Source organism: Anopheles gambiae, chromosome 3, assembly GCF_943734735.2.
Source record: "Anopheles gambiae chromosome 3, idAnoGambNW_F1_1, whole genome shotgun sequence".
Lineage (NCBI taxonomy): Eukaryota > Metazoa > Arthropoda > Insecta > Diptera > Culicidae > Anopheles > Anopheles gambiae.
Genome location: NC_064602.1, coordinates 75,204,670 through 75,276,758, shown reverse-complemented (window position 1 = coordinate 75,276,758; position 72,089 = coordinate 75,204,670). Strand labels below are relative to the sequence as shown.

Below are 72,089 nucleotides of genomic sequence, written 5' to 3'. Positions count from 1 at the left end.
ATGGATAGAGCGGCCATTGTCATTCCTGCCCGACCTGCCTGTCTTGCCCTTCCAGGTACGGTGCCTTGCCACCCACACATTTTCCATCGAATGAGGGACAAAGGGAGAGAGAGAGTAACGGGGCAAAAAAAAGGCACACGCGGTCGAGCGAGTCTCGAAGCAAAAGCGCAACCCAAGGCCATGCGAAAGCCAAAAATTGCGAAAAGTGTCCCCAGGAAATGTCAGTAAATTGAAAGGAAAAATAACGGAAACGATCCAGGAAAGGCGACGTTCCGTACACACACACACACACTTGCAGATACAGCCATACAGAGACACATTGTTAAGAGGGCTGGAAAATAAATCTTTGCCCAATCGAATAGCGAAAGAGCGTTCAGCAGCAGCAGCAGCATCGACAGTGGTTCCATTTTTTGAGTCCAGTTCTACGAAACCGGGAAACATTCACCGCGCGCTGAATGCGACCGTACGGAAGGACGCCTCCCCACCGGTGGGTGATGCAGGTGATGTGCAACAGGGCAACAGGAAGCTGTCAGCTGCTGGAATGCAGGGCAGTTTTTAGATTTTCCTTTCGTGCTTTTTTTTTTTCGTTTGGTTTGCGTTCGCTTTCCCGCTCGCGTTCCAGGTAGCAGGGAAGCTTTCCGTGAATCATTCTATTGCTTTCGGCGTTACATGCACCATTTCAAGCGATTCGGGTCGCAACTACTCGTAATACGCATACTCTCAAACACGCTCCAATACACACGCACACACATTAGCGCTAACTACGCATACTGTTGCTGTCGCGTACACGTTTGCGCCCATTGCAAACGGTGGAATAGAATGGTGAAACCAATAGCGCGGTGGCAAAGGAGGGAATAAGAGAGAGATGAATAAAAGTATGTATTGTGCGGCCTCGCAGCACCTCGGCACCGGTGCTACACATTGGCGAACTCGTGGAGCTTTGACATGACTTTACCATTTGGACCATGCTGGCGACACACAACACAATGCCAGTGCCGTGGTGGACCGCTCGCAGCGGTCCGCGCTGTACCGCTGCTGGACATTGGTGAAATGTTTTAAACATAAAAGTGTACACAAAACAACAACTTTCTACACCTCTTCGCATGGTGAGCGGACGGGCGGGTGGGTTGCGTGGTGTGGCATACGAAAAAGTCAAACCACTGGCTAAAACAGAGCGTGAAGCTGGAGGGCAGATGGGGACGGTATTGCCGGTGTGAACAAGGGCGCAGATTCGCGGGCCGATCGTATCCTTGGGTCCGGCGATATTGCTATCTCGGTAAGCGGAATGTACATTAAAGTGGGGAGCATGTGCAGGGTTTGGCAGACGCTTTTCAGTACATTTTGCATAAAATGTTGGAATGGTACAAAAAATACAATATTCTCAAATGGAGGTATGTTAGTGATGAAGTGTTTTCATTGTGTATTTGTTTCCCCCCAAATCAATACTGATAATATGGTAATTAGTACTAAAATGGTAGTTAGTAGTACTTTCACGGCTTCAAAATTGCCAATATAGAGAAAAATCTGCCAATAACCATCATATTGTATTATCAGTTTGTGGTTATCATACTTTAGCTGAAGGTATTTGTCGTAAATTTTGAAACATGAAACGGAAAAACGTTGCAAGGCACAAACAAACTTGACAAAGACTCTTCCGGAAATACTGAGGATGGACAGCTAGAGTTAATTCTAGATAAGATCCTGCATACACATAACAAGAAGTTACTTGGAGTATCTCAGTAATTAATTTTACACTGAAAAAAAGCAAATCAAATCAGACCAAAGATAGAAGCTTGGATCTTACATGAATCGTGGTCGATAGACGACAAATGTCCTTTGCTCACTAGGAAGTAACTAACCTCCTAAAGCAATAGTATTAGTATTTTGAACCATGAATAAATAAGTATTTTTTTACAAAATGTGTCAAAGCTCGTTTTAACAAACTCTGGTATTATTTGTACTACTTATTTCTTCGTGCTATTCAAAGATAATTAAAATTTTGTGAAGTGTTCTACGTTTGGACCTTCGAACCGGATTTCTTCATTTTTGTTTAAGCTAAATGTTAAAAAAAATATTAAAACAAAACAATGATTTGGTGTGATTGTTGTTGCTTATATTTGTTATTTACTGTAATTCTAATTCAACAGATCGTGTGTGGCCCCCTTGAAGCAATTTTAATATCAAATATCTTAAATTTGTACAATCTTGTACAATGCGTCAAAGGACACACGTAACGAATAAAATGTAGAAAAGGAGATCGTGACATGGGAGGTTCGCAACGATCACGGACAGCATTGAATTTACGACACATAACGAGAAAAGCATCGGAGTAGTGCCGGCGAGTCGATCCGGTGGTCGAGTATCCCAGTTATAAACTGTCGCTGTGCGTTGCTGTTGCGTTGTTTGAGAGTTTCTTAGCCTTGTAACGCACAGCGACAGTCGTATTCCCCTCGGAGTCGCCAAGGATCGCTGAGCAAAGCAGGTAAATTTGTGTTGAATGGATTCCAATCGGGATAGGGGCCTTGCGGCCCAAGGCCACAGTACGACAGACGCGTACTCCAGAACCGTTCGTAGCAACGAACAGTACAACATCTTACACGAGAAAGGATCGTTTACTCCACGCACAAGGTGCTTAAGCAGGCCTAACAGCTGATTCCCTGACACAGCTTTTACGCTCAAGTATGGAGCTGTCTGTGTGAAGCATTCAGAGTTTCTACTGACCTTTTTAAATACAAATCAGTGAGATATGGTTTTCATCAACTTAGGATGAAATAAAAAAAAAGGATAAGAAGTCCAGCATTTTTTACCATTCGCATGAAAATTAAATAATACAATGCAGCAAGTGCAAGCAAAGCTTAACAGAATAAATGACAACCCTGCATATAATCTACCAACCCTGCATTTTAAAACTCAGTGACTCCACATTGTATGTCCAACCCCTGATGTGCTCCGGGAAACCCACAGCAACCATTACCATTACATTTTGACAAACGGCATCACATCCCGGGGCATCAACCTTGACTAGGAGCGGCATTCCTTGCCCACCCTGCACCACAAGCTGCACGTAAACGGAATGACGTGGAAGAAAAAAAAACCCTCAAAACAAAACACCCCAAAAGGATGCAAATCAGCTACCGCAAAGGTCGATACGGATGCTGCTGTTGCTGTTGCTGCTAGTTGTGCTGTGCGTATCACCGCAAAGCTGCCTGCAGCCTGATCAAATACGCCGCGAACAATTTGTGTGGTAAATGCGCAGACAAACATTGATTCACCAAAATCATACCCGTGCCGAGCCCGAATGTTTGCTTTAATTAAATGCATGTGCATGGCATTCGCGCTTGGGCAGTTGGGATGGAGGCAAAAATTATCGCGGTCAGTTCATCGGTCAGCATTTGGTCAGCAGGCTTGATTGTGTTCGTGAGTGTGTGGAGTGTTTTGCCGGTGGAATGTGAGGATATTAGTCAACAATATCTGTTCCGAGCAGTGGCAATGGCTGTTGCAGATCAAACAGTTGCAGCCTGTATCGAGATACAAGTTCGAGAATGCAAAACTGCATAAAAAAAAATGCAAGCTCCCCCAAACCGTTCCCGATTTCGGTTTATTAACTATCTGTCACTATGTAGCTACACATTATTCCGGTTTTGTGTGTTTAAGTGATTCGAATGAATATCGCACATGTAAAGCAAATCGATAATGATCGCAAATGAACCGCTGGTCAGGCGTGCGCACTCTACGGTGCGGTGGATGCGCACGGCTGGGCAAGCAAATTGGTTCCTGTTTCCAATTCGGCTTAGCCGTATTATCAAATTAGGACGAGTAAACTTCCGCACAAAGTGAAATTCATTACCGTGCAGCCGTGAAAGCGCTCGGTCGCGCGTCCGTGTGTTTGTGTGTGTGCGTGTGTGTGTGGGGGAGGAGGAACAGGCGCTCGACCGCGCTTTGCTTTGAGCTGGTGTAAACAACAATAAAATGCAGCCATAGCATACGAGTAGCTGGGAGGAGAGGGGTTTTTTGCGGAGCGGCGGCGGTTTCAATGAAGGACGAAGGACGCTGTGCGCGCGGTTTTCGCTACGCTTCGCTTGGCCTGGCGTAATGCAGCAGTTTGCGCTTCGGTTCGCGGGCAAACTTCATCAGTAAAAGTGATTTGTATGTACTTTGTACCACCGATAGGGTGCAGCTAAATCCCTTCTGTTTGTGAGGTGGGTAGCCAGGGGTTGGGGCGTGAAGCTAGGAAATGAAAATGAATGTTTCACCTGCAAGTGTTTGCGCGCGCGAGATCGTTGTCAAGGCGTGGGCCTGGGCGGGCCCGGCTGCATGCATCGAGTGCACTTGAAATGGATGTAACCAGATAAGTGCATATGCTAAGCAGCTTGTTAACGATGTGTTGCGAGTGTGCGTGTGTACAATGAGATGTCCCGCTTATCAGCCCGGTTGCATCGCTCTGCCAAGGTGCCAGTTGGCATTATGTTACAAGTGGACATCAAAACACCCATCGAGAGAAGACAAAGCCCGTTTGCGACATTGTTTGCGATGTGGTGCGATGTAAAGCAGCATCAGCCACAACCCTCTTTGGCTCTCCATTCCATTCCATTCCCAGGATCCATGCCACCGTGCTGGTGGGTGTAAAAATGATACCAAAACGCGGCACGTCGCACATGTTCGTTTGATGTTTGCATTTATTGGCCGTTGTTTCCCACTCACTCACAAGTGGATGTACTGCTCCTTACCATCGCGTCGAATGCACTTTTATGTATGCCCCTTTGTTTCTGCATTCCCAACCATTAGATATGGGGTTGGTTGTGGGTGTGTGTATTTTTTCTCTCCCTGTAATTGTTTTGCTTCCCTTTAAACAATTACCTCCACAGCACAACACTCGAATTGTACCAGCTCAACAGTTAATTAATCATCCGTGCGCTCATCGGACAAGTGGATGCCGCTGCTGGTGGATTGCTGGCAGTAATGCAGCGGAAAAGAACGACGACTGGAATGTGTTCCACTTGAGAGCAGATCAATTAATTCAAAGAGGGGAAGTACGGAGAGGACAGACCCACTGTATGGATGCATTCGGAGGTGGAAGCTTGTTCGGTGCAAGAAACGGGTGCGTTACATTTTATCCGTTTGAACCCATTCTCCGTACCTTGTGATCGATGATGTGTTTGAATGTGTGTGTGTTTGTGTTTTTTCACTCTCTCCTTTGTTCTATTTAAGTCGCTCACAGTGAAGTGATTGTTGAAAGAAGCTCAAGCAGAAGGTTTTGCAATCACTGCTTAGGAAAGGATTTAGCATCTTTTTTTGTTGCCCCCGACAATATCCACTGTAATTAATTTTACAATGCAATAAAGTGCACTTAATTATCGACAAGAAATGGTTGAGCTTTGTTACGAAGCGAAGATATAAACTGTTACTCGTCTGCTGACTTGCGAGGAAGTGATGTAAAAAAAAATGAAACTTTGAGAATTTGTTTGGCAGAAGGAGATAATTGTTGCAAATTAAACAACACTGCACTTAAAGATAATTCGTGTTTCAGCTTCATTCATGAGCTTAGTTTAATGTACAAATGCTCAAAAGCTCAGTTAGACTTCTCACACAGAACGGATTACATAACATAGAGAGTAAACGATAAAACAACAACAATTGAACGTGCTTTGTTTGGCAAAACTATCTTAGTTTCAGTTAAAAAACGTTATGTACTGCTAAATTTATCGCACAACAGATTTGTAGTATATATACATATGCGTAATTATAGCATGTAACTAGGAGTTAGTGAGATCGGTGTTATGGTTCAAGTTATTGTAAGATTATAGGGTAAGTTCAATAAAAGCAATAATGATTGAACCACGTAACAAGATTACATTTCAATTTTTATAAAGAGAGAAGGAAACTTGTTCGATTTGAGAGGAAGTTGCACCTGTGGAATCATGTCTTGCTTCTACAGCGCCTACCACAACTATATGGACAGCCGTTTTTCGCGATATGCAGAAAATCCATAAGAGATAGATAAAAACAGTGGATGTATGAGTTGTGCAGAATACTATTTCACATCTTTGTATATTTTTTTCAAAATTTTTAAACACATTTTTACACGACTTATGACGAAAAAACAAATTTATGGTCGTACCATAACTATAAAGACACTTCAAAAAACAGGTTTTATGTGCTAACTAAAGCATTTAAAAATCGTTCAAAAATATAAATAACATATTATACAAAGGTTTTAAAGAAAAACATTTTTGAACGATTTTTAAAAAGTGTTTTCATAACTTATTTTAAGGTTTTAAAAGTTTTATAAGAGTAATTATCAAACTACAAAGTCGCCGGTAGCCGGTATCAAAATATATTTCTTTCGAATATCACAAATTTCACAACATTTTTTTTTCGCCAGTAATGATTGTTTTGAAAATGCAAACCAAAGCATGTAAAAAGTTTTTCAAAAATTATTCTGAAATTGCCATGAGAACCTTATCAATTTTCTGAACAACGGTTCAAAACTGATCCGATCAAACAAAAGCGACACAAAAAGTTTAACAACGATTTTTAGCAGAATCTTAATATTTGCTGCCGTTACATACATAGTTGAGGAATGTAATCCTAGTCCGATATTTTTTTCCTCCCACCACCCACTTCACCATCGATGTTCTCTTAGACCGCTACAAAGTCGCCGGTAGCTGTCTGCTTGTAAAGTTTAGTCGTGAATTCGTTAGGTAGTTTATGAGCCTAAATCAGGACTGGCTGAATTAGTGATGTGATATTTACATGTATTAGATAAGTATTTGTAAAGTCGGTAAGAATATATGCAAAGAGTAATACTCTATGCTCGTTGCAATGGAATATCGTGTTCGTCTGCACTTCCTCCAAAACATGTGTTAAAAATTTGGAAAAAATATACAAAGATGTGAAATAGTATTCTGCACAATTCATACATTCACTATTTTTATCTATCTCTTATGGATTTTCTGCATATCGCGAAAAACGACTGTCCATATAGTGGTGGTAGGCGCTGTATCATAAAATCGGAAGAGAAAGGAATTCAAAATCATTAAACTAAATGCGAATCAAACAAAAGCAGGAAGGCGTTGTTAGTAGCAGGAAAGTTTTTTTTTTATAATTTGCTTCGACAATTTATGGGTCTGGTACTACATATACTAAATGACCCTTGCCACGTAGTTCTAGGTATTAAACTAATATATCCTATTTCCAAGTGCGAACGAGTCCAAAATCCTAGTTTTGATGCTTTGTGTAGGCAAATGAAAGTCAAATGATTTGATATCAGAATCGAACTGTCTGCACATTGTCAATAGAGGGTCGTTGTATGAGGCTGAAGTTCACCTATACTCATGGTGCAAAAATGTAATGAAATGAAATGAAAAGCTAGAAATGAGTTCTAGCTTGTGCGTAAATGGGAATATTTTTTAGAAACTCAGGTGCATCAAACTCATGCCTCAGGACATGGCTTCAAACACACTTAGTGCAACTACTTTTCGGCGCTTTTCGGGAGATTGTAGCCCAAGCAACAAACATCGCGTGCGGTAGTCAGGCTTATTAAATTAACTTCCTCTCCAAGGGAGGCAACGCACCACGTCTCTAGTAAATCTATGTTGCACAGATATAATTTTCGTACAGAGCCCTATTGTTTAAGGACACTACAGTACAAAGCTAATTTCAAGGAAGGATCGACAAGACTAGACAATTATACAATGACTTTACACACAGAAAATCTCAGGAATTCAGTAGATTGTTCGGATAATTATAGCTAAAATACACTTAAACATAAATCAATGACTAGATTCACTGATAATTGCTAGGAGGAGAAGTATTTGCAACAATTCAACAAAAAACAAGTGTCAGAACAGCATACACGGTGTACTTGCGCGTTTTTTTCTTGCCAAAATCGACTTATTAAATTTTTTTGTAAGGAACTTTCACGATTGTAGCTTGAAGCGATAGAAAGCCATCGCTATTTTCATTTCAATTTTTAAACGAATAATTGGCAGGCTATCCATCGAACCATTGCATACTATCAATACAGTTTTCAGGATATCAAGGGTTTCTGTTACGCTGAACCATCGTTCACTATATTGACAACACAGTTTCAGCTGTAAACCTGCATGGGAATGCCAATATTTTATACATGAAACAAAGTACACTAGCGAGCATTTATAGGGTTTCCCACGATTTATTGGTTGGTTCCCATCAATTTTCGATGGGTTCCCATATTGTTTTGCTGCGTTCCCTCGATTTTTGACCGTTTCCCAGAATTGTTGGTCTCATTGTATTGACATCCAATCGGAAAATACCAAAAAAAATAATGGGAACGAACCAAAAATCTATGGGATACGATCAAAAAATCGTGGGAACGCACCAAAAAATCATGGGAACTGAGCAAAAATCGTAGAAAACCCTGTATAGCTGCTGCTATTCTAGCATTAAATCAATATATTCCGTTTTGTACAATATATGCTAGCTTTTGGAAGCTAGAAAAATTTTCAATAACAAATGGAATCCTGAATATTACTCCCATGTCCATATCATGCGATTTTTTAACGATAAACTTTTGTAGTATGTAATCAGCTGTGTTTTTCGTCGAACGTGTGTTCGATTTTGAATGCAATATTCAATATTTTTCCGTTAAAAATCTCTAGGAAAAGCTTAACAAAGATGGAAACAGTTGGAAAGCTTTGTAATAGCAAGAAATTTGCTTCAAGTACTTACTACTCCCTCTGGCTACTTCCGTCGTTGCGTTTGAATAGTCCATGGTGCAAACAACAACAAAAAAACACTTAGATATCATTTAACCCAAACTTGGGGAAAGCTCTCAAAGCACATTAAGCAAGCTGAAATTCATATCCGGTCGAAACAAAATTAAAATCAGACCGCATCAAATTTCCTCCCATTCAGTTTTCCTCTTACAAAAACTACTTTATGCCACTGCAATGCATAATGCACACTGGCATCATATATCGCATTCAGGAATTAATTTTTCCTGCGCATCAAAGTTTTCGTTGGCGAAATGAAGCATTTCGTAACCGTTTGCCAGCACCCGACACGGCTGCCCATGCACCACGAGCCTTACCGCGAGCTGTTTTACATTGTAATAAAGTTGTTCGTTTGAAATACAAAACCCCCATTACAGCAGCAGTAAAAGCCAGCGAGCAATAGTGAGCTTTTCTCGGTGGTATGGAAGACGGAGAGGAAATCAGATCAAGCGAAAAGGGTGCTTGATCGATGGGACTACTTTCGTGATTGAATTTTTAATATCACTTGCCGTGCACACCCACCTCGGTGCACTCCATTTAACCCCGCTGGGGATGAGCGGGCAACTGCACTTCGCTTGTCCGCTTTGCTGCGTAAACAATATTCTCCCTCCTTGCGTACGTTTCGTACGCGCCACTTTACGCAAAGGCGATACAATTACATCAACTTAACAATAAATTAAACGCAGCATCCGATTCTGCTGCCCTTTTTTGCGCTGTACCGTTGAACCGTTCTGTGCCGCGCTTAATTGTGGGATTGTTTTGTTTAATTTCATTTCGAAAGCGAAAGAGGGAGCGCTTTTCTGTTTTGCTACTTTTTCTTTTGCACGAGCGCGCTCGGCTAACCACTTGCAGCAAGCTTGTCATGGATGTGCATTTTCCGGCACCCGTTGCCCGTACGCCCGTACGCCCGGCGCGAAAGTTCGTTGAGTCGCTATTGTTCTCGGTGGGTTTTTTGTTGTTGATTTTTATTTTCGGTGTCATCGTCATGTCCATCCGAGCGAGCGCCCGCTTGGGACTGCATTATAGGGAGACTCCATCGCACACACGTGTGTCCACACCGCGTGGATCAGCGATCGGATAGTGTTCGTTTGCCTTTTTTTGCCATTTTGTCGAGCGTTGGGATGCAGTTGATTCGTTCGTTCGAGGGTTCGCTATTCATTTATTTCTTAAACCACCGCGCGCGCTCGTTAACCGTCACAAATCAAGCAGCACAAAAATGGCGCAGAAAGTCGCAGGACCATACTCTCTGGACACAGGCACGACGCCCGAGGGCGACCGTTCGAACCGGGATGGAATGTAGCTTTTCCTTTTTATTTCTGAAATTTGTTTTCGGTTGTTGGCTGGTTGGAATTTGCCATTTTATCCGTACCCGGTTTCGCTTGTTTGTTTCTGGAACAGTTTTGAATGTTGTGCATTTTTGGAAAACTTTCCCTCGCCAAAAAAGGCGCCTTGTTTTTTCGTAGAAGCAAAAGGCATGCGAAAGAGGAAAACAGCATAAAACATGCGAGTGCTGTGTGTTGAGGGAAGCGTTTTCGGTTCGAATGCACAACCAGCCAGCAAGCGGCACAGAATGAGTGTGAATGGGAGAGAAGAAAACGAAACGATAAAAAAATGCATACAAATAACAGGAAAAATAAAACAAACTTCAACCCGTATATTGCACCCATACATGCCAGCGGAAAATGGGGAAGGAAGAGGAAAAACTTTTTCCCAAACGGAACAATAAGAATAAATTGAGTAGTTTCACCGAAAAGCGAAACGAATTTCCGACGAATACGGTGACTAATGAATAGTTTGTTCATTAAAAGTAATACGAGTTTTTTCTTCTGGCATTGAGTTATCGGTAGGAAAGGGAGTAGTCCTGATAGTGCAGTACAGCCCGTGCATTGCAACCCAAAATGTAGCTCCTACTGCACCATGTAGATTTATACTAGAAGCTACAGGGCAGGGCTGAGCACGTATCGGGAGGGAAAGGAAAAGTTTCCCCAAAATCATCGCTAAGATGTGGGTAAGAGGTAAGAGCGAGAATGGGGGAAAGGGGGAGGGCCACTGGTAACCCCTTTTTTTCGAATGTCACTTGATAAAACTCTCTGCAAAACACCGGTAGGCTCCCTCCGGTGCGACAAGCTCTCACTTCTAATGGTGATGGGCATGGGACCCAGTTACAGCGAAGGAGAAGGAGAAAAAGAGTTTCCCCCCTAAATGGATCCATAGACAGTCCAGCTAAGCGGATCGGCCCAGTAACGAACGAAACGAACATGAAACACACAGTCACATCATGCTGAGCCCAAGAGCTCAAGAGAAGGGTGGAAAGAGACCGTTGCAAGCGGATTGGAGAAAATTTGAGAACAATTTTGTGCCTTCAGGATATGCATTTAGGAGGTACACGGCTGTGCGGATTCATGTTCAAGTGCTGTATGGTGTGGTGGAGTGTGGAAGGTTAGGTGCAGACAGAAGGAGAGAGAGAGAAATACAAGCAAAGCTTTCAGACTTTGTGGACAATCAATTGGTTGGTGTTGCTTACAGAGGCTTGTTTAAAAAAAAAGTGTGGCTCACGCATTGCTGTTGAACGATAAATCGCCAATCATTGTAATTGAATTTGTAGGAATGAACTAGGCACAAGCTCCTGTGGAAAATATATTTTAAAAGAAGCTTAAAAATGATATTCTATCAAAAAATAATTACTCCTTCCGAACAATAATGCGATGAAAAATAAAGAGAAACAGATTATTAACATAATTTTAGACTAAATCGAGCTGTTATATTTTTGTTATAATTAATTAATTAATAAAACAAAATTAATAAATGTACTACTTTTGAACAAAAAAAAAAGCGATGAAACTCTTTTTTATTAAAGCCTAAAGTTGCTAGATTAATTCATGTTTTCAATGTCTTGTTTTCCTAATCAATAAACATTAATTCGCATTATTTAACGTTTGATTTATGTATTCAATTTAGTAATTGCCTAATTCTTATTTTTGCCGCAAAACAGTTTTTGTCTAGTGGTTTTCTGTATATTTGTTTCTTCTTTTTAATCTTACTAAGACAGCCAGGACAGCAACCTTAGAATTTGTACAGATAATTCAAGCCCCCTCGAACAGGTTCTGCTTCTGTAAATGATTTTGACTCTTAGAAGAATACAGGGTTTACCAGCATAATAAACAACTGTCCACTTGTTTATAACAATAGTCGTTTTGAATAGACACCGCTGTCTACCACTTGCTCACACGTCAGATTGTGTAAGCTACTCTGTCCATTTCAATAACACAATTTTCGCCTTCGAGTAGCAACTGTCAGATCCGGCATTGTTTGTTTTGTTTTGACAAATTTTGCAAAAACAAAACATTTTCAAACACGTTTCTTTTATTCAAGAAATATGCAGTATAAACCATACATTTCAATAAATCAAAACATTAATTTTGTTAATTATACAACAACCACAAGAAACCGTGCCGAATCCGACCGTTGTGCAATCGAAGGCGAAAATTGTGTTATTGAATTGGACAGAGTAGCTTACACCATCTGACGTGTGAGCAAGTGGTAGACAGCGGTGTCTATTCAAAACGACTATTGTTATAAACAAGTGGACAGTTGTTTATTGGACTGGTAAACCCTGTAAGTCAAATAGCAGGAGGACTTGTCCCGTGGTGCAGTTGTGAAGTAAAATGACCCATCAACTTACCTGTAATGGACTTACATCTTGTATCGATCGAACGCCGGAGACGCATGTTTAATGGATAAAACCAAATAAGTCACAGATTAGTGTGCCTAAGGTCAGGCTTTGCTGACCGATTACTGTTGTTCAACTGTACTGTTCAAGTTGGTCCTGTTAATGCATAGGAATTTAACCTTGACAGATCTCAAAGGACTTTAACTTTAAAGTTTTTGCTAAAAAGAAGGCCAACTTTACTACTTTCCCGTGTGAAGCCAAAAAACCGTTCAATATTAGTTTTTGAAGCAAATCGCACTCGCAAAACCGAACGTCAAACTTTGTCACACAAAAATTCGCAATAAATCAATGCAAATGAGCTATAAACTGCCGTTGCAAGGGTGAAAAAAATACCAAAAATCCATTCCACCCGAGAAGAAAACCCCCTAAAAAAGGGTATTTCATTTCGCTTATCTTTCAAACGACAACGTTTTTCTCGGACCGTTTGCGGGTGCCGGTCCACACACTATCCCATTCGAAAACTTCCGTGCGACCAGTTTTCATCCGCTTGGAGTGTATGTGTATGTGTGTGTGTGTGTGTGTGTGCTTGTGTCCCACATCCCCCTCCCCCCAACTAACACCTCCCCGAAGTGAGTGAAGAAGCGAGCGGACATTACAGTCCTACGGGCCTCTGATGATTAAGTTGTTTGTACATTATGCTGTGTCGTTCCGTTTACCGGTCCCGGTTCCCAACGAAACGAACGGTCGGATGCTTTCATTGCGCTAGTGGTAGCACCCAACACATCCAACCCTCTCCCCTTACATCCAACCCCCCTCCCCCCACGTGCGGGTGTTCTCGTGACTAGAGGGATGATTTTTTTTTTCTTTTGTGCTGGACTATTTTTTTCTGCTGTCATTTGTCGTTCCAAGTGTATGTGATATTCGTTTTTCGGTTGTTTTCATTGGGTCATTCCCCCATCTGCTCCTTCTGCTTCCCTTTGTGTCCGCAAAGCTTCTGCCGCAAATTTTCCCACGGACATTCACTCACGTTCTGCATTCCTATCCTTCGCTCGCGCGCTCACTCACACGCTCGCTCTTGATTTATAAAACTCTCCACTCACACTCTTTCGCTCACTGTCTCACCACCACGGCCCAGGTTGTACAGTTCCAGCTCATCTCTCGCAAGCGCTTTGTCCTGTGCCAAATAGCGTCCAGCTCCCCTCCCTCAATTTCGATTGCTCTCGTTTCTCGTAGAACAGGGACAGTGCTGGGGAGTCACGAACAAACGAGCACGGCGGTATGTTTCGGGAGTTTTGTTTTGCTCGTCACTATCGTTCCCATTTTGCAACGTTCTCCGTGTGGCTTCGTTAGCTCAGATAAAAAGGAAAAAAAGAAAGAAAGAAATTGCACCCAAAAATTGACAGCAGAAAAATTGTCCACTTTTGTGACAGGAAGTAAGCGGGTTCACCATCATCAACACTGAAGCTGACCGAGCTGACGGAGCATAGGATGGGAAAGAGGTCGTTTCTCGTGCCGAGAGTGGAACGTCTTTCCTGCACCGCGCTTCGCGCTCCCGCTATCACGGCTAATGGATCTTGCTCGAGAGCATCGAGGTCCCGCCGTAAAGCGACAAATCTGCTCCGTTAAGGAGTGGACCGTATTTGGCCCGTAAAGCTGGACCGTAGCGACGGCGAACGGTTCCGACGAACCGGGTGCAAAAGATGTACGACCGATGATGCCCGGGAAGTGCCAATGCACGAAGACTCCATCCATTACGTAAGAGCATCCGGACCTAACTCTATGTTTCCCCCCTTTGCGTCCTCGCTGATGATGCCGTTACTTGCGCTCGGCTTGACTTATTTAATCGGATATCAGATTCTTATCGTGTTTCGGGTGCCTTGCTTGGTGCGAGTACTGCTACCCAACCTTATGCATGAAACCTTCGACCAGCAGCACGCAAAAACGGCTCCTTTTGCCTTCCCTTGAACCATCTTCCATGGGGAGGGGGGAGGGCTCAAACAAGGGGGTTTTCTTTGCAGGTCCGGGAGGTCTCAGGATGTGGACCGTAATAAATCGCCCGGCCTATTGAAATAAATGCAAACATGTTAAAACGGTGATTTACCGTGGCTAAGGCGCGCTGCTGCTGCTGCTGCGTCGCAGTGGCGAAACTACGGCAACTACCAGCTTCCTGTGGCTAGGTCAGGGACGAGCGCTTTGCACCGAGGTGGCATGGTATGGCAAGAGCCCTTTCCTACACAAAAAGGAAAAGCGAGAGAGAGAGAGCGCGCGAGTGAATGAGTGAGACGGAAAAAACGGAGGATAAAACGCATCGCAAGATGTGGCTCTCGAATTCGGCTCTTTTTCGAGGGGGGTTTGTAACGCTTTTTCCCAGCCCAAACAGGACCAACCCCAACTCACCTTGGTGGGGCGATGTTTTATGTGAAACAATCCAAACAACCCTTAGAAGTGTACGCTCTCTCTCTCGAAGTTTGAGTACCAATCAAAGAGGGAGAGTAGCAGAGAGCTCGAGCGCATGCGTTTGAGGTTGCCTTTTTCGGACAGCTCCACAGTTCGGAGTGCGAATCTCTAAGGAGCCGCTCTTTCGCTCTCTTTTGTTCGCTCTTTCACAGGAGCTTCACTCGTGCCTTAGCTGTACCTTTACTAACAGTGAGCGTGCGCTCTCACCACAACTCACCGCTCACGGCTAACCTTGGTGACCGAGCACACAAACACACACACACACACTCCAATGGCGCTCTCACCGACCGTTCAACGCCTACTGCACGCGCTCACGGGCTCTCCACGGGCGAGCAGCAACAGCAGCAGCAGCAGCAACGCTGTGCCGAGTGCCGTTTTGGGAGCACACAAAAAAGCGAGGCCCCAGCCGAACCCCCAGCGAGCGCCTTAGCGGCAGCGGGGCACCAGGAATTTCTAGGACTCGCGTGTGCGTGTTAGACGAGTGTTGGCAGCCGTACCGTGCGCACAGTGTGGACCGTGAACTTCCGTAGACACCGTTGGCTCCGTTGCCCCGTTTGGCTCAGCCAGCTTTTCCCCCAGTTCCCAGTTCCGGTGTTTGTCGCGTCCGGATTGCTTGACAAAGAAAAACAACCAGACCACCCGTTTTCCGGCTGGTTTCGGCAGTGTTGCGTGGTCGTAGTCTGGTGCGAAATTCTGCAATTGTGCAACCCGCAGCGCCGTTGAGCGGCCATCCAGCCTGGGGGGTGAAGATGATGTGACCGACCCACGAGCGCCTGGAGGGAGGAGAACGCGAGAGCGACTGGGTGGGTGTGTACATGTGTGTGTGTGTGCTTTCTTGTTGTGTTTTTTCTCTGTCTCTGTACCTATTTGCCCTCCAAGGTGCTTGTGCAGCACACGAACACGAACAACAACAGTCAGGCTGGGAGTCGGGTTTGGAGGTTGACTCGGAATCAGCAGGACGCAAAAGTGTGGTGGCTCCGTGTAGGTGGCCTACCGTGGCGTGCGTGCTTGTCGTGCGTGGGTCTTTTTTTTGCTGTGTGTGTATTCTTCTCCATACCCCATTTTCACTGTGACTGTACGGTCGTCGCCGAACGGCCATCAGTCATTTAAGAGGATTATCATCGAAGGCACGGTCAGCAGCAGTAGCAGCAGCACACAAAAGCCGACGTAATCGAGCGAACGATTTACCTCGGCACGTATAATTAAACACGTTACGAGGGCAGGCATTGCGGTTTATCTATGCGTCTGTGTGTGTGTGTGCGTGTTGCAGTGTGTTTGTGTGTGGGTGAAAAACAGTGCAAAAGGGAGGTAAAATATGGATTATCTAAAACACGGTATCCTTCAAGGGCAATGTCTGAGTGTGTGTGCGTGTGGGATTGTGTCATTGTTCACCGGTTGCTGGAAATATTGCCTACCTTTTGGCGCATAGTGTGCTAATGTGTTGTTTACTAAACGCGTTGACAGTGAACAGTGTTGTGTTGAATGTTTAGTAATATTGAATTTCAACTAAAAACAAGACCCAGATTGCAGCTGTTGAAGTAAAATTAATTACAGTACTTTGTATTATGGTTAAATAGGTTAGCAATGTAGGTTACCAAAAACGACCGTGCGTCTCCATCGACTTTTGCCGGGTGAATTTTTATTTTTTGTTGTTGTTGCAATTCGCTTGCCATTTTCCCAAGCGCACGTAAACTGAAACCCACCCGAAAAGAATCGATCGTGTGAACCAGAAGAGAAAGAGAGAGAGAAAAAAATCCCACACAGCAAACAAGTAGAGGAAAAACGGCAAAAAAATCAACTTTTATATTCGTGCCTGCGTGTGTTCATCGTTTTTTTTTGTTGGTTGTGTTTTATACAGTGCGTGCAAAAATAGAAAATCGCCCGAGGGCTTAGCGTGTGCGCAAAGAGCAAACAACTCACTAGTACACACACACACACACATGAACACATGCACAAAACAAAAGAAAACAGTTCACAACAGTTTCTCAGAAGGGGGGAAACAATAAAAGATCCAAAGAAGTGTGTGTGTGCGTGTGTTGGTGCGTGTGTCCGGTTAGCGTGGAATGTGAACGATTTTGGTATGCCTCGCAGGGTAACGCATAAAATGCACGTTCGTATGGTGGGGAAGGGAGGGTTGTTAAACGAATGCAAATAAAATACCAAAATACCCACAGTAACCGCAAAAACGAAAAGAAAAAAGGAGAACCGAAACCACCCGCCGCTTTATCAAAGCCAGCCAGGGGAGGAAGACACAATGAAGCCGCACGCTGGCTGTTTGCTGCTGCCGGCAGTCGCGTTGACGTCGGCTGCTGCGATGTAAGATCTACTCCGCAAGGCGCAAGGAATACGAAATCAATCGGTGCCTGCAAGGGACGGCTGGGACTGGTGTATAGCCGGAGGGGTGGAAGGGAAGCTCAGCAGTTTACGACATTCAAACGAGAACCACCCGAAACGAACGCGAACAATCCCCCTTCAAAAAAAAAAAAAACGAACCAACATCTCCGACAGCTTTCCTTTCGTAGGGGGTCCTTGGTACTCCGCCCCCCCCCCCCCCTCCCTCCGCCCAGTGTGAATGTGCGTTACATAATCTGATCTGATCTTCGCCAAACCAAGAGCATGCCTGGTTGTGTGTGTGAGTGTGAGTGTAAGAGTGAGAGAGAGAGAGAGAGCGAGTGTAAGTGAGCGAAAAGGCAAAACACCACGCGGGATGAATATAGGCGATTAAGCATTACGAGAACCTCCAAAGAGAGAACCATAGAGTGAGACAGAGTGCGAGAGAGAGAGAGTGAGAGTGAAAGGCACTGTTCCGGGGCGGAAAAGTGAGATGCTCGTTGCGTGTGACGGTGTGTGCGGCATCATCCTTCCGCAGGAGCTTTCGCATACTGACACAGGCCCAATCTTTGCGTATGTTGGTCTGCGAAAGCTGAATACTGTATTATGCTCTACCTTCGTTCGTTTTTTTCTTATGCTGTTTTCTTGTTTGCTCCTGAAACACATCTACAGGAATAGAAAAAGAGCTCCATTTGTGCGACAGAGTGAGTGAGATAAAGCACAACGGTTTCGTCCCATCGGTGCTGCTTCGTTTGTGTGAGTGTAGTGCGTTAGTGTGTGTAGTGATGTGAAAGAAAAAAAAAAGCAACGAACCTCGCGGCACAGTGCTTGCAAAATTTAGCAGTGTTAAAAAAAGTTTAGAAAACCTAAAACAAGGATCCACAAAAAAACACACACACACCCGTCCCAGCAGTCCCAACGACCCTTCGTTGTGGCGGTGGAAACGACGGGGCTAATAAAATCGTGTTTTTCATTCTCCCGCCGGTAGAAAACGGTGCGCGCGTGTGTTTGGATAATTTAAGTGCACCGGCCCCGGCCGCAAAACAGTGACAGTGAAAAAGTTCTTGTTGGGCCAGGGCGCGGCAACAAGCGTTCGCTAGCAACATACCGCAACATACAGCATTGCTCCATTCTTCCCATTCTTTGATTGGTGTACGTTGTGCGTCATATTGCAAACTTATATATTAGCACACAGCTCTACCAAGCGGATACATCAACGTATATGCATATTATCCCCCCGGTTTTTGCCAGTTAGTGTTGGCAAAGCAAAAATAGAAACAAACAAGCAACGGCAAATAAAACCCCAAACAAAAAAGGTAATTGAACGAACCATATTGTGAACGTCATTAAATGGATCCGCGTATGTATGAGAGCGTGTGCGTGGATGGATAATGCTTTTATGCTGCTATCCTCTTTATCAATCTTTTTTTCCTCCCTCTCTCCTTACATAATATCCCGTCCTGCTGGGGTTGAGGGCTTGATTGAAGGCACTTTAAAATGGGACACCGTGCGCCCGCCTGAATTGATATGAATTTTTGACAGCCATTTTATCAAAACGAATTCTTGTCCTTTTTTTAATTACGAGTCGCAGCCCAACAAATCGGGCGCCCATTATGGCGCACAAATAAATGGGCCTCGTAAAACAAAATACGCGATTGTTGATTTGTCGGGCGCGGAAAAGGGGCAAAATCCCCGCCGGCAAGCGCAATTTAAGGCTGGCAAGGGTGATTGAAATTTTCACTGTTGCTTTCTTTTTTTTCGGAATGGTAAAATCTTTCTTTTCATCGACGTAATTCATCATTTTATCTGCCCCAAAAACAGCCAAACCCTTTTAAGCTTTTAGAGATACAGGATTTGTGCTTGGTGCGCAAAAGCTTTTGTAAATTCGGAATGGTGAGATTGGGATAAATCTTTGAAGCGGCGAAGGCTGCACCAGTCCTGCCAGACCTCAGCGTGCTAATTAATGGGAGCGCTGAATAATTAATGGAAAGACAATGTCAAATTGGTGTTGGTGGCGATTGAGGGGTTTTGTATTAGCGCGCACCGAGTGAGTAATTTCACTGTAAGTAAAAATGCGACGAGCGACCGAATAAAGAGCAGCAGGCAGGAATTATTAAAATGCGGCCCTCAACCATCCGGATAGGAAGGGACATCTTTCTGTGCCGGAAATAATTAAATCCCTCACCCCCAAAAAAACATTCGCTGCCCGGGCGAGGCGGATGCTGACGTTATCATTTCCTTGCGGGCATGTTTGTTTCCTGTCGGCTTTCGCTCTCTCTCTCTCTCTTTTTAACACACACACACACTGTTTGCCCATTGTTGGATGGCATTTTTATTCGAAGAATTACGAATTTAACCTTCTGGGTAGGGGTTGGATTTCGCTTCCATCTTAATTGATGTTTGGGTGCGGTCGTTCCGGGAACCGGGTAGCCGCCGTCCCATGTACGGTTCGCCAATCGTTTGAATTCGTTTCTGGAAGTATCGGTTTTGCCATTCCGCCGAGAGACGTATTGCCGAGTCTGTCATTTTGTTCACAGCGTATGAGCATATTTGTTTGGCAGCCGGGGAGCCAATTCCGGGAAGCGGTTGTCGGTAGTTGCAATCGATGGAATCATAATTTAGAAGCTGCTCAGACAACCAGACAAGTTTAAGCGATAGATTATGTTCACGATTGGGTGCAACGGGCCGGTATCGGGTTGCTGATTGTTTGTTTGTTAACACCGTATGAAAGCCAAGGGAACCATTTTCTGCGAAGTGGTATTGCAACAGCGTTGCTGGAAATTGTTGTGCAGGAAAAACTGCCTTTCATTTGTATTGTTTCGTATATCGAACGTCTCATGGAAGGTGTTTAATTCACCTAAAGTTAGGGTGAAATCATACAGGGTTTTCGAGGATTATATAGACATGTTCAGCGAGTTGTAGTTTTGTTCAGGCATACACTAGACTCATTCAGCGAGAGATAGAATTGTTCGGAAGTAGGCTTTGACATGTTCAGCGATTCTGTAGTGCTGTCATTTGTTTTGTTTACACCCAGTGCCGCATCGTTTAATTTTTCATTCTTAAATGTCCTAAGAGTAGCAAATAATTATTTCCCAAGCGGTTTAATACATGAATTAGTTGAAACAAACATATTTTTCAAAAACTGTTTGTTTACATTCTGTTGAGCATGATCCAAGCTGCAGTCCAAGTGGTACGAAAGTGACAGCTCTACAGTATAACCGAACATGTCAACACCTACTTCCGAACAATTCTATAGCTCGCTGAAAGAGTTTGTTATATGCCTGTACAAAACTACAACTCGCTGAACATGTCTATGTAATCCTCGAAAACCCTGTAATGCAGGCAAAACCATCGTTTAAAACAGAAGTAATTGAAATTGCATACATCTAGGCGCTTTCTTCGAATAATCAAATTTGTGAACACAATAAACGACAGGTTTGCTGCAATGGTCATCTTGATTAGGATTTTTGAATGGAAATAAATCATTCCTGGCCAACAGCAAGTTGCATTGTTGAACCGTTAAGGATAACTGCAAGGATGAAATACCATGCTTTGAGTAATGTATCACAAAACAATAACAAGTTACATTAAATATAAAATTTATTGATTATTTTTTGTTGTGAGAATATGTTACACTAGAAGGTTTTGCATCATGTTTGTTAATTTTACCATAAATTTTAATATGAATATTTTTAATAATGTTGGGTTTTGTGCAAACATTATGTAGGGATTGTAGGGAATATTACTTAGAAATGATGATTCATTCGTTCGTATTGAATTACTCTCAAAATCATTACCACATCAATTCCAACCAAAGCACCATGTTCATCGATAGTTACAATTAGTTATGAAACGAGCCCAGTATTACATGATAATTGCGCTTTAAATACCATCGTAATCATCACAGCTGAATTGTTCCAATAACAGATTGATACAATTTCAAAGAAAGGTGAGAAGCTATTTGGAGCGGAAAGCTAAAATAGTTACCCAACCCTTCCATTCAAATTACATGATTTGATTTATTTGATCAAAATAATTCTTCGAAGCGATCAAAAGCTTGAATGCGCTACCGCACAAGTTAATCAAACAAACATGCCCAATAATTAAACATCTCCCATTGATGTCACTCAAGTGTGCCTCTGTATGACGTAGTAACAAATGTCAGACGTATCAAAATAATTTGAAGTGCAACAGTAAATACTGCAATCAAATAAAAAAAAACCTTTACTTTAATTCACTTTACTGCACTATAATCCGTTGAGGATAACTTACAACTGCCCATGTTTAGAGGGGATTTTCTCTTTTAAAAGAGCACCACACACACACATCAAACCTTTCCCCTTTCCCGTTGCTAGTTGCACCTGGTTTAAACCAAAGTATGGACAATTTATTGCACCCACCAAAACCACCCAGCTACCGGAGCGGAGGTGCAAAAATAAAACACATAATTCAGCGCCGTGCGCCGTTTGCGGCAGCGCCATTCTGCCTTCTGGTGGAGTTAGGGCGGCGGCGGCGGCCTTTGGCAGGCCACACATCTGTTGCTGTCGAGCGGGCAATAATATGGCGACGAGGGTGTCATGTTTACACCTTCTTTTATGGTTTGACTGCCACCGTAATGCCGCTTTCTAAGGCCCCAACTACCCGAGCCTACCGCGTACAACCGCTACGACCTTTTATGATACCAATCTGACTGCGTTGCTTCTTCTCTCTCGCTCTCTTTTCCTGACGGTAGTGGACGAGTTTATGACTACGGAGTTACTTACAAAGAAAAAGGGAATGAAGAGGGGAGTGTTATGTTTTTTTATTTTCCCCACTGTTCCCGTGTTTTCCCGTGTCCAACACGCGCACTGATAGTTGACACTGGCATTACGCGTGTGCGGGCACTTTAATGTCAATCTCTCGCCCTTGTATTTGCTTCCCTCTCGGTGGGGACGTTTGTGAGACGTGGTTATTTCTAATTATTTCCTCCCTTATTAAGGCTCCCCCCTCCCCTTCCCCATTACACGCACCATAATGAAAGTCATTCACACTTACTGTTAGTGAGTGCGTGAACGTACACCGAACCGTCCCACGTTCATCGTTCAGAGGATTTCCATCGTGTCAGGCTCGTGATTGCTTCGCTCGTTTCGAATCGCAATCGAATTATTCAATTTACTACGATGACGTGAGAGCCTGGATGGGTGGAAGATGGAAAGGAAAGGCATGTACTTCCTTCAAACCGTCATTAGAAGTCAGCTCTGGTTCGCACATCAAAACGCACTGCTTCGTGTGTTTTTTTTTTCTTCTCACCGCTCTCTTCTGTTACGTTTATTTATTTTATGTCACACCCTGTCAGGAAACATGTCTTCAACAAGTTCGGCTCCGTGGTAAACCTCTCAAGGGAGGAAGGAAGGGAGCGGGAGGCTCTGTGGAAAGAGAGTTTTTCCGGGTTTTTCACACAGTGACATACACAGACACACACAGCAGCTTGACAAGCCTTGCGCCTTTGTGAGTGGCACGTCACAACCGTAAATCCCCCTCGGGGGTAATGATTCTCGACCAGGCCGGCGACTTTCTAAGGGATGGGGTGGAGGAGGGAAGGCAGTGGCCAATAAACGGGCCATCGGGCCTCGGTGTGCTAGTCCAGGGCGTGCTGCGTCATGCGACAAGTGCGTGCGAGCTGTTAGGAATTGGCCATTCAAGAGCCCGGGGAACGATGACGAGCAAAACCGGAAGAAGTTTTGCCTTCGTAGATGGAAAAATAATAATCCAAAGCGTGCCTTTTGCCGGGGAGGGAAAGGCGATAACCAGCCATTCAGTGTACAGATGAATGTATTTTTTACACCGCACACACTTCCGCTCTCCACACTTTGGCTTGACTTTCGCAGCTGTCACCTTGCTAGGTGCAACTAACACCAGCCACACGACAACCTCGCGCTACAAGTCGTTCTGCAATTTAACCAGCGCATAAACATTCTTCTTCTTGCGCTCCTCCCAGCTGCAATGTCCACGTTTGGCTACATTCGCTCACGATTTATGTTGCGCGGACACAACGGCAAACACCGAACGAAACGACCATGTCAACGAATCCAAGTGCAGCCGGGCCAGGAATCAAAGGGCCAGACATGGCCGTAGGGTGAACGAAGGAGTGGATAGGGACACAAGATGGATGAAATGCATTTGATTGCGCGAGCGTACAAGGATCGGGCAGGGCAGTAAAGAGGTGCAGCTTCTCCTTCGGACTGTCCCAACTCATCCGGCACAAGTGGCCACTCGAGCAAGGATCCACTCGAGGCGACACGACACAGAAAACTTTACACAATCCATTCGGGTGTCCTCCCTTACCCTCTCTTCTCACATAGAGTTTTATGGAGTACACACCGAGCACGATTATGGAGGGTGCTTGTAGCGGGATTTTGCTCCACATACTTTATTTTCTTCTTGTGTTTTTCCCCGTTCTCCCTTTGCGCTCTCTAAGCTCTCGTTTCCCATTTCATCATTTGTTTGAGTGTAAACCATCTCGCAGGGTCACCCCGGGGCGGGAATTGTTGGAATGTTTTGACGGCACGGCAGGGGGAAGTGAAGGAAGCTCCCCCGAATAGGGAGGGAAATAGAGAAGGACAAAGATTTGTGTTTCGTTTGTGCGCTGGAACACGCGTAAGGATTCGTCGTACGGGCTTTTTTTTGTCGCGCGCGCGCAAGGTGAAATAGTTACCAGCACAACACCTTGAACCGTGACCCTTGACTCAGCTGTATGTGTTGGTTTACTGTGTCTGTCTGTATGTGTGTTCTAACGTTCGTTTGCTGAAAATCTTCTCATAGAGTTATCCTACCATGAGCACAAGGAAATTTGCGTTTCCAATTTATGTCACCCGGTGATTGAAGCCCACTGCGCTCCCTACTGCGCTGCCATCGTTTTGACGCGTATCATACCAACATAAAAAGGTAGTAAAATCGTTTCATAATCTGTGTGAGTGCGTGTTACATTTTTCCACTTGCTTGTCTCATTTTTTCTCTACTCACAATGATGATGCTGACAAGTACGTCATTACATGGTAAAAGCAGTAAAAAAAAGTAACACTCTATACGTTTCGACGAGGCAAACATTGTAGAAAATAATTTGCTGACACATTTAACCTTTCCGGCAGTTCAAAGTATTGAGCACTTCAAACGAAAGCGTTTGAAGAGTTTTATATTGAAAAGTTGTTTTTTTTTGCGGGTGACACGCCACCACATTTGCTGTAGGATTCTGTCCTGTTTGTTTGTGTCATGTTTTGGTCCGAATTCATGGAATGGTATGTGAAACAGCTTCAAATGAAGCTCTAATTTGTGTAAACTGTTTTTTTTATAGCCATGAGATAGGTTCTCAGTACGCTTAACATGCAGGGTCAAAAGTTTAGTTACATTTATGTTTATCTTTTGGGTGGGATTTTCATAAAAAAAGTTTTGTGAATGCGCTTAGGATGGTGCTAGCTAGTGCGGAATATGGGAGTTTTGCTACATTCAAACGAAGCATTCAAACTAATGTTTACAGTTTGATGAATCCGTAATCCCAGGTTCTGCAGAGACTTCTGCTTCAGAGACTGCTAGCGAGAGTAGAAAAAGTCACAGACAGTTGCAGGAAAAGCAACGCAGTAAAGATAGATTTGAATGTATTCAAGCATTAGAGTGATTTTCATTGAAGCTATTCTGATATAACAAGTTAGTGTGAGATAAAACCATATGAAAAGTGCAAATTGAAGCAAACGTGCTGGGCTATTTAAGCATTACCGATTACTCTAAAAAAACTGTCGAAAGCAGCTTTAATAATTTTGTTGCTACGGTTCCAGCTATCTGTTTATTTTGAGGCTCTTTAACACAGGTTTGTTTTATGGCAACTGTCGGCCGCGTATTTGGTTCTTGACAATCAATTAAAAAAATTTGTTTGTCTTTTCTCGATTCTAATTCGCAACTGACTTAATGACGCTTATTCTTGAACAGCTGATCCGTCTTGGCGATGAGTAACCTCACTTAGCGACCTTCATCGAGCTTTCCCCTAACTGGCCCTATTTTTTCAGCTTAGTCAGCTTGTTTCAAATTTGGGATATATGATCGTCCTTATTTAATTTAAACAGCACTTTCTTGGGTGTCTTTTGCAAACCATCAGGGCTGTCCTTGACAGCTCGTTATTTTGTAAATATTATGGCTACTTAACTCTCATGAGGCCGATACTGTGCCAACAACTTTCACACAAAATAGTGGTAGTATAGTAGTAACATTCAACGATACATGAGCTTATGTTCTTGAATACACAACCGATTGGAATTTGCAAATTCTCCAGTATTATTGGCTCTGATTGGTTCCTAACTGAACATTATCAAGAAGCCACTCTGAATCAGGAAATACGTTCTAAAAATACATTCACAGCAGCACCTAAAAAGCCAAATTGGAAATACATTTTGAATGATGATTCTTAGAAGGATAAAAGAGTCATACTTTAAATAGGAAAGATATCCGCATGTGGTTCTTGTGCCACACTTTGCACACTTTGTTGATCACTAATCACACAGGACGACGATTTTCTAAGAACAGAGACATTAACCTTCGGCCTCTACTGTGACGCTTTAGCCGGCGATTGGGTTTTGGCTGGGAGATTCTCCATGGAGGGTGTAATGTTCCACTTATGAAAGAGATATTCCACATTATGTCTAACAAAACACAGTTCGTTTATCTTAAAGAGTAAATAATGTACTAAAATCAAGCTCCAGCACTACACCAGTAAGAAGTAACGTCCGTTTTGAAATTCACCTAATACCCCTACAAAATTTTATCAAACTATACGTGTTCCCTAATTTTAAGCTTAATATTGTCTTCTTTAACCAACTAAGATTGTTTAAAAGTGAAGAAATACAGATCAACTAAAGTCATATCTCTAGACACCCTTTAATAGATAGTTGTAAATAACTATTAATTCCTTCGACCGAAACCATCAACTAACCTGCCATCCTGCATTACAAGCGCCACATAAAGCACGGCGTAAATAACCAATCAAAACATAATATGGTATGCCCCGGTGTTCCACCTCTCGGCAATCGTCCATCAAGCAATCAAACTCAATCACTTGGTAAGCCTACCGAATGCCAGCTGTTTCCCTTTTATCTCTTCCTCCTGTCCTTTCCCGTGTCTCCCGCTCAAACGGTTTGATGTACGGTCTGTAACAAACGGCAATCGATTTGGCGAAGCCGGCATCAAACCACGGAGCTTTCTCGCACTTGGAGCCTTGAAGCACGGCTCTGCTGCTTGGGCTCGATTGATTTTTCTCATTAACGATGGCCAAGAAGTAGAAGCAAAAAGGCTTATTGCCTCTTTGGCGATCCAATTCCACTAAAGCGATACGACACACGTCCATCCCATTCAAATGAGATTACGCTCGTATGCCGGGGTTGGTCAAATTGGCAGCCCAACATTGAAAGCTGACACGCGCGCCCGAGAACATCATCATTCAAATGCAGGCTAGGTCAGCCCTCCCCGGGGCCGGGCAGCAGCAGCAGTCGAACAACTGCACCACGATGCGGCATCTCACTCGGCCGGAGAACAAAACTGTTCCTAATTGAAAATCCTTTTTCCGTACGTGGTAACGCAGTGACGGGCAGAAGGAACTCGGGAAGCCGAGAAGCTTTATTTTTCCCTCCCGAACGTACGAAGTGCCCCGGTAGTTTTGCTGCTGGTGACGGGTCTATTTTGGTTCCACCACTCATCCCGTCGCAAGGTGCTCTCTGTTTTGTTGCTTTTGCCTTACACACACATGTGTGTGTGTGTGTGTGTGTGTGTGTATTTTTCGCCGGATTCGGGGTGCTCCTTTTTCGCCGAATACCTGACAAGCTTAGCTATGAGCTTTGTGCCAGCGCTCTTCCGGTGGCTGCCTCAAGGTAAAGAGATGAAATTGTTTTCGATCTCCTCCAGCCTCCCCAACCCCTCCCAACCGGAACACGCACGCGCCCTGAAGGTGAAAGTTGCGCACAAGCGGTTTGGGCTCCAGGCTTTCGAAACTGCTCGTACCCCGTACAAATATAGCTTTCGGTGAAAATCGCAAACCTCCCGGGTCGCTGTTGTGCAGGTCGCCCGGGCTATCGTGCCTGCCCTGCCGGTGTGTGATGTGAGGTGACAAAATCTAATAATCTAAAGTTGTACACGAAGGCAAACCACTTCCAAACACACACATACACACACACGCGCCACAAGAAAGGATGAAGGCTTGAAAAATCCGTTGACAGCTTATTAAAAATCGATCCATTCCAGGCACGTCTCGGGATTGGCTTTTTAGCAGCAGCACCAGCACCAGCTGAGGTTTGATAGTGTTAAGCCGGATCATGTGAATAGCGACACAAGAACAAGTCCTTGCACAACATCATTCTACAGCACGCCAAACTCCCAAACACTCTCCCCAAACCCACCCCTCGTTCATGACCTCAAACTCAAAAGGGAAATGTCTTGTCATTGTGGCGAACTGTGCAACCGCGTACGCGCGTGTTTTGTCGGTTTTCGAGCCGAGCTGCTGAGCTTGATGGGTACGAGCTGCTGACACATTTGTGAAGGCGTCCGTCCGGATACACACAAACACACACCCACACACACACACATGTTGTGGGAAGGGTATTGTGAGCGATTGAGGTTGACGGACTCCTTACTAAGCGGGCTTAATTACTCGTGTGGCACTAAACTTCCCCCGACCACGACGCTGTGTCAGACGCGCGAGACGGTCGTCCGTTAGCGTCGTCCCCACACAGATGTCGACAACGACGAGCTTTTACTCCCTTTCGGACACACCTAAAGACAGCTTTGGGGTGCATTCGCCTGGCAGCTTGGCACACAGAGATGACACACACTCTCTCCCCCCGCTGGTCCCAGGCACATAATTATAGTTGAAGATATTTATGATCCAACTCCAACTGGACATGAGCGCCCTGTCACACAACACACAACAAGGCTTAACACACACACACAGCTCATCCTATTTCCGCTCCTCCACCGTCTCCTTTTACAATCCACTTTGCTTGGGAAGTCATTTCGGAGAGTTCATGACATGACCATTACATTAACGGGAATTGTGGCCGGAAATGTTTGTTGGCCCGCGCCCGCGTCGGAAGTTCAGCAACGTCCAACGGCATGTTCTGTCGTGAGTTTGATGGTACTTTCGTCGCCACTTTCGGGCACCATTTGTTGGGGGGGGGGGCAGCAAAGCAAGGAGGGGAAGTATTGCGCGAGTGCAAGCGGGAGCCAACAACATTCGCCGCGCGTTTATTGCTGTTTGCCAAACATTGATGTGTTTCGGGAGAGCTTTTTTTATTATTTTTATTGAAAGTGTCATGTTCGGAGGTTACTGCTTTTTTCGGTGTGTTGTGTAGAAAGTTTTGATTCAATTGTAATGTTACTTGGGCGGTTGTTGGTGAAATGGCCACCATGCAAGTTGTGCTGTTGCTGACAGCGTCCTCCTCTTTTTTTAATGGTGTTTGGCGATGAGAGCGTACCATAAACACATCCTGTTAAGCGTGGAGCAAGATGATCAAAAAAGTGAACTACAGGACAAAGAAACAATATCTTTGTCAGCAAAACAAGATTGTTACTGTGTTGAGGGAATGAGTTTGTGCTACAGTGTGCTCGAATTGCAATTAATTGGCGACTTGCTAGATCCTCCAGCGAACGACTCCGAAGCAAATGCACATAATCATAATCGTTTGTTAAATTAATAATGAGTTTCCTGCGCAAAGCCCACGCTTTCCCATTCTCAAATGTTCCCAAGCTCACTGCTTATCTTTGCATGCTGCATGTGATGCCTATTTGCAATGCTCCTGTGCAGTATTTGTCTTTCTTTTCCGGCAAAGAACTTTCCTCTTTTAATCTTTTAAAACACATACGCAGCCAACTCCAAACTCTCAAACCTCACGCTATCTGTCCTATCCCGATAAGCCCGGATCCCGGACAGCAGCTACTGCTCTGCTCCGTCACGACAATCATCCTCATCATCTTCCACGCAACGCTCGACAAGCGCCTTCCTGGCATAACTTTTAATAAGTTTGTCGGCACTGGCAAACGGGAAAGCATACTCGAAAGCATACTGCAGCGTGCCACCAGAGACAAGTGCAGCTTTCGGAGCGTTTGTGGTGCACCGCGTCCTTCTCCCTCCCGAAAACTCTCATCATTACAAGTGCGACCGTCTTGGGACATGCGGGACATGCCCAAGATCTATCCATCTCGGAGCAGAACGGCGGCGTGCCTTTGTGTTGCGGGAAGTATTTATCGTAAACTGAACGTACTCTTTCCGCCTTTGTGTTCGAGTGCTCTAACCCAAACCCACACCCAGCATTGGCATGGGGAAAGTTCTCTTCAGTCGATGCGAATGGGCATTCAAGGGGCTTTCCGGTGCAACATACCGAAGCGGTAGCGCATGCTACCGAAGGCTTGTATTTGCCTTTCCCCTCGGTTGGTTGTTTGTGAGGATGTAAAGATTGCGCTAGAAAGTTGCCTGCACTTCACATGGAGTTGCTAACAAGAGTAAAGTGTATGTGTTTGTGTGTGACTTCATTCTGGAGCATAAAACTACAAATCGCAAAACTTCTGAGCTGAAGCATCCCCCAGGTTTCTTTGCTGTTTCTGGAAAACAACTTGATACTCGTCTGAGTCGATCGTCGCATCACCGAGCATGACTTTTTGCTGCTGATTGGTGTGGTTTTTCTGAGCACATCAAACATTAGCTAGCAACGCCGCAGGGCCATCCCAAAAAACCCTTCCATCCGACTGTTTTTGTTGGCCTCCATCGGGTTACTCTCTAAGTAGTGTCTAAGCTTCAACGAAGGGCCCGAGTGGACACGGGCAAAGACAATAAATATAAATTGAGCGAACTCAATCCGTCCGGCACCGGAGTAGAAGGCTGTTCGTTGCTTGTGTCCAATAAGGAGGAGCGTGGGAGGGAAAAAAAGCTCGAAGCATCAAAGTGGAAAGCAGTTAGTTAACAACATTCCGATTAAACTCGGATTACGCCGAGTACCGTCATTTGTTTTCTACCATCGGGCCGAGAGGCCCCTCTTAAAATAGCTCAAATATCCCACTCCCCGGGCAATTGTCATGATGCCGGGTCGGCAGGAGGGCAGGAAACGCAACGCACCACAGCAGCCGATACCGAGAATCGGATGAAGGGTGACAAAAAATGACAGGGCTTAAGGTGGGTTAATAAATTGCTCCAAAAGGCATCGTTCCGCGTGGTCGGCAAAAGTCGGGCGGGCAAGATAGCGCGCCAGAACTCTTGCCGTAAGAATTGTTTCTCGGAAAAACTTCACCCAAAAACCGGGACCTGTTCCGGCCCATTGAAGGGTTGGTTTTTTTGTTGCTGTCGAGGAATGGCCCGCGTTTGGTTTTTCCTCCGTCATCCGCTGCTTCTGGTTCGTTGGTTGGCAGATGCAAATGGATCCTCAATTCGGACCATTTCATGGCCGTAGGGTTTGGCCCCTGGACGATATCTTGTACCATTATTTTTTTCCCTCTCTCTCTTCTCTCACTGGGATATCGGTTAAGGGTAAAGTATCTTTTTTGGTTCGTGTCTGTTGCGGTCCAAACCCGCACTCAATCTCGCACCTTCGCAAACACACCCGGAGGGCGCTCGTTTACACCCGAGTGTCGCAATTTCCGGGCCCTCGTTTTCGAAATCGATCGTGCCCCAAAACGGCACCAAAAACAAAACTCACAAAGGCAGACACGGTTCGAAGAAGAAGATGACGATGCTGATGGTGCAGGCGTACGGTTTTGACGTATTTGTTCTTCCGGTGCACCGGATACACCGGTTTCAGGTGTGAACCGCTTCTGTGTGAAATTCATTTTTCAATCACCTTTACGCCCTCCCTCGGGGAGGCCGAGCAAGGAGAGCTTTTGCACTGCAAGTGATGGCTTCATTTCCTCGGGTACAAATGGCACACAACTCCCCCCTCTCACCGGTTATCGAAAGGTTAAAGGGTGTGCACCGATGAGATCCAATGTCCGGGCCCGGTACGTGACAGTCGGATGACACTGCTATTTATAGTGTTTGATGCTGCTGTTGATGTTGTTGCTGCTGCCCAGTCAGTTAATATACTATTCTGGTGGATTTTCTAGTGCTTCATACATGCTCATAATGTCGCCGCAGGGGGAGAAGGACATTTTTCTTTTTTTAGGTTCACGGGGAGTTTTCTTTTTTGCTCCCTTTTCTTTCTTCTCTCACCCCGTCCACTTACGGTTCGGTTAGGTGAAGGTCAGTGAGATGGCAAACGATGTAATTCGAGATAAGTTTCATGATTTATTGCGCTTTATTGCTCACACCTTTTGCTGCACGTAAGATTCCAAGCATGATTAAACACAGCTACAGCGTGTCCAACTAATGGTAAACTTTTTTCTTTTGCTTCCTTTCATTTCAGGTTTTCCCTGTTTATAAGTACATATAGCCAGCAGCAGCGTACATATATATACATACATAGTAGCTTCTACTAATCCAAGTACTATAAATATTATTGTATAGAGTTCGTAGTGCAGCAAACGCAACGGTCCTATATCTAGCCAAAAAAGGAATATTCGTTAAAGCGCTTCAAGAAAACACGTTGAGTAGCTTGTTGTCGACTACTTGTTGAAGCTTCGGCCCCCGGGGTGTGAGCAACCAATTTTTTGACTGCTGCTTGTTTGATGTGTGGGCAGCTAGACACACACACACATACACATATTCGAAGAAGCATCTAGATCTTATCCATCCAGCGAGGCAAGGTGAAGCAAAAATCAAAGCACCTACGCAATATTTTGTTAGACTAAACGGACGGATTTGGGTAGATTCGCTCGAACGAGAGAGAGAGAGAGAGAGAGAGAGAGAGAGAAAGACCCTGCAAGACTAATAAGTGTTAATACCCTCGCAGGCACGTGTGTCAGAATAGGGGGACAGCAAACAGGGAAGCGGTGAAAATTAAATCCTTCTTCAATGAAAACGCTTTCCAGTTCAGAATAGCCCTACGAGTGAACGTGTTACGCACAAGAAATTGGTTTCTTGTAAGCTTGTAAAAAAGCAAACCCCACCCAGCATAGAAAACAAAAAACAACGCCCAAGTAAGCTCCGGATCAAGGGACGAGTCCCCCCCACACACACACACACACCCTTCCCCGGGACAGTTCTGAGCCGTCGCGCGTTGCTTGGGCGTGGTTGGTTGGAAAAAGTTTACAAAAATTGTGTGGACGAGATCATCGAATTTTGGGTGTTAGCAAAAAAAAGGAGCCTGCAAACACACTGCAGCATTTGGGTAAGAAGAGGAAGGAAGAAAGGCTGTAAAGTGTTGAAACAGAAAGAGAGGGAGAGAAGTTTAATATAGAAAAGAAAAAACATTAACAACAAGTTCAAACGATGTAAAAAAACTGACTGTTAGTACGAACCGGAACGAAACGCGTACTGAATGTTCCAGTAACTCTGCAGCAGCAAAAACAAGTGAATTTCCAAGAAGCAGAATCACTAAAGCAAAAGGTAGAAAGTGAAGCAACAAGACACACATACACACACAAACACAACCAACAACAACCAAACAAGGTGAGTAAAATATTAAGAGTTCAATTTGGAAATGAGTTTAAGATGAGCAGGTCCCCCCCGCCCTTCCGCCATTATCCTCGGCATCCTGTACTCCTACTGTGTCCGGTAATGTGTGCTTATGCCTGCACTCTTTCCCCATTCTTTTCCTCCTTTTTTGTTCGAGGGGATTTGTTGCTTTTTTTCTCGTGTTGCTGTTTCTTGTTTGAGTAAGAGCGGCGAAGCTTACGAAAGTTTCTAATGAATTTAACATGAAAGGAAATCAAGTCAACTGTCCCGCCCGACAGCAAACTTTTCCTTTATGTTGATGTAGATTTTCCTCCACCCCTTCCTGTTTACTTTTTTGTTTTTATTTTTGTTTGAAATCTCATCTCAACACTCTACGCCTTTTTGTGGGTTGTTTTTTTTTACTTCCTACGCTAAATTCTACGAGAAACATAATTATTTTAGAGTTTAATTTCTGCGCCCAAACGCACGGGGAAAGCTTTTTAGCGCTGTGCTTTTTGCCCCAATCCAAAGGGGGACGCCCGCGCGATGATCGCGACGATTACCTGCGGTTTGTTTTCAATTTATTTCAAATTACAAAACGCGTTTGCGCTGGCGTGCTGGAATGGGACGCAGCTAGGTATTAAGTAGCCAGCCCGCTTAATGCCACATTAAACGGAGCGTTTGGGTACGAGGTTTGTGGGGCGTTGAGAAATGGGAAAATAAAATACTAAACCGAACGAGGTTTGCTTGTTCCACCTGTCTGTACTCTGGTGTGTGGTGGGAGCATTAATCCTACCCCGTCAGCCAGGCGGGACAGTGTGTGTGTGGGCGGTTGGAACAAGCGGCGAATAAAATCAAAATCGCCCACCATCACATTGCTGTCGGGCGAAAGCTTTACTCATGGCGTACGTTTTTTTGTTTTGTTTTTCAAAGTGAAAATTTATTCCAACCAATTTCCACCACCAAATCCGTAGTTAGGGGACAGGTTGGGCGTAGTTTTTGGACATCAATTTTCACCTCCAGCTCCAGGGGGATGCGGGAAACATCTCCCACCAGGGAGACCTTTCGCTTTCCCTCACACCAAACTGCAAACTGCTCATTATGATTCCATCGTTCCCCAAAGACGATAGTATCCATTCTCGTTATCACAGAGGGAGAGAGAGATATACACACACACAAAGGCACAGAGACACAGCATTCTCGAAAAAAGGGTTTTTTTTTATTTCACCCGTCAGTGGCCTAACGTTGGTCGCCGGAATATAAAGTTGACAATTTTACAACGTTTAACCATCCGCGTTTACCGCGCAAACCCTTCCAACCACCTCCCCAAGTCAGCCTGCGCTTACAAAGCGAAACCCTCGCACCTTGGGTCAACACCTTTGGGGACGGAGTGCGCTGCTTTTCTTTCTTCCCTTTGTTTTGCGCACCCAAAGAGCTGCTATGCCTTTAAAAAATGAATATTTATATTCTCGGCACCGTTTAGTCACCGGGCGCAATGGATGAACATGAGCATTTAAACACAACGACACACACACACATACAGACACACACACGAACTAAGTTGGTGGAACAATAAAACAGTCAGGCTTTACTGGTACCAAAAATGCGAAATGCTTGTCCACGCGGTACGGGGGAATCCTCCGTTGAGTTTGAAGTTGGGTTTTGGGTCTGGTTTTTTCTTCCCTTCGCTGAAGCGAAGAGCAAACGCTTGCTTTTTTACATTCATGAAACGGGTCCCCGGTAGCGATGCGGTGAAATGAATGCAGAGCAACCACACAGGAAAAACGGAGAAAGGGCTGCAGGTGGCAGGTGTTGGAAACTTTTGAATAAATATTGCTATTTTTCATTTCCTTTTTTTTTGGGGGGAGCGTTAGTTGTTCACCGCTCGTCGCCTTGAAACGAAACGCCTTTTGAGCTTGAAGTTTGCGCCACAGTCAACCAGTCAGTCAGTCAGTCAGGGCCGACTACTATTTCAAGGAGTATCCTTGGAACTAGCGGTGCTAGCGTATGCATTCCTTTGCTCTGCTGGTTTCCCATTTGTTTTGCTCTTGCTCGTTGCGGGCAACCACACTTTGTACCGGGGTTTATGTGACGAAGAAGCAATTCGATTCACCGAAAACCCTATCCAAGTCATTCGTGATAGTGTGGCGTTGCCGAATGACGTCCCAGAGCAGCTCCAACCGCATGAGCTGCAGAAGAGCTTTTTCCTGGAACAAAAGCATCCAGCGACGGCGCATCCAAACAAGCCATGAGCCATGAGAAAAAAGCTCAATCACACATTCACTACCTCACGTAGCGACGCAACTCACCTTGCGTCCATTGGTTGAAGGGAGGAGGTTGTGATTTTTGTTTTTTTTTGTTGCCCGTTTGGAGGTCGTGATTCAGATATAACTTCTAGTTTTTTCTCCTAAACGAAATTGCTGGCTTCTTTGCCCACCCAATCCCCCTTCCCCCTCTTGCTGTCTTGTGTGTCCTCAAAATTTGTTACACTTAAAGCGAACCGTGCGAAAGCACAGCATGTGTGAGTGTGAGCGAAAAGGCGACCAGCAAGAGCGGGACCACCCGGGCAAATCATGACCAAACCATTATAATCCGGCCTCCGGGTTTTGGGTCCAGTTTTTTTTTGTTGCTGCTGCCGCTGCTTTCTGTTCGGTTGGCGGTCGCTTTCCTTTGGTCGCTCGCACGACGCGAAAGCGCTTTTCATTTGATTATAATTTATGGGTGGCAAAAGTTTTCAAAATTGCTTTCGCTCATAAATTGTGCAAAATTACTTTAGGAAAGAGAATCAACCTAGGACAGAAAAAAAAACACTGGAAAGAGAGAAAAAGAAGAGAGCGTTCTCAGCCAGGCAGGAGAACAAAAATCATACAAACGAGTACGCGCACCCCCGGATGAAGGTAGACTTACAAGCATAGCCGTTCGCGTAAAGTGGGTAGAAGCGAACACATTTTTGTACAAAATAAAAGCATGCTCACACACACACACACACACACACACACACACACACACACACACACACAGCGGAACCTATTCCACACAGTGGCTGCCTTTTTCCTTTTTGCTGTTGTTGTTTTTCGCCGCTGGAAACATGAGCAATTTTGCACAAAGAAACAAACCCAAAAAAAGAGGGAACGTTTTGTAAGAAAATACGGTCATCAAGTTTTTCCAACCACAGTCGTCCGGGAGGCTTCGTCTTTTCCTGCGAGCCTCTTGTACGTCAACCCCTCTTTCTCCCCATTTTCCAAACTCACACACACAGCAAGGCAGAGTACCCATTGATTACGTTTAACGATGGTTTGCGCCGAAGACGGATTCGCACGCAGCGCCGCCCGGAGGAAAAATGACAAATGAGGGTGAAAAAGTTAAAGTTTTTCCACGAACCCAGCGCTTTCCATCAAACCACGCGTCTGCATCACCACCCCGGTAGGAGGGGCTGCTGAACCGCCACCGTTTTGCGCTGCCTGTGTTTGAGTTTGCGTTGCTTCCCGTTTACGTTCGAGGCTTCGGGCATTGCCAAAAAGGTCAAACTCGAGATCGTTTTCGTGTAGATCGAGTCAGGAAGGGGGGATCAGGACCCTGCGGGTGGGAAAATGGTGGCGTCCACCGTCTCCTCCGCACCTGCAGGGTAGGAAGTTGGGTCAAACAAAATTTCCTAATTCGATAGAGTTTACCGAAAAGTCCAAAATAAACACACAGACGCAGTGAGCGAGAATTTAGTTTTCTCTGTGGGCAAAATCGGATCCCTCAACCGGATGCAGGATTAAACTGGTTGGAGGAGGGCACCCGGCCAATCCGGAATAGGGAACATCATGCCCAGGGGTAGCTCGAGTCGGGTCGTGGAGAGAGCAAAGTTTGAGGTCTAGTAGTGCTGCTGGTGCCGTGTCCACAGGCACAGACGCCAGCGCCTCACCGAGCCTGGTACTCGCTCCCATCCCGTATCAAAAGGACAACTAATGAACTTATATGAATTTTTATCCGACAGCCACAGGCACACAGACTAAAGGAAAACTGGAATGACGAGAAGAACAAGGAGTGGTATAAAAAAGAGAGAGAGAAAAAAAGACAACTCCGGTACACAAAGTTGTGAGGGCGGAAAATTGGTTTTTCTGGCTGACCAATTCTGATTCGTCGTCTCTGATCGGTCGAGCCGGGGCCGGTGGCCGGTTGGAAAATTTCAGCCCCTGTGTGCCGGTATGCTTTACCTTTCTTCCTTTTCTTCGTTTACCACTCCGCTTTGCGTTGTATTTTCGTGTGTCTGATAGAGTGAAGCGCATGAGTCGCACAGACAATTTTCACTTTTGCATAATCAACTCGTCCCGTGTTTGCCCGTTTGCCCCGGTTCGGTATTATCGCATACACTTACCCAACGATACAGCGGTTGGAGTCACTGGGCCTGCTGCTGGGCGGATGTTCTTAGGCTGTTCCATTTCTCTTACACTTTCCGGCCTGTCTAACTCGGTTGCGGAGCTACGGTTTCAAGCAAAAGAGCCGGCAATTTTCGGCTCGATGCTGACCAGACCCCCAGTAACGAGCAGAAACGATGGATCGAGTTGAATAGCTGATGAAGTTTATCCACCCGTGTGTGTGTCTGTGTGTGTGTTCATTTCCCCGATGAGCCAAAAAGGTTAATGCGCTCTATCGTGGGCCCCAAAAATATGATGATGATGTGAATCAATCTATTGTGTAATAGGTTGCTTGAAATTTGATCTTTTATCGGTGACCAATTCGGTGGAAAACGGCAGAAAAGAAAAGAAGCAGAAATAACTGCACAACGGCGCCATCATCCGCCGGGTAGGCAGGGGCCGAGCAACATTATTGATTTTCTCCCCTGCCTTGTGGTGGAAATTTTGAGACCCTGGCAAAGGAAACATGGGCCCATCGAAAAGAAGAACAAAGTGTCGCCGAAGCAATTAGGTGACATAAAGTGTGCCGAAATTGAATTTTAATTTGAGCGGGACCCGGGCTCGCAAGCAATGGCGCCGGTGGCCGCCCATTTGCAGCTATCAAACGATTGTCCGTCGTGTAAAGAAGGTTGAGGCTATATCGTTAATGAGCAGCGGTAGCAGCAGCAGCAGCAGCGGGATCGGAAACTGCCGGCGCTGTAATTTAGCTAAAGCGAGCCATTTTCCTGCACCGCAGAAGGAACTTGAAAGCAGCAGCGCCGTTTTTCAATGGTTATGGCAGTAATGTTGCTGTATAAATGAGAGATAGAGAGAGAGAGAGTGATAGAAAGAGAAGGAGGAAAATAATATGAAATCATTATAAGAAAATATCCACCTCACATGGTGGTGGTTCCGCTGTGAATTCCGTTGTGGGCAAACGTTCTTTTTTTTGCTGTTTTTCACGTCACAAACGAAGCAAAAGAAAACTCCACCTTCTTGGAGCATTTTTGCCTGGGCGCAAGCAAATTTGCGTCTAAGCAAACACAAAAGAAGTCACAAACAAAGTAGGCCGGTACGGCAAACCACCCACCGAGATGATAAGCTTTCGATAGAGGCAGAAACGCTGGACGCGAGCGCTGTGACGCGAATTTCGCGAACGCTCGTTGAAGCGTGACGGTGGAAGGAACGAGACCGGCGTCCCCGGTGCTGTAATTTTCCGTTCCCTCCACATTCGAGAGTAGGAGCAGCAGCTGTCTTCGGGAGGCATTTTTTGGCGTTTCGTTAGTCTGCTTTAGGGAGAAGAAGTCAGATGGAGAGCTGTCGTGTTTGTTGTCGTAATAGGAGCGACGTCGATCATCGCTCGGTTGCACTTTTGGTGAGTTTTAGAACATTTTGGTGGCTTTATTTTCCTCTCCCGCCGCCTAAATTCCAACTCCTCCGCTCTCTCTCTCTATCTCTCTCTCTCTCTCTCTCTCTCTGTCTCTCCTTCTGTAATCACAATGGACTTGATGCAGCGGGCTGGAAACGCTGGTGACCGCCACCCTGTTGGTGGAATGTCTAAATAACCGGAACCATAGCAGGCGAGCGTTGCCCAGAAACAGTTCCCGTAACTACCGGTAGCTTTGAGTCTCTTTGTGTGTGTCTAGAGGCAGAGCAGGTTGCTCACTTCTTTGCTTTCTTTCCTCTAATATAATCAAACAACCTTCTGGAAATGGTTCCCCACAATGTAGAGCCAGCCCGGGACTGCCGCCCGGGAGTTTATCGTGCCACAGATTGCACCCGAGGATGGCTGTGGTTAGATAACACCTATTGTCTATTATCACTTACACAAGCAGTCGGTGTTGGCGTGGCGTCTGTGTCGAAGAACAGTTCTAAATCCCACCCCCCAAAAAAAAAAAAGCCAACAGCCCACGTAGGCATAACCCTGGGAAAGCTTTGTCACCGACGAGAGGGACCCGCGGGACTGAAAGGTGCAAGTGCGGCCAGGGCAGGTCTGTCATAAGATTTAATCGTGAGCATCTGTTCCGAAGCTTCGGCATGATCGTGTTTCGTGGCTCCAGCACAACTGCATAAAACATTTGGACTCGAGGCGCGCGTGTGTGTGTGTGGTTCCGAGAATGAGCTTTTTCTTCGTTCGTTCTGGTTTTTTTCCTTTCTTCTGCTGCAGAAAATTATTCGCCCCTGTACCACTTGAAGTGAGTTTTGGAGCTCCCCCTTCCAACGCTTTCCGGCCCTGCTGCAGAAGCTGCAGAAAATTGGATTGGATTTCGAGCGCTGGAGGGAGTCGTCCTTTTGGTGATTTGGAAATCGGCCAACTGTGTAATCGGGTTGCAGTCCGATTCGGCCGCTTGGGTTGGTTAGTGTAAGCCTGTCTGCCTGTAAATGCTGTGCCATGATGAACGTACTACCATCACCACCACCACTACCACAACAAAGGAACTCGGTCCCATTCGCACGCTGAACAATCGACTGTCCCTTATGGGAGGACCTCAGAAGTTTTGTATGGTTTTTTTTTTTACTGGTTCTGACTGCTCTTTTCCTGAGAATGAAAGAATGTCCCGGGCTGCATTTCGCAAAGTTTTATTCCATTTCCCTTTCGCCTCCTTTTCCCTCGTTTAGATGTCCCCCCTCAAGGGCTGGATTAAAACCCAGTGAGTAATATTTATTCCATGTTGCTGCTTCTTCTCCTCCTAACACACAGGTTCAGTCTTCTATGAATTGTGACACGCCGGTACAGCGCACCGTAGCACGAAGGCCGCACGGAAGATGTCCACTCTGAAGGAACGCAACAAAATGTGCCATTCTAATTTAATATTCATTGTGCTCTTCATTTGTACTGGTAAGTATTGAAACTGTTTTCTCTCTCTCTCTCTCTCTCTCTCTCTCTCTCTCTCTCTCTCTCTCTCTCTCTCTTACGCTCTCTTTTTCGTCGAACCCGTTTGAGTGCAGATGCATGTAGGGCTAGTGTGCTTAGGGAGGTGCTTTTTATGGGTCACCGAAGCTCACCGAAAGTAATTGATATTTTAGACAACGGAAGCTGAAGTTAAACGAGTTGAGCTCGGAGCACTGTGGCCTTACGGCAATTGCCGCTTGCTTTGTGTGGTGCTCTACTAGAAGTGTGGCTTAATTTAAAAGGCCTTTGTTTCATAATTCATTACAATTCGTAGAAACTGGACGAGGTGTTCATTACATTTCATTACATTTCAGTAGCTAGCAGACGCTCCCACTTTTGATCGTAATCTGCAGCGTTACATTCTTTGTTTCAATTTAAACAACGTTTCATGATTTTAAACGAAACCATCTTGGCAGGATTTTAAATATTAGTTCATTAATTCGATAGGTCTCGTATGTTTAATCACCTTAAACATGAAACAATCATGAACCCTGTGATGCCCGAGAATTCTAAAGGACTCGATTCTAACTTTGAAAAATCATTTTAATTAAACCCTGGAACGAGATGCATTCGGTCGGAAACTATTTCTGCAAAACGTAATAACTAATGCGCACCCACACTCAGGACGAGAAAAGAACTTAATTTTATGAGGAATTTTGTTCGATTAAAGGTAAAATTGTGCTCCTAACAGCAACATTCCAACATTAATTAAGCGAACCTGTTTCCGCATTCCATGCCTTCAATGAGCCCCTTGGCTGGGACTCTGGGAAAAGTATTTCAAACTGTTGTAATAATTGCCGAGCGTGTGCTTACCTCGTTCCATCAGGGCTGTGGGAGAAATATTTTTCCATCGATGCGCGTCACTGTGTGTGGGAATCAAATTCATTTGTAAATACCAACTCCAGCAGCGGCTTTTTGGTGCGCACCTAAAAGGGGCACGCCCGTGCGTGAGCTAGCCGTGCCCAGTGTACCAGCGGGTGTAGCAAAAGTCATCGAGCCTAGCACCGTCCAAGGCCTTGGCATGGCTGTGATCAAACTTTTGATTTATGTGAGCATGCGTGCCGGGTGGCCCTTTCCGTACCAGACCCACCGGAGGCACCGTTTATGCAGGAATGGGACATTCCGCTCTCGGTGCTACCCATTGCCAACCTCCCCATCCCCTGTTTGGCTCGTGCGCTATCTACGATAATAACAGCTCATCAGTTTACATCTTCGGCACGGCACGGCGGGCCAAAAGTCATAAATTATGCGCTGCAAAAGACGGGGACGGGGTAAGGCTCCAGCGACAGTTACAGTTCTCATGTAGCCATCGACTGGGAAGTCCCGGAATACTGTAACGAACATCCCCTTCTCCGGCTCGTAACTAGTACAGCCCAACACTAGCCGGAAGTGTCTTTTGTAACATGCTCCACTTCGGAAAGGGGAAACTTCTTACAAGAGAGTTAAATCAATACGCCCGTAAAAGGGATGAGTTTGGGGCCCGGTTCGGGGAGTGATTTCCCCAACCTTGAGGAGCGTTATATGTGTTTATTCTTTTAACTGCAGTTTGTCACTGTGGCAAAGCAGTGAGAAAGCCGCCGTGCTGTGAAGGGCGATTTTCGCGCTCATTCACAGCGATAAATAAATCAATAGCTGATTTCGTTACTGCTACTGAGCGGCTAGTAAGGGAGGAGTGTATTTTGGGATATTTTTCACAGTAACTGCCTGATTTGTGTTATTATCGGAACAGAAAAAAACAAGCAATGCTCAAAATAGAGACGTCATGTGTGTGTTTTATTCGTATTTTTGTACAAATAATGATGATGGGTTTGTGTATAGATAAACAGCGTAGCTTATATTTCACTTTTTGCTGTCCAAGCATAGAAGAGCCAGAATGGTGCCAAGGTAAGCAGTTAGTCTGTCATTTAGCAGGGCACGCGATCGAACCTTATCTCCAGCTATCATTTGGTGTTGTAGTTTCCTGCGTTTTTCTTGGGTATTTAAAATAGTTGTCAGTTGAGTAAGATTTTTCACACCTAAATTGATAGTTTTTGTTCGCTCCACAATATTGTGGCATTGACAGTTGTAGATAAACTGCCATGTATCTTAAATTGATTAAATCTTCGTTGGTAACGTACTTGACGATTAATATCGCTTAAATGTTTTTATCACGTATCCATAGCATTTTACTACCAATTTTTTTTACTGTTGCAACAAAACAATTGTAGAAATGTTATATTTGGAATGAACTAACCATTTTCACGTGAGCATAAGTTCAGCTTTTGTTTAAATTTCTTTGGACTTTTTGGACTTTGATTTTGAACTGGTACAAAAAACTAGTATGACTAGTTGTAAATTTGATTCAGATTCATGAATCTAAATGAACCTTAGAAATTATTCAATGAATCTGAATCTCAGTTGCAAAGATTCATGAATCTTCAACGATTTATGACTCTCCATAGATTCATGAATCTCCAAAGATTTATGACTCCCCAATGTTAGGTGGGATCACGTAAATACAATACCCGCTATATTCAATATTCATACATCCCCAAAAATTCATGAATCCCTGGAGATATATGAATTTTAATGAAATAATGAATAGAATAGATGGTTGAAGTTTCATAAATCTTTCGAGTTTAATTAATTTTTCGAAATGCATAAATCTTTATAGATTAATGAATCTTTGAAGAGTCGATTCGAAATTCGAATCGCTCATCACTGAAGATTAATTTAAATGAATCACAACGAAAGACTCATGAAACCCAACAGTACAGCAAACTAGACGGAATCGTGAAACTTCCCAAAACCAGTCAAATTCATAGAAATTGCATGTGATTCCACAAATTGATACAATAAACTACGGCGAATTTACGTAAATACTTAATTCCATAAAGCTCAACTATATAACCACAATGACATACTAAGCTCCCCTTTCCAAACGCTTGAAAATTGATTGAAACTACTGTATCGAAGGAGCACACTGTAGCACCAGCGAGTTGACCACACAAAAACCCTGATGGTGTCCCTATAACTAACTTAAAACCCACCTATCTTGGCGAACGTTATCAGCATACATATAGCTTGCAGCACAAAACCCGGCCACCAGGGTTTGACGTCACATGTGTGCCCGAATTTCATCGCCTAGAGCGGTTTTGGTTTAAAGACTCGCCCTACTTCAATTATCTGGCACTGCAGCAGCTAATCAAACATTTCCGGAGGGCGATCTGCTCCTGCTGCTGCTGCTGCTGATTCCATCCGTCCGGATGTGTAGTCAGCCACGTTTCTTTCAGCGCTTGTGTGGTTTGGGCAGCAGCGTCATGCAGAGACCGGCCCAGGCCCGGGCACAGTGCCACACACAAAACTGGCAACATCAGCACGGTGGCGGCAATGACGACGACGGCGGAGGCATCCCCATAATGCTAATCATACGTATAAATGAGAGTGACCCTTTTGTTGGCAAATAATGCAAATGAATGTAAATATGTGTTCCGGCCGTCGCTAGAAGCGTGGAAGTTGGTTTGCCCCCCCAGGCTTCTTTGCCCCGTCCCTTTTTACCCACTGACCGCAACGTGCGCTACAAGCGCGCGCGCACGCGTTTGTGTTCATTTTCGCCCGACTGATCACGGCACGGAGCTTTCGACCGTGTGTGTTAGTGTGTGGACAAAAGCAATAGTGCACCTTACCTTTCTTCCTCGGTTGCTGTGGGAGAACAGGGCGGTGGGGGATGCATTTACCGCTTGCCGGTGTAATTCAATTCGATTAGCTACACGTCCAACCGCACGGGAAACCATCGAACTGGAAATGGTAAAAGCGTGGCCAAGCAAACAGCACTACTGACCCCGGTGCACCGCGAGCCTGCCGGTCCGAAATTCTCGGGTCAGCCTCGCAAAGTATAAGGTGGCCACGAAATTTCTGAGCCTCGGTGGTACCCGCGGACGGCCCGAAGCGGAGGAGAGTTGTGGGTAGATAATCTAATTAATTTGATGGTAACTCTTGCGGCTGCGGTTTTGTAGGCTATTGTTAGAGAACTTGGGCACCCTGGGAGGTAAAGGAGCACAGGAGATGGTTGAGCAGCCTGAAGCGAGGTGGAGGAGTTGGATGGAGAAGAATGCAGCCCTTGGATCAGGAGCGAAACGGATAATGAATAAAAGCAGACACAGGCGACGTACAAACGGGAGAACGTCAGCAACCGGTCATGTGTGACGTTCGCCTCGGCCGTCATTGAACGAAGATGGCGGGAGGGTAGGGGTAGGTTGTGAGCTTGAGTAAAGCAAGGAAAGCGGAGTGGATAATAAACCGAATGCCGTGCCGATGTACTGTGCTGGGTCGAAGGATTAGCTGATGCTAGCTAAATGCGTCTGCCCGATGGTACGGAAAGAATGGACATAAGGATAAGAGGGGGACATCGAAACAATCGCCCGAATAGGGCGGAAGAGCAAGCAGGCCGGCCCAGGGAAGCGCAACGCAGGGCATCCGGTTACTTGTTGACTATCGATTAAATCAAGATCATGGCGTCGAGATATAGTCCATTTGACGATGTCGCTCTATTGATAGTGTGGCCCACCCTGGGATTACGTGAGAGTGGGAGGACGCTCCATTATGCGAGCGGATTCGATTCGGGTTCATGGATGGACATCATCCTACGCACGAAGCGAGATGTAATAGTTTACGGGATGCTTTTTCTGTGTGTTGTAGTAACTTGTCCTTTAACTGCCTGTGTTGCACCGAAAGGTCAAGCGATAAAAACAAGGCCCCTTAGATTAGTGGTAATCCTTCCGTTTGGATGGTTTTAGTGCGGAATTAATGAACCTGATAAGTACACCTGATGCAAATGGTGATAGCGAGAAAGTTAATGGACGTTATTTAATGTCTATTGCCCGTACACGGTACACTTCGAAAGGTAAAATTTCAAATAAAATAAAGAAGAATTTATGAAAATAGATAATAGAATTAATGGAAATATAAATCCAGTGAAACAAATGAGCGTTTTAATCTTTAAAGAAAAAGAAACACATAAAATAAGTAATGTATGTTGAGTGCCTTACAAAATTACTAAGTCGAATAATTTGTTAAAGCATTTTTATTGTTTTTTATATTTCATTGCATATTACTGATGAAGTTACAACTTGAAACTCTTTTTTCATTATTTTTGTTTTCTACCTTATTAATGAATTTCATTTTTCATACGCATAAGAGAGGACTTGACTCGTTCCCTAGATGTTTCGTTTAATTTGTGTGGGAAAATGCTTCAAGATCATCAATTTTGTCATAAAAATTGTGTAATCAAATTCAAACAAATTAAAGTAAAGTTAATCAGAAAAACGTAACATCCATGCTTATCACCAGGAAGGCAAACTAATACGAATACTTTTCTTTAAAAAACAAGATACAGTATGTTGAAAATGCTTCCAACAATGGTGTTCTTTCCGTTTTAAGTTCGTAGGCTGAAATTTCAGCCTGTCAACTGTTTGCATTGTATAGCAGTTTTTGAGCAGCCAGCTAAGTGGGTATAATATACGGGTGGGCTTATCCCAAGGTGTATGAATTTAGAAGGCTGATTTTTCTCGACCCACCTGGACTACATACAATTTGATTCTGGATTCCATCACCAGAACTCTTTAATGCACCTTGGGATAAATGTAAACATCACCTTGTTTTGCAATTTTTCGAGCAGGTACTCGAATTTAATTCTAGCTTTGAGGCTAGAATAATCTAGACTGAACATTGCAGGCAAGTTTTTTGTGTGGTTTTGTATGGAGTGTTTACATGATTTCAGCCTCCAACTGTCAAACTCCATACAAAAATCTGACCACGATCGTGAAGGGCCCCAATGTTATAATATTTTCGTTAGCTACATCAGTAGTAATCACTTCAGTATTAATAAGTATTACTACTCTGTCACTTGCAATTTTATGACCTACTGGCAATTATCAGACATCACTAATGTTTCATTCAACTGACTCTACGCGATATCGTACCGTTGCATACTACCAATTCCTTGATTTCGTCCATAAATACTTTCCCACACTCTTTGACAATCTCTTTGTAGTCCGGGAGCAAAACAAGCCATCAGTAAGCTTTGCCTGCCTGCTCGGCTTGATAGTCTCCCTCTTACTTCTCTCCTAATTAACTCCGACCCTCTATTTTACATCCAGCCCAAAGCTCACCCCATGACGGCACACCCATCATCCCCAAAAACAAGCCCGCAATCATTACCTTCCAATCGAAGCTCGAAGCTAATCGGCTCGGTGGCACCAAACCAAACAAATAAATCCCCTCCAAAACACACATGCAGTCACACACATGATGGAATGGGCGGCCATTTCATGATCTGTTTTATCGTAATGTTTACGTCAGGGGGCTTTGATACACACACTCACACGACCGTACGCCATAAACCCGAGGACACCAAAACTACTTTGGAAAACAACTTCATCAAATGTTCGCGTCCGTCCAGTAGCGATCCAAGATCATTTCCTGAGTATCTAATCCTGATTCTACCGGCACTCTCCTGTCCACCGCATGTTAAAAAGGGTCACCACACCCGCACCCGGCCGAACAAAACTGTATTTAATTATGTGGCTCATTTACTTCCTCCCGAGCCCATTCGGTCCAAACCAGTGCGCCTTCCAAAGCTTCCATGTGCCGCCGATATGACGACTTTTTTACGACTTTTTTATGAACCTAAACCGCTCCTCCCTCCTGCTTCCAAAATGGGCCGGTGTCAAACGGGGCGGAAAAAACTGGGGGACAGCGTCAGGCGCTACGAACTAATTTCAAACTAGCAAAAAACAACAAAATCTGGCAAACCCGAAAATAGAACAGAAATAAAGAGGATGGGGAGTAGAATGTGATACAACGAATGAGGAAGAAAGGGACAAGGAAAAGAAAAGTTGTAGAAAATTTATTATGATGTGCCACCGGCAGGGCGCTGCTTGGTAGCGCGTGTTACATGGCACTGAAACAACGTAACGCTGACGTGAAGTTTTTAGGCTTTTTCCGTTTGCATCCTCTTGTTCGTACGTGTGTCTCTTCTCTTTTTTGTATCTCTCTCTCTCTCACATGCACCGTTTTCCTTTGAACGCTTTCCATTGCAGATTATGTAACGGGCGATATCAGTACATCCTTAGCCTTAAGTAAGTTGAACTCTGGTGCAACATTTTTCGCTGGACCATACCTAGACGGGAGCGGCGTTAGCAATGTAACTACACAAATCGGAACACATGCATATCTGCCGTGCAAGGTAAGCTGGGTAGCTGGGTGTGACCCCGTTTCCAGGGACACTGGGACTCGTTCTCATGATTCAGTTTTACTCCCCTCGTTTTGTCACGAGCCGTGTACATTTTTCCTTCTTTTATTAAAAGGTTTTTTTTCCTGTAGCACACACATCATTTATCCTTCCTGCCTGTGATTGTCTTTTTACATGCCCCAACAGAAACCTCTATCTCTCTCTTTCTATCTTCCCATTTACTTCACAGGTGAAACAGCTAGGGAACAAATCTGTTTCGTGGGTACGAGTGAGAGATGATCACATTCTCACAGTGGACAGGTGAGCAAAACTCCCCCCTGGCACCCCTCCCGGTTTGATTGATGCGTTTATAATTAGCCTGGCAAGCGGTGCGGGATGATGCTGCTGGCACGGCAGTCGGCGACGAACGTTTACGCCTACTGGCCAGCGTTGCCAACCGTTGCCCGAAATTCGATTTGCACACGTTTCGTGCGCTGCCGTTGTCTCCCCGGCATTAACTCACCCCCAAAAGAATGCTGTCTGCCCGGAAATAGCATTCCGAATTTCGTCGCGGAACGAGATTGCATGCCGGTCCGGGAACTGTGCGCACAATTTGAATGGGTGATTGCACCGCGGCGGCCGCTGCGAAAAGCGCCCAGCGAGAGATTATTGACAGGACTGTTTGCACACTTTGCCGCGGCAAAGCCGTCGGGCAAACAGACACCGCACCGTCTCCGTGTGTCTCCGTGGTTTGCTGACGCTTCGCCGGGCCCACATCAAAAGGCGTGGAAAATACTTCCCCCCCCCCTTTCTCCCACTCGCCAACCCCTTCCTCTGCGGTGGGAGGGATCGGTACCGGGGCCCGGGTACCTCCAACGGGCTGGGGATAAAGTCGTGCCGGGTGCTCATTAAGAGCCCACCACCAGCACCACGCACCGAGCACACCCGAGTGGAAAGGACAATTACCTGTTTTTGCCCGCACCAGGCGTCGTACCTTCTCCGTTCCGCAAACCCCCCACCCCTGGGTGCGACAGGGGCCTTTCTGTGACGCTCGCATTCAAGTGCACATTATTAGCGACTTGTTGTATGAACGCATTAACGAAATTATCTTACATCAGCTCTAACGACAACTGCTCCAAAGCATACCACCCGGGCCCGGGTGGTTCTTTCACTGTGCAGTCGGTGAAGCACGGTAATTGTCTGTGTCACCGTCGGGTAGCGGGAAGGAGGGGGGTAAATTATCCTTTGAAATTGTCCCCCAACGGCTCGACGGCCCGTGCGTCCTCGCTGTCGGAGGTGCGATTAAAGCGTTCGGTTCGATTGGAACCGCTCGCTGTGCTTTTAAAGCGAAGGCTGCAGTGGAGGCTATTTTTGTGTGCGAGCACTAAGTTCAATAGCCTATTAATGAAGGTATGGTTTTGTGTTTCTGGTGTTAGTTGCTTCTGCAAGGGATGAGCAATCGATTCGGTAAATAGTGAGGCAAAGAAAATATTTGCTTTATTCGCTTGTTTCGTTTGATGCAAGTGCCCATGCGGTACAGTTGTTTGTGTATCGCTCAATCGAAATAAATAAAATCAATCAGATCGATTGCTGCTCGAAATTCATGAACTTTGGACATGAAATTTTCCTACTCAAATGTGAATTATTTGGAAGGATTTTTACCTAAGGATCATTGATAGGATTCCTCTTTGAATTATAATAAAGAAAAGTCTTGTGTTTGCATTGCTGAAATTAAATAAAATTCTCTTGCTATTGATCTAGGGATTATTAAATCCTTGATATAGATATATTGGTTTGATGTATATGTTTGACGCCAGCTAAATAAGAAGTCCAGCTATGAGGCACCCGGAGGCGTTTTGTTTATCCAAGCAATTAGAATTGGATCAATCTAAAGCACACGTGTGTACGACCAGCTGTGCAGTACGCTCCATGTTCCCTTTTTCTATCGCTTTATCGCCTACCGTTGCCGTATGAATGCCTTTCGGAATTGGAATGATCATCATTATACTGGCACGTCTTGTGAGGACAGTCTTGTTCGACGGGAATTTCTTCTGTCAATCGTTGTAAGCCATACCGGACGGGCGGAGACCATATGAAAACCATTTCTATGGCAGCCCGACCCAGCAAACCAGAGTCGCTATCAAGTTGTGCAATGAAATTCAATTTTAATTGAACGGAGAGAGCAGCAAAGAAACAGAAAGGGAAGGGAAACAGTTTGTCACACTACCATCTTTTTCTATCGTCGTATTTCGTCGAGCGATGGTGCTATTGATTTCTTCCACCCGGCTTACCGGACAAGCAAGCGCTCTTGCTCTCGGTGTGCCAGTGCACCAGCGTGTGTGTGCTTTCAGCATATTAATTCTGTCGATGATTTTTACATTTCATTTCATTTCACTGCCGTGCACAATATGTGTCCGTCCGCCTGGCTGACGATACTTTACATTCAACCCAACCCCCCGATGGTGGACATCCAACCGAACCGACACCTGTTTGCACAAACGACCACCACAACCATCCCGTGGGGGGGATACGCTGCACCTGCTGACTCATCCTGAACCTGAAACGACGCTCGACAACATGGACCACATGGACTGGGTCGGGGGGCTTTGTCGCCTGTCGCCTGAATCCCATCCGGGATATATCGGCAAATCAAACAAAACACCCCGCCGAACACACTATACATATATACACCTTCCCCGCGCCGAACGGTTCCTGGGCCCGTGCAGGATGACATTTATAGCCGACGAGCGCTTTCAATCATTCTACGTGGAGAGCAGCGGCGTATGGACGCTGCAGATCAAATACGTGCAGGCCCGTGACGCTGGCATTTACGAGTGTCAGGTGTCGACGGAACCGAAAATCAGCGCCCGAGTACATCTGCATGTCGTTGGTGAGTATGGACATCGATTTTGCCTCGCAGCACATACACATGGGGGGGGGGGGAATGATAAATGGAGGGGGAGAGAGAGAGAGCACACATTACCCTCGTTCGAATAGCAATCGATTCCGCCTGTCACTGGATTGAATCTCTAGTCCGAATGGGAGGCTTAGGTCTTTCGCTGCCAGCATTGATAAGTTCCGTTGACAGAGAGTTGATGAGCAGGCCTATAAATATCGGATTTAAAACAGTTTGAAACGAGTAAGATATTTATAGAAGAGATAAGTGTATAATAATGACTGATTAAATGAAATTCTGAAGCTGATATCGGAAGTCTTGGCTATGTAGTCATTTACTTCACGAAAGTACGATATCAGTACCCAAGCTCATCAAAATTCCCCATTATGTTAATTATATGCAATCAACTCCCTGAAATCTGCCAGCCGATTGGATTAGAGTCGTTTCATTTCAGAAGTTTTCAGGGAACTTTTTCGAAACCGTAATCTCTCTCATACTGAATCCACTATTCAAATATAAAAATTAACATTTTATGACATTTCCCCTTTTTTCAGTACATTTATCCTCCTCTAATCTTTATAAAATTTTCAAAGCTGCAAATCTCTTATTCCCACAATCTGTTTTTATGATGTTTCCCATCGGCAGTCAAGTTGACAGACAGAATAACTGTCAAATGTTCGTTTACAACGTATGTTTTGAATACAAAATCTTTCAACGCCTTTAAGTTTTTAAGTACTTTTCATCGTCTATAACATGAACACTCTATTATTCCAGCAGTTTTCCCATCTTGCAGATTAGATAATGCTGACTGTATCTGTCTGATTGCAGATAGAGCAGTCAGTAGAAAAACAGACGTTGTAAATTCATATATATCAGTAGCTGTTAGAAACATCAAATACGTTTGAACAGCAAGGTGACCAGGTGGACTAGAAGATGACTGTATTTCATGCTTCAAAACGATGTACTTCCTCCCAACATGTCAATGATCTTCACAAACTGCAATAACGCTTCAAGGATACAAACGATGCATCCGGCCACGTTTGTATCAATATCTTGATCCTCTACAATGAAATTGCTACCTCTTTCATTGAATAGCAGGAAAGCAAATCGCAAAGCTCACTCGTATGAACCGTAAGAAAACAGACACTGGACATTTGATTCATCAAAGAAAAGCTCCACCCACAACCGTTACTGTAGGGAAAACAATCACTTTGAATTATGTTGAAGGTTTAGCAAGCAATCACTCTTTACTTAGTAATACAGAGCATAAATAATTCACCCTCCTTGCAAAACCCAATGCTTGCTCGCAACCAGCTTAAAACAATACGTCACTTATCAATCAACGCTTCGCACACAAATCAAGCAATTTTCATCGCCAATTGCAAATATTGATTCGTAGCGCTTCGTTGCCCACATGCCGCTCAGTCCGTGCCCCAGCCAGGACTAGGATTGGGATCGATGTTTGTTTCTTCTTCTGATACCCTTTTACCCACACACACACACATACGCACCCATCCACCTGCACGTCCCATGAATCAATAGATTCACAAACCCATCTGCAAATGGGTTTCATACCGTTGCTTCCCGCCACCACAATCACACACACGCACACACACATTGGGATTTGCGAAACCACAGGTACACCACCGTCTCACCCCTTTGATCGTGTGTCATGTGTGTGTGTGTCTATGTGTCTGCGGGTATGTTTAGGCAAGGGGAGGAGGGCAAACTGGCTTACGTTTTAATTAAATTTAGTAGTCAGGTAGCGGGTAGCGGTCGGACTCGGACTCGGAGCGCCGGTCGGTCGACACTGTCTCTTCAAATTCATTTTCTTGCAGGTTGATTACTTTCGCTCCGCAAACAACTTTTGCATTAATCTTCGACCAGCCGGCGATGGAAATTGAAACCAAGCAAAACCACTGTCTCTAGAAAACCGCTCCGCTGCGCTACGGTGGTGCGGTTTCTGCGGTTTTTGTGGCCAGCTTCGGCAGGAGGACAGCAAAGCGAACCAATGCGGCTTTGTGTGTGGGCTTTGTATGCGAGTACGGCACTGCTGGCTGGCTGGCTGGCCTCGATTGTGTGATATTATTTTATTGCATTTGCAACTCGAACCTCGTACTCGGACTCGGGTGAAGTTCATCATGTTTTGTCCGATTCGATTTTGTGCTGGTTTGTTTCACTCCATAAAAGCCAGTAGATTAGAAGTACATACAAAAACACACACACAAAAAACCCCCCTTTATGATGACTGTATATCCTATCCGGTAGCCTAATGCCCGCTTTCCTAGCGTCGAGAACAACAGGACGATGACATGATGACTCTTGAGCTGCGTCCGGTATCGAACCGGACGGGCGCCGTCCGTTCAGTTTGCTGAAAGCGATGGCCTCCACTTGATGGCGGTCGAATAATGGCCGCCCGTGCTGTGCTGCTGGCTGCTGAATGATTAAAGCCAACCGAGACCTCCCCAAATCGACGTGTCCATGGCAACGTGGTGCTGCTGCTGCTGCTGCTTCCGGGAGGGCCGACGAAAGTTGTGCGTTGATTTTTCGATAGCACCGCACACACGGTGGCTCCGGAAAGCGCCTCCCAGCCTGATAACGGTTGACGGATACCTTGCTCTCACACACACACACACATTAACAGGGGGTCGTATTCAATATTCATCATACTATCTGCGTGCCCGGAACACAGCGACACAGCAGCCAGCTTTGCGGGAAGGGATGCCACTCCACACACACACACACTCCACTGCTCGGTTGGGTGCACTCGTCAAAAAGTAATACAGGGCGCTGTCAAAAACAGCACAAAGTACAACTTTTCACAACCCCGGATGTTACACGAACAAGCGTGCACATGTACTCGAACGAGAGAGACAGAGATGATGGAGTGTGTGTGTAAGGGGAAGGTTAGGATGTACACCATATGTTGACCGGGAAGTGGGAAATTTTGAGAATGTACCATTCAACCCCGGTAGAGATAGCTGCTAGCTGCAAAGTGCGCACTTACTTTTTAATGTCCTACCATACCACTCCGCAAGGCTTTTGTACCAAGCTAGCCATAAATCGATTGACTACAAGACACTTATTACAGGTACCGGTCTACCCGGTTCTTGTACGGTTTGAAACAAAGCCAAACAATACACGCACACAAAAAAGGGGAAACAAAAGAAAGGCTCTATCGCTCGCCCAAACACACCTTGGGAAGTCTACTCCGGACCGATCCAGATAAATAACTTCCCCCTTGGCTTGGTTTCCGGCGAATGCGTCCGTGCCGGTAGCTGAAGTAACTTGAGCAGGCGCGGCACATCGGGTGGCAAAGTTTTGGTTTGCCCGTGTTCTTAATTAAATGCCAACAGTTGCACGGGCGAACATACTTACCCGGATTACACTATCGAGGTTCTCTGCTGGGCTTGTGCCATCGTTCCACTCCAACCCCAGAAAACCAAACACCGGAAAGAAGTCTAACATAACCCCACTACACACACACACACACACGGAGATGTGAGTAGATCTACACACACACATACAACAATGAACACAGAACCGCAGGATGACGGTACGGTTTGGGTCTTGCGATCTGATTTCTCCTGTGACCATCATTAGTGATTCGATGCACGAAGTAAATAACAGACCTCCCCCCCCCCCTCCCCACTGAATGGAGGCCTGGTGGAAACGGTCCGCAAAGAAGCGCTAGCGAGCAACCGTCCCATTTCCACAATGATGTTCCCGAGCACCTCAGCGAGCCTCATGGTGAATTCATGCCGTTCGGATCGTTGGCGCAGCCCGCGTACGTGGTTTTATTTTTCATACGGGCACAAGGTACGACAAACACACACACACACACACACACACACAGAAGCCGGGATGTGCACGCGTACGTGGAGATCGCTGGCCGGATGTTGTTGCCTCCACAGTTATTAGAGCGATGGTAAGACCACACCGCATGTGTGCGCTACTGAACGTCGGACCGTACCGTAGCGTACAGGCACAGTTGCTGCTGTTTGCACTGCCGCCGACCAAAAGCCACCGTGTACACTACATTAAGCCACAAATTATTGAATCCCGATGCCGATCGAGCCGACGCAACCACCAGCGCAAGTCCGTCCATTTTTCCCCCTCAAAAACCTACTTCCCGCGCAATAAACATGAGCTTTCCGCTGCGAGAAAGGCCTGTCATAATCATACGCGTAGGCGCAGCGGGCAGTTGATGCACTACCAATCCCCGGTTTTTTTGGGTTTCCGTGCGCAAACCTTTACTCGCAATAAAGTACGGTTACAAACTGTGTGGCACAAAAACAAACGCCATGTGCAGTACGCCGGTAAGGGCCGCCCCCTGCGATGCCGATAATCCTTTTCGCGTGCATTATTATTGTTAGCTTTGCGGCTACGCCTGCCGCTGCCTGGTGCGCAATTTGGCGAAAAAGGCGCTTCCGCTCAAGAGGGGGTTTGCGGCTTGAATTACAGCCGACGACTTTTCGAGCTTTTGAGATTTTCCGCGTTCCTGGCTGGTCTGTTATTGATATTTAGTGTGCAAAATTCGGTCTCATTTTTGTTTTTCTTTTGTTCCATCAAGCTTAAACAACAAATGCGGAAGGGGTGCACGTACGAGCCATGTTCAACGCTTTGTATTTAATACCAGGAATGGATTAATGGCAGAAATTTTACCAATTTGAGCCCACCCCTGCAAAAAAAGGTTACTTTGATCGAAAGTTCCAAGGCGTTTCCGGCTATACGGCTTAACATGCAAGCAAAAGCAGCCCAATTTGGGCTGCTCGCGTCACCATGGTGTCCCTTTTCACACGCCTGCTTTACCGGGAAAACAATTTTGGTTTTTTCTTTATTCCACTGAAAATAAAAACAAGCTCCATCGTTTGGGCCCACTTTTACCAAACCAACAGTTTGGCGACTTTTCCCTCGTTTACCACAAAGTGTTGTTGTTTGCTGCTGCTGCTGCTGCTGCTGCTGCTGCTGCACCATGCCGTTCTTCATCCGCCCAACTAACGCAAAAGTCGTTCAGTAATTCAAACGAAATATTTCGCACAATAATACGGAACCGGGTTTCACCATCCCCTGCCACTCCCAGTTAGTCAACCGGAACCACCGTCCTTTGTACGCGGCAAAAACTCGGCAAATTCGCCACCGAAACTAACGAAATTTATCGGAAAGCTCCCGAGCATCCCGCTCATCCGCCCGATCCTTACACAAAACTTGTACCATATTCAAATTTACAATTTCCATACCCAACTTTAGCAGCCTTTGCTCGGGCTGGGATCTGTTCGGCGAACTAGCGGATTAAACCCTCTCCACCGATACTACCAGGCAGCAGTAGCAGCAGCAACAACAACTTCAAAGATGACCGGTTGCGGAAAGTTTTCTGGCCAGTACTGTGGGAGAAGGGAGAATGGGGCTGAAGCAGCCACCCAGCAGCCCAAAAGAGGGGAACCTTAGTAGAAGTTTACAAACTTTCTTTTTCATCACAATTGCTCACCGCCAAGATGGTGAACCCGGTCGGTTGGTTTGGATGGGTGGTGGTGGTGGTGGAAAACTACGCAGCCTCCATGTGCGGACGGGATGGCTAACAAGCGTTTCACATAATCTTTTATTCTTTTTGGGAGGCCACTTCTTGCCAAACATTCGTCATAATTTTGGCCTTTGCGGGAGTTTGGCGTACAAAGGGTGCTTCGTATGTGTGTGTTTGTGTGTGGTTGTGTTTTTTTCTCTCTCTCTTTCTCTCTCTTCGGTGGCCAAGTTCACAGGCATCCAGCACTTTTCTTGGTAAGAACCAAGTTAGTCGGCGAAAGTTTGATGATGGCCGTGGGAAAGTTTTGGTTAAGTAGTGCGCTGAAGCCGTAATCAGCCGCGCTTTTGGCTTTTGGGGGAAAATAATTTCCCCAACAGTGTGGTGCTGGTGGAAAGTTTGTTGTAAAAATGTGTGAAGGATGTTATAGTTGGAAAAATGTTTGATTATAATGTGGCCTCAGCTAGCTGAACTTACTACTAAAGTGAACGATAGTTTCTATCCAAAAAGCAATACTTATAAACTGTAAAACTTTTCAAATCATAAAGAAACATGTATCTATGCAATAGATCTCAATAACAACTCTTTGAATAGCTTTTGCTTAACAAACTTTTTTTGGATTAAATAGAAACGTGTGCCTTTTGAGGGGTATTAATAGTGTAATTAATTAAGGGATAATTTTACAGAGTTTTTCAAATTATTCGTTTATTCAAATGAAAAGTATAAAATGTTTCCTTTGATTTTAAAGAAGAAAGTTTTGAATTGTATTAAAATATAGAAATAAATATAAAAGAAACTATTTTGAAGAGATTAAAGTACAGTAAGAATTCAATATTTGAACGCTTTTTAGTTGAATGCGCCACAGTTGGCTGACAGTTCAATTAAAAAGCATGCGTTTGTATGTACACACCGGTTTTTATAAATTAACAAAAATCTCACGGTCTGTTGGGTTTTTTACATGGTAAAACAAGCCAACTAAAAAGGACAAATTCAATAGTTGGAAGGAAATTGAAGTTCAACTAGTGCGTTCGGACTGTAGTTCGATCGAAGAGGATCGGTAGTTCCTGTTACCTAGCATTCTGCTCAGTAATGTGTAAAATATGACATAAGGTCCGATTATTAAACACAAATTGTAAAGACAAGTTGTCAAAATCGGAAGATTTGTATTATGAAATCCGTTTGTGTTGTGTGTTGGAAAAACAAAATTTGACGAAACACAAACTCACAAGCACACTGCCAAGATATGTATTATGAAACACAAACGGAAATCCTAAATTGTCAAACTGCTTTCCGTCAGCTTTTTGTCACGGAAAGGCGCCAATCTCAGATTGTTTGACCGACACAACACAACAACAGAGTTGTTACTGTTGCTTTCACGACAAAATATAAGTATTTTATTTCAGAAATTATCAAATTTTAACATTTTAAACAAAAATATGTGTACTGCCATATCCATACAAATGGCGATAAGCTGGAGATACTGGTAACGTGCTGCTGTTTTGGGTTAAGAAGCTGCTGTTATTTCCTTCCTTTGTTGTTCTTCGATGGTAGTCGAAAGATGAAAGGCTCACGCACCCGGTTTGCGTTCAATAGCATTGGATTGCAGCAACTTCTCCAGTGAGTGGCTGCTTCAACAACCAACAGCATAGTCACATGTAATTATCACATCTAATACTGCATACACTTTTAGGAATAACAAAGACTCGGAGGGCTCGATCTCCGCCAGAATGTCAAGGAAAATTTCCTTCGCCACAAAAATGTTTTTCTTAAATCTGAAATTAACAACCACGAAATGAAACATGTATAACACGGTTTGCACAAATGATCCGCATGCTTAACTCTCACTTGGTTAGAAAGCTGTAACGGGTCGAAAACACTTCGAAGCAGTCGGCGCTGTTTTACCAGATCTACCGTTGTTTCTTCTTCACTGCTACTATCGTCACTTACAAAGTGGGAGAAAATCATTTCGAAGTTTTAAACAAGGATTGTTAGCTTGATAAACGATCGTGTCTTAAATAAACTTGTTTACGTTTTTTTATTTTGATTTTGAACATTTTGACACATCGACAAAGGCTTTGACACAGCTTTAACGAAAGAAAAAAATTAACGAAACTTGTGTATCACAAGAACGGTTTGCAATACATATCTATTTTCCGTTTGTCTTGACGCACTTGTCTTGTGTCATTTCCGTTTGTGTTTAATAATCAGGCCTATAATGTTCTAACAAACAGTGGAGCAAACTATCCGTAAAGTCAGTTTAAGTGTTGACAACCGTTTCAACCGTTCCCACTTCGATCGAGCTTTTGAATTGTCAGTTTCAATCTTAAAAGTATACATTCAAGCATGCAAACATGCAAAAGATCACAAAGCATGAGCTGAGAAAAGCTCTTTCTCTCAACTTGGACTCACAATTTGAACAAAAGAGGTAAAGTTGTTGTATAATTCAAATTTTGCTGAACCTTTAAAATAAATTCCGAAGCCATTTGCTACCACATTGCAACATTTCCCACCAACCCACCAAAACAAATGCACGTACCGATGGTTGACCAATCTGGCCACTTTCTGACCTTAATTGATAGTGGGTCTTATTGTGTACGGGGGAAAAACAGCAACCCTCCTCCTGCGACAATCCTCTGCAATCTCCACCAAACGGTGCATGTCAAACGCGCTTGTCCAACATAAAACACTTCACATAAAACAATCATCGAGCGCCAGCTCGTAACACAGCGGCAAACAACCTTACAAAGGCGCTCGACAATAGTTCAACGAACGGCGGCGCCGCGTTTGAAGTGCTCGGTATGGGGGGAAGCGGGGGCAAAATACGAAAATAAAAGGGCCAACGTGCCTCGGCGTCCGACACAGCGAAACGCTCGATTATGTTAAGTTGTCCGTCGTTATGAGCAACTCCCCGCTAGCACCCTCCGCCCACCCGCCTAGTCTAATGCAGCGTTTTATTTTTCACCTTTTTATTTCACCCACCGATGAGGGCGCCGATGCTGACGGGGGGAAAACAACAGACATCGGGTGGGAGATGCGATAAAATGCGGCCAGATTTTGCTACGCGCCGGCACGCAGCACTATCCGAACGATGGCGGCCTACGACACTTGGGTTGAATGAAGCTGTTTTTACCCAGTGCACGCGTACGCGCTTTTTAGCTGTTCGGTCGGTTGTGCAGAGTGCAGTAGTTGTGCTGTATATAGCGACGATAATTTGCTGCAAATGTGTAAACGCGCTCGCGTAAGCACTTGTCGCGCAAAGTGGATCCGAGCGCGGCAAACGCCCCACCGTTTGCGCACACAAACACATCCCACTAGATGACCTTTTTTTTAGACCCGTCCTAGCCACCTTTCGTCTCTGCAATCTCTACCTCACTCCCTCTAAACACACACACACAAACACACAAAAGCTAAAGTGTCGTTCAATGTAAAGCAGTTCGCCTGAAATGGATGTAAAATGCGCCATTCGGTCGTTGGTCTCTTACCTTGGCGTTGGGTTGGAGACGGCGAAGGCCATACCATCCACTTGATCGGGGCAGCGATACCAGGGGAGTGGCAGGAAGATTGCAGCAGGTTTTATGAGCTGTTGCAAGCACTTCACAAGTACCTACTGGCCAAATGGTTCCTCACCCGGCGCGGTGTGGCGTTTGGTGGTTTCATCCTTGTAACGACCGATTGTGCTGCGCTACGTGGATGATTTATTCACGGCAGATTATATTGCATTAATGGGCTTCTTCCACTGCCTTCCTTTCCTCAGACTGCTGGTGAGGAGGAAAGGGAGGAGCGGCGCACAAGAATCGAAATCCATGCATCGTACAACAAATCGTATTCGGGTTTGCGCGTTTGCAAGCGACCTATTGCAAAGACCTGTTGTGTGGTGCGGTCTAGGCAAGGGCACACACACATCCACACAGAAACGCGCTGGGCACGATTGGGCCACCGACGCCACCGATTGACGATAAATAAAACCGTCCCGGCAATCGGTAAAGCACTCACAGGGATTAGCAGAGGCTTTTACAGTAAATTTAGAACCATTAAAACCGCAAACCTGGCCGACTTCCTTACCCACTGGTGTGCCGTGTGCCAAACCGATAAACGATCAACGAATCAAAAAAAAAAATAAAAAGATACATCCCAGGGACCCTGTTACTGCAGCCGCGGGAAGAACAAACCGGACACTGGCACACAAAACGAACCAACGCCAAAGCCGGAGCCCTGTCGATCGGGTCGTAACGGCAGACGGGCTTGTGAGACTGGCTTAAAAGCGCCATAAATTTCCAACCCAACAGCCAGCCAGCCAGTGGGGCTTTTATTTTTGTGACTGTGGCCCCGTAAGAAGCGTAGCTGTGAAGGATTTCGCGTTCGTTTATGGTTTCTGTTTTTGTTTTTCCCCCAGCCCAGGTACTTCTTCGTCGCTTCTTCGTAGAATTTATGCTTTTATTTGGAGCTTTATCCCCACACATTGCTCTAGCGGCATCACCCACACACAGACTTACTTCCTCTCGGATTCTAGCCCCCCACGAAAGCCTCTGAAAGCCAAAGGACCCAGCGTTGTCGTCGTCGTGTGTCGTGCCGAGGGCAATTTTGGTGGAAAATTTGCCGAAAATTGACACAACTTTAGATCGTCGAAATTGAGTGGAATGAAAATTTACTGCCCGCTTAGCCCGTTGTCGTGTGGGGCGGCGGAGAGTCGAGATAGAGCGGGCCCGGCCCGGCTGCCCGGTTGAAGGTAGGGTTTGGATGTTGATTGCCCACTTCGGTTCGGTTGCCCGTCCTCACAATTCGGCCGTTGTTAGAAGCTAGAAGCGGCCCAGCCTACAGTTGAACGAGCAAATAAGTTTCCCTTTATTGTGCAACTTTATTTAAGCCTAGGTGTAGATATATCTTTCCTTCCCTGTTTCTCTCTCTCTCTCTTGCTCTCTTTTAACTCGTTTCCCCCGGTTTTTTTTCTTTTTGGATACGAATTGATCCGGTTGAACTATTTGTTTGGCTCGATTGCTTTCCTCCCCCCGGGCTCGTGTCACCTTCATCGTCATTCGAGGCGGAAGATTAAGTGTAACCATCTTGCTTTCTGTCGCTTCCAGTGCCAAGAACCGAGCTTATAGGTGACTCCGATCGCTACGTCAAGGCCGGCAGTGCCGTCATCCTGCGATGTGTGGTCCGGGGCGCCCTCGAGCCACCCTCCTACATCATCTGGTACCACGGTACGCAGCAGATCTTCACCGAGAGCCGGCGCGGCTGGAAGACGCAGCTGGACCGCGGTGCACCCGATCTCGATGGGGACATCCACAGTACGGTAAGTTTGCGCCATTGCGTTTGCATTGCGATGGGGACCATTTGTGTTGTGTCAGAGTTTTTTCGACGCTTCGTCTCGAAAGTTGACTGCAGGCTGTTGTGTATGAGAAAAATAATGGTTCCTAGTTTTACTACCAACTAAGTAAGTTGAAATGTAGACAATCTATAGCATTATATAACTTTAATTTAACACCTTAACCGGATGCCTATATGATATATTGTGTTCGCTCTTTGGTCGTGTGCATTCAACTCGAAAAAAAAAAACAATTAAAGTCAATTGAATCAGTCTTTCTCCATCACACTACCTGCTCATTCAAATGATTGTGATTTTAGACCAGCGGCTACAGAGTTACAAAGCAATAATAGTCACATGGAGCTTTTAAACGTGAACGACTGGGCGCCTCCATGATGACGCGATTGAGGCACGTGGACAGTCGAGATTCATTGATTTTAACCTTCATTTTCTTACTTGTTTTTTCATGTTTAAAAAAGAATCAGAAAAGATTAAAATACGTGTGATTCCTTTCAGTAAAATAATATGCTTTAATTAAATAATATTCAATGACAATCATATAGTTTCCGCTGAACGTTGCCGGAAAAACACACTTTTTGAATGATACATGTGAATGTTTGCCTCATGAGCAGCCTATTTTTGCGCCTGAAGCTTTGGGGCAAGTCATGCTTACTTTAGAGCATTTAATGAAAGCTATTAGCAAAAACTGTTAAATTAAAGTTTAAGTGTCATCATAAATTAACTAATTATCTAAGAGATGTCTCAATGAAAAGAGAGTAGCAAGAATTTGAGCTCTAAATGCAAAAAATACGACACACTGTCCAACAATTACTGTAAAGATTATTTTTATTATTCAGTTAAACCATGAAACTAGAACCGGATTAACATTACTAGTAGAGAAAATAAAACATCTAACCGTAGCAAAAAATAACTGCAAGTTTATTAACAATGAAACAAGTTGATAAAGTTCCATACAGGGTTTTCTAGGAGTACTCATAGCTGTGGGAAACTTTATTAACTCTTTCTTCCATGAAATGAACTTATTGTAATGTGAATTGGACTCCCCATAGCACTCTTGTTGGACTAATCCAATAGGAATTTCCAATGAGCCCGTCCGAAAAGGGTGTCATAGAGTCGAATTTTCAACATATGAAGTTCACTTCCAATGAGAATGAGTCTAGGAAGTGTCCCACAACTATGAAAACCCCTGGAAACCCCTATAAAACAGACGCCACACACAGTAGACAGTATCGAAACGTTGTTAAAAACTGATCATAAATCAATTGGGACCAGTTAGCAACCTTCCCAGACCCTCCGTTTCCCTTCACTACGCATCAATAACATTGTCCTGTTCTCACTCTTTCACCTGCACTTCCACCTCTCCGCAGATTGGCTCGCTGATAATAGAATCGACGAGAAAGAAGGACTCCGGAAATTACTCCTGCAGCCCATCCAACAGTCCACCGATCACTGTCTCACTGCACGTTATCAACGGTAGGTTAACGACAAAGAGGCCAGCCTGCAAAACCAGACAAAACGGTGTGCGATGTACGTGTGTGCGCGCTTGTGTGTGTATGTGCTCCCTTGCAAAAAGGTGACTTTACAAACGGGATGGGACGCTCCTCCCAACGGTACCAACGCACACCTCAGCACACACACACACACCAACCACCGCACATCGCACAACTATTTTCCATTTACATAGCTGCCCGATATTGATCTGCTTGTTTGTGATTTCGTTTCCGCGTATTCCCGTGGGCATGGGCTGTGTTGCCTCCATCGCTGACAATCGCTCGATGCTATGAACCCCTTTTGTGGCGCCCACAGGAGAATCGTCTGCATCCGCTGTCACGTCATCGGCAAGATCGCTGTTTGATGGTAAGCATAATTGAATTCTCATTACTGTTGTTTATAGAGCGATGGCTGGAGAGCTGGCGGGGGGAGGGGAAGGGGGGACAGGTTCGGGGCACCACCCCAAGGGCCATGTTCACCCGTGGCAGATGACTTGTGGTGCGTTGGCAACGCTTTATACAGCGCTCAGTGCTGCATAAATCATGAACTCGCGTGTGCTGCTATTGACACCCGGGGGTCTCCCTACACATGGCGAACCATTCGCGTAAAGTAGCCCGTACGATAGCAATGGGATGTCAATTGAAATTGGAAATGAGAAGCCATCGGCGGCGGGCGAGGAGGATCATCATCGTAGGGCGTTGCCTCGAAGGGGAGATGCAGCAGCATATGCATGTGCTTTGCAGCTGTGACAGCAGCGAGATCGGTAAAATGCTGCCCCGGTCCCAGCTGGTGTAGCGAGTGTAGAGCGCGTTCGCGCTGTCGATATCAAGCGCAGATATTGCCTTTTGTTTTGCTGCACGCTTCGCAAACGGTCCGCGGAGGCGCAGCATTCAATATTTGCTTGATTATTATCGCCCGGCTTCAGTGCATTAGAGCCGTGGGACCTGGTTTGCAATAAGCTCTGCGCACGGAATTATGACCAAAGAATCCAATTTTGTGCACGGCAGCACATTGAATTTAAGGCCATACAAAACAAACATAAAACGGTTGATTTAAATGCTCGTACGGCTCGCCGTACAAAGCAGCGTACATTCTTATTATTCAACTGTCGTGCCGGGAAATTCCATTTTGGGGAGTTTTTAGAGCCAGCCATCGGAAAAGGCACAATTACGTATGCAATCAACATTGTGTTCCAATCGCGGCGCAATTCAATTTAAATTCATCAACTAAGAGGGGCACCGGTGTTTAGCAAATCAAACACTCCAAGCTACTCCAGTTGTGCTTTCCACAACAACATCAACAACAGCAACAACCGAAAAAAAACTGCTCACTAATCTGCTTTGTTTGTGATTCTAACTGGCATGGTGATTTTTTCCCTTTTCTTTTTTCCTCTTTTTCCCTCTTTCTTTCTTCGTTTCATCTCCACAGACAGCATATCGATGTTCAAGCAGCGCAATCTACAGATTCTACTCCGGCATAGGTCATTTGTTATGCTACTTGTATTGGTTATCTATGCTCAGCTAAGCTGTCATGTGAACTATAGTCTTTAAGCATAAAGTTAGACGTATTAAGGCAGATTTAGAGCAGCAGCAGCAGCAACAAGCAACAAAGGGGGGGAGAAACGGGAGGGAAGAAATGGGAAACGCAAGCGTTCGCAAGAGATAAACAAAAAAAGGGGGGGCAAGCAAAAAGCCCACTTATCCACAGGCAAAAAAAGAGGGAAAAGAAAAACAAACAAAAATCAAAGCAAATGAGAGAGAAAGAGAGAGAAAAAAGTACACAAGACGCGACGCAAACGTAATGATAAGTTATAATACAACCAAAACAAAACAAAAACTAAGAAAAAAAAATACCGAACAAGTAAAAGGTAATTCGAAAATCATCCACGTCCATTCTCTATCGCTAAATACACACACTTAAAGTGGTAAGGTAAGAAGACCGGCAGACTACCGGCCCCCATCCCGGTTGCTGCTAAACCGAACGGGGTCGAGAGGTAAAAATTTTGCTCACATATAAAGAACAAAAAACAAACGGTGAAACTCGAATCTCGAATCATTACACACAAGACACAACAAAGACACAGGAGAATAAGGAGAAGAAAAAAAATACAACGGTTAAATGAAGCTCATTCTCGACTGATAAGAAGGCGGCTGCAAGAAAAAAAAGAGGGATGAGAAAAAAGAGCCAAGTGAAAATGTTTCAGTAGAGTTTTGTTAGGGAATGGTTTGGAATGCCAGGAATGACGGAAGGAGCACACATAACAAAAACAAACAACAAACACAAGCACACACACACATACGCAGGGAAAGCTCTAAAGACGGATGGGCTAATCGTGACGAAACAGGAACGTGTTTTTCCCGCCAAGCGAACAAGTGGCAAAGTTCAAACGAGTGGAAAGCTGCTGCTGGTCAAACGCTGAAGCAAGGGCAGACCACAGGGACTGACACGCAGTACGCACGTTGTAAGCAGGTGGCAGCGCACCTGCAGATTGTTTGTTGATTTTGTTTCGTATTTTTTTGTTTCTTTGCGGTTGTGGTAGCGCGTAAGATGCTTCAAGTTAGCCTCTAGCTCCCTCTCTTCGTTTCTCTTTCTCGCATCACAAAACGGTTTCCATGTGGGTTGGAATTGGCCTGTTTTTTTGTTGTTGTTGGTGTGGCCTATGTGGTCACTGGAGTTCAAGACAGACCATCCAGCGCTGCTCGTCGATTTTGGGTTATTTATGCTGTTTTTCGTCCTCAACCGTGTGTTACAAACGGTAGCAAAGAAAAACACACCCACAAAAACATTCCTATAAGCATTTCATGCGTGTGGGTGTGAGTTTTTTGACGAGAACACACTCACTTCGAACGGACAGCCCACAGCAGCATCCAGCTCCAATTTGGTTAAGCAAGTCCCCCGAAAACTTTACTCCATCAATGTCAATGTTTTTCTGCTCTGCAAGGAAGATGAAATTTTCCTACTACTTGTGTTTTTTTTTTTTTGGTTTTGGGTCACCGACGGCCCCTCCTTGTGTGCTTTGTTCGGTTCAGTTTTTTGCTCCCAAGGAAGTTTTATGCTCTAGTTTTGGGCCTTGGCGCAAACAGAGTGTGTCACTGTGTGGGTGAGAGCGTACGCTATTCGATCATGTCGTTAGCGTCGGCTGCTTCATGATGAAGCAGGTGATGATGATGATGAGGGAGAGCATATTTTCGTTTCACCAGTGGGCACGGCACGGTTTGAAAATATGATGTAGTCGTGTTTTGTTGTTATCGGACCCACTCGACGAGTCACAGAGCGTGGAAACAACTTTTCTACTATCTGGAACACGTGCGCAGAACGAGAAAAAACGTGGCGTCTTTGTTGAAGAGCGTTGTAGAAAGAAGAAAGAGGAAGATATTGCCTGTGAAAAATATACACAAACAAACAAACACAAGACTTCACACAAATATCGCTCACCCAACGAAAAGTGTGAAATAACAGGAGACAGGAAAACAGGTATATACAGCATACAAAAAGATAAAAACACACACACACACACTCACATACGGTAAAAACAGAAAATCATCGTTAGCAAAACAGTCCTACTGATACGTTAATATAAATAATCATTTTATTGAACCCAACAGAACAAGAAGGAGCGTGGGGAACAGAAGAGCGAAAAAAAAAACAAAGCGAAGAACTGAACAAATTGAACAAAGCATCTACTAAAACACACACACTCGAACTAACCAGAATATCCAAGAGCGTAACGCAAAGTGGTGTAAGTTAATTGACAAACGAAAGCGAACAAATCGTGCTGTCACAAATTCACAGTCACATGTTATACTCTACTACGAGCGATAGTAAGAAACTGAGACGGAGGGAGACGGAAGGAGACGCCAAGTAATAACTATTAAAATAAACGATAAACAGACAGAGGCAAACCAAACAATGGGAAGAGCGAAGAAGAACGCAAACAGTAAACAAAACATACCAGAAAAGCAAAAAATTAACCACCCCCTCCCTAATACCACAACCGGTGCGTGGAAGAGGAAGCAGAATACGAAACGGAAACAGTTCTGTTTCGCTGTCATGTAAAATGTTATAACTTACTTATACTACTACAACAAGTTGCCAGTGCAATGTATGTGTGTATGTGCAGGAGGGAGTGTGGACAGGGGTGGGGCAGTAAGATTGCAAACACACAACATGTAACAGTGACACAGCCACATCAAACAGACGTACAAAAGAAGCTACAACTACTACACAACGCCATCCCATTAAAACGAAACAAAAAAAAACGAACACACAATACAAACACACACGCGCATACACGTATGTAACACAGTCCATGCGGCCACGCAGCAGAGTAAATCAGTATTTGAGGATCAGGATCAGCGAAACAAAGCGTTCAATTTTAAATCCGGAATGGTACACGGCACAAGGAAAACGGTAAACGATCCTTCAAATGCATGCAAAGTGAGTGATTGTAAGGCAAGCAAAGAGGATCACTTACTACCCCCGGAAAGGAGCATCATTTGAGCATCTTCACCATCATCAACTTCATCGCAGTCGTGGCCAACGCTCAACACTGGACTGTCCGGAAATGCAGAAGGTAAGCATGCATCGCCTAAACAAACGAAGCCAACCGAATGGCGTCCAAAACAAACAAACAAAAATCGAAAAAGAGAGGAAGAAAAAGAAAGAAAGAGAAAGAGTAAAAGGAACGAACAACGGTTGCCATAAAGGATGCAGATTAATGTTTCAGCAAGTATGTAAAGCAAAGGTAAACGTATCAAATAAAAAGGCAAAAAACGGGAAAAAAACAAAACACAACATAAACAAAGAAACACAAACAAAAAAAAACACAAACACACATACCAAACGAAAATAAAAAGGAAACACAAACCATAGAAGGAAAAAGAAACACAAAACAATTAAACACAAAACCACAACTCATCGACACGCAAAACACGGAGAGGATAAAAACCAAACAGAAGAAGAAAAAAAGCGAAAGAAGAGAAGAGAGAAAAAAACAAGAAAACACATGGAAAAAAGTGGAAAAGAAAATATTGTAGTTATATATTAGTTAGGTAATTCATGAAAAATTATATTGTACATATTTTTATATTTTAATCCTCAGTTGAATAAAAAACCAAACATATTTTTTTTAATGAAATGCCGCCCCAGTGTTGAGCTCTATTTCCCCGAAACCATCGAGCTGTAAGTGTGTAGTGTGCAAGCGTTAACACCTCCTTCAAGAGCGCCTGTAAGTATATGGTGTTGCAAAGTGTTTTCATACTTTCGCGCCATGAATGTATAATCAAGCCAATGAGCACCAGTCCACTTTTGTTGCCTCTTCCCTTCTTCTGTTGTCTGTTTTTATTTCTCTGCCATTGTATTGTTGTATGGGTCCTGCAAGCGCGCGCGCGGTCCTGCCCAACCATCATCTAGCGCACGTTCGCGTGCGAAATATTTCACGCCTCGACTGGTTGACCAAGAGCTTTTCCTCGCTCCCTTTTCGCTCTATCCTATCCTCCCCTTCAACTGTATGCGATCGAGTGCCATTTCACGCCTAGACCACACGCCTGGCAGTTCCTTGTGCCCCATTTTCATTATTCCCACGGTGTGCCGGGCTCATCATTTGCACTAATTGCCTGGCGCGGAAGCAGCGGCGTCGGTGTGATTTATACGCTGCAGTGCATCCGAATACGGAAAACAAGATGCAACGTGGCAGCAACAATAGCAATATTAAAAAAAACAACACACACACACACACACACACTCACAAGCAGAACCATCCGTTATGATGGACGAGAAGCCATGTTTTATTTGCCATCTTGCCAACTCGCCCCTTTGCCCATTATGTTCATCAACTTGCGCAGCGTGTGCCATTGTACCAGTGGGTTGGAGCTCTATTTTTGCTGTCAACTTTTCCACAACTTTCACGTGTTCATTTTTATTATCATTTTGCACTCTTTCTCTTTCTCCCTGTTTCTTTGTCTTCTTTGACTATCTTATCTCGGTTGTATCTTTTCGCTGGAAGCGGTAACATTGCATCATCTCCACTGCCGACAGAAAGGGAAAATTTGACTTTTTATTTTTCTCTCTCTCTCTCTCTCTCTCTCTCTCTCTCTCTCTCTCTCTCTCTCTCTTTGCTCTGTTTTTTGGTACCATTTTTGCATATTTTTATGTTTTATCAACCATCTTTGCACCCAGCTCGGTACAAGCCGGTATGGTGATGGGCGAGTTTTGCATTTCGGCTCCCATCCCCCTATTGCGCAAACCACAATACGCAAAATGCCAAAAAAAGGAGCGGAACGGTACCAAAAAAGCCAGCAACACGCGCACACGCCGACAACAAGTTGAATAAATAAAGTGAAAAATCTGGCATGCGCGTGTCAGCAGAAGGCCGCTCGGGCTCCACATAGCGCTTCAGTTTTTTTCTTGCATTTTCATTAAACGTTTCAAGCTCAATTGCCCGCTCAGAGGAAGCTTATGGGAAGCTTTGGATTTTGTTTTCTCTTTTTCGGTTTTGAGTGCGATTGTATAATGCTTCTCAATTTCACTTCCCTACAATAAATACGGTCGCAGTAGCAACAAAAAAGCCAAACAGACAGACAGGCTGCCCCTTATCTGACTGAGGGAACGAATGCAAAATAAGGCAAAATTAAAGATAAGTCCACCAAATAAAGCACCCCAAACACAGCAAGCCATCGGAACGGCGTGTGACAGGCACTGCTTGTTAGCTGTTCATTTGCAAAACATTCATTTACTGTCACTATTTTTACATTTTCGTTGCGGGGTTTATTTTTTGTTTTTCTTTTTTATTTTTATTTTTTCCGTAACAAAGCTCTCTCTCCCTGGCCTCGAGCGAAGTGTCGAGAGAAGTGTCGAAACATTCCCAAATTTAGATCACTCACTTTGAGTGTGGTGCAGCCCGTAATTCAACCTATCTGGGCCGGAAGCAAGCAGTTCCAAATGCTTCTAAAGTGTGCCCTTGCGGAGGTCGTTTCCGAGCATCCCTGCATCCAGAGAGCGGCTGGCCCTGGGAATGATAAACTGGCGTAATCTGAAAGAGATTACTTCCTATTTGATTTCGCTCATCCGGGGGCGCTACACGTGGGGCCAGGCTGGATGTGACAGACGCTGTAACGCCGCTCAAGTGTGGCTTCCGGAGCGCAAAATTAAGCCAAAATAAAGCAGCACCTCGCCACACACCGACACAACAAATGTGCAGAGCGTAACGGTTGGTTTAAAATGAAAGAAATGAACGCAAATCAGCAGACACGGAGACGGTGGAGAGCTAGGAGAAAGGAAAGAGGCACAAAAAAGAGACATAAAATTGCTACCATTCTCCAACACGGACACGGTACGGTACGGCCGAATGCCTAATCTGCCTACGACTAAACTGTGTCTTCTACGGTCTGTTTTGGGGCTCGTCTGTCGCTAGGGAATCGGGGAGACACACACACACACACACACACACACACACACACACACACACACACACACAAAGCAAGCCAATCTGTTGGTTTATTTCCTTTTTTTTTTGGGGCGAAGGATTTAATGCTACTCGACGAGCGATGTAATCAGGATGGAGCAGGTTTGTATCGGAAGAGAGATGAAGGAAGGAAGGGTGAGTATTTTGGTCATGGTTTTATGTTAACATGTGTTTCATCTTTTAATTGCATAAAAATGAGGCAAATTTCGAAGCCTGATGAATGTCTGGTGTGTTTGGAAAAAAGAGGAAAAATGGTCCATTAATCATTAGAAGGTTTCAGGTTTTAGCTGATCAACTCTGAATAAGGCCTTGAAACAAACTCTGTTAATAATATAAATTGAAAGCATTTTATGAAGATTATTTAGTACGAGTTTGTTGATTGAATCATCTTATAAAATGTATTAAAATAATGTTCTCAATATAAATCATTTGCCATCATTTGCCCATTTATTGCGTCCCACCCAACATTGGTGTGTTCGTTTCAAAACGTTCACGCTCAGCAAATCCGTTCGCACGGCTTACCAGTTTGTTGCCGAGAGCAGAAAAGAGAAAACAATGTCACACAAAGTCGACAAAATCGCCGAACAGTAACAAAAAACAACAACAAAATCGACATCCCCCAAAAGCAAAATGTCTGCACGTGCGCTGAATAAACTCCCGCCCATTTATCTGTCGCCGTCTCCTGCGTCAGCAACGTAATGCAGAGGCCTGATGGACAACCAAGCAGAGTCGAAGGAAACGAAATTTGACTTTCGTCATCGATTAGCACACGCTTTTCCAGAAACGGATGGCAAAAACGCACACTTTTCGCACCAAATCGAAAAACCTCGAATCCATCGCCCTGGCGCTTTCTCGATCCCGATCCTGCTTGCCTGACAAACGCGCTGTATCAGTGTTGGCCCGACCGAGCATTGTAAATGAACAGATTTGGTGAATTTTATTTCACGCACCGGTGGGCGTGCGCAATATTGGATGGATTAAATTGCGATTTATTTTGTACGCCTCCGGGACGACGACGACCAAGTCAGGTGAAGGTGGAATTATTTAAAGTACAGCTCACCTGCTCCTGCGAGCGCAACCCAATGATCAAAGAGCTCGGGCGCTTGATGATAGAGGCGTGTTTGAATTTTGCCATTAATTGTTCCAGCGTTTTAACTTCGGCTGCAGCTGAAAAACTTCCACAAATGAGAGAAGTACATTATCAGCGAGGCAAAAGGCAGATAAGGGGAAAGCTTGTTTTTTTGCCGGTAACTATAGCATTATTTAATTTTTAACACTCCACTCAACTTTATTTTGCAATGAAATGGGAAACTATTCCCTGTCGTTGCTGCCAGTGCCACCCAAGGGAGTAAAATTTCCGTTTTAATTATTTCACCAGTAAGCAGTTGTACCGATCGGAATGATAATTTGTTGTGCACAGTTAAATGAAAAAATAAACAACTGCACTTCATCATCAAACCGACAAATTGAAGTATTGCACCAAATTACCGGGGTAAAAGGACGTTTGATGTGAAAAAAATCCAATCCAGAGTGCAACAAAATGGAAATTCTTATTTGATTGCTTATTACAGCAGTAAAACATACACCGCACAGTTTACTACTGGATATTTATGTGTTCGGATATTTATTTTCACCTTTATTCACTTGCGTCAACGCTTGTGGGACCGATATTCGATTTTTATAAAAAGCTCTCCCTCTCTCTCCTTCTGTTTGGTTTTTGTACAGTGCAATAAAAATAGAACATTTTTATAGTTCGAATAAACCGCCCGCATTTCACGTGCGTTTATTAACGTTCGAACGATGGGGGAATTTGTTCGTGACTGTTTCTGGGTATAGAAAGAGCCAAAAAAATCGCACATTACGAGCACAAATCCTTGATAGAATTTTTATACTCACTTCCTTCTTTTTTCACCGCTCGGTCACAATAAAAGTCACCTTTAATTTTTGGACCATTTCATCCAAACCTTCCAATCACCGAAACGACGACAACGATGATGGCGGTGGTGGTGGGTCCATGAATTCATAAATGATCATAACTAACGTTACGATCGCGGAGACGCGTTACAAACAAACCAAACAAACGAAACGAAGTGAAATGAAATGAAATAAAAAAAAAACATTGAACCGAAAATCAATTCAGTCTTTTGGTTTATTTTGCGTTCACTTCGCTT

General features: G+C 44.7%; 1 protein-coding gene across 2 annotated transcripts; it reads left to right on the top strand.

Moving 5' to 3' along the window:
* Positions 1 to 18,034: 18,034 nt before the first annotated feature.
* On the top strand, positions 18,035 to 67,593 carry LOC1270797 (zwei Ig domain protein zig-8). Of its 2 annotated transcripts, XM_061656364.1 has the most exons (10): positions 18,035 to 18,527; positions 31,611 to 32,755; positions 39,824 to 39,961; positions 47,095 to 47,240; positions 47,476 to 47,546; positions 49,952 to 50,115; positions 60,721 to 60,932; positions 62,333 to 62,438; positions 62,772 to 62,822; positions 63,885 to 67,593. In XM_061656364.1, exons 3-10 carry the CDS (start codon positions 39,889 to 39,891, stop codon positions 64,004 to 64,006), a joined length of 945 nt encoding a protein of 314 aa, XP_061512348.1. In that variant the 5' UTR covers positions 18,035 to 18,527; positions 31,611 to 32,755; positions 39,824 to 39,888; the 3' UTR covers positions 64,007 to 67,593. The 2 variants fall into 2 exon arrangements, with proteins under 2 accessions (XP_061512348.1, XP_061512349.1); XM_061656365.1 differs by lacking the exon at positions 31,611 to 32,755.
* Positions 67,594 to 72,089: the final 4,496 nt, after the last annotated feature.

What these genes read in the sequence shown, in the direction of transcription:
- LOC1270797 (XM_061656365.1), top strand. Translation starts at nt 39,889, where the DNA reads ATGTCCACTCTGAAGGAACGCAACAAAATGTGCCATTCTAATTTAATA. An exon ending in CACATTCTCACAGTGGACAG is followed by an intron (nt 47,547 to 49,951) that starts GTGAGCAAAACT and finishes GGGCCCGTGCAG; the next exon opens with GATGACATTTATAGCCGACG. An exon ending in AGTACATCTGCATGTCGTTG is followed by an intron (nt 50,116 to 60,720) that starts GTGAGTATGGAC and finishes TGTCGCTTCCAG; the next exon opens with TGCCAAGAACCGAGCTTATA.